The sequence below is a fragment of the Grampus griseus genome (genome assembly GCF_964374135.1).
Source record: "Grampus griseus genome assembly, chromosome: 4".
Lineage (NCBI taxonomy): Eukaryota > Metazoa > Chordata > Mammalia > Artiodactyla > Delphinidae > Grampus > Grampus griseus.
Window position 1 is genome coordinate 60,512,051 of NC_138997.1, and position 72,089 is coordinate 60,584,139.

Below are 72,089 nucleotides of genomic sequence, written 5' to 3' on the forward strand. Positions count from 1 at the left end.
GGACATTATTTGGAAATGGAGGTGGGACAATAAGGGAGAGATGTTAGATATGAGAGATGTTTTTTAGGGAGTAACCACAAAAATTGATCTTGATTTTACACAATTAAGCAATATTTCTCAGAAAGTATGTGAAAGGCAAATAAAGGTTTATCAAGAATGGATCTCTGGGATCTACAAATTTTCGAAATGTCATAATTTAAAATAAAAAGACTTTATTTTTTAAGAGGCTAATTATCCAAGTTCTTTGTTATATTTCGTAGAATGGTTCCTTCTATCATCTAATAATTGCCAGTGAGGAAAACATAGGTATACTAAGAATGTTATAAAACTAAAGTTTTACCAGTTTGATAATATGCCTGTGTCATTTCAGGTAAGGCCAGAAGTAATACATAGCTACAACGTCTACCTAGATTAAGCATTTGGGTATAACAATGAGCTCACTTGTGTAGGGTCTTGTTTTTATCTCTTGATTCACTCTGTGTACCATATATTTACAAGACATAAACTTTTGGCTAAAAGCTGGAAATATCTGGCATACCCATATACCATTTGACTTATGGAGGAATTCAAAATTTTTCTGATTTGACATTCAGTTCTTGCCTCTATAGCTGAAGTTAGAAGATATCAGTCCGTTTGAGTATAACAAAGTTAATGAAAGTGAAGAACAAAGTTTTTTTTAAGGAACCTCCATACCGTTCTCCTTAGTGTCTGCACCAATTTATATTCCCACCAACAGTGTAGGAGGGTCCCCTTTTCAGAGTTACCGTATGATCCAGCAATCCCACTCCTGGGCATATATCCAGAAAGGATGAAAACTCTAGTTCAAAAACATACATTCACCCCAATGTTCACAACAACACTATTTACAATAGCCAAGACATGGAAGCAACCTAAGCTTCCACTGACAGACGAATGAATAACGAAGATGTGGTATATACACACAATGGAATATTACTCAGCCACAAAAAATGAAATAATGCCATTTGTAGCAACATGGATGGACCTAAAGATCATCATACTAAGTGAAGTAAGTCAGACAAAGACAAATATTGTATGATATCACTTGTATAATCTTAAAAACTGATACAAATGAACTTATTTACAAAACAGAAACAGACTCACAGATATAGAAAACAAATTTATGATTACCAAAGGGGAAAGAGCAGGGGAGGGATAAATTAGGAATTTGGGGTTAATTGATACACACTACCATACACAAAATAGATAAACCACAAGTACTGACTGTATAGCACAGGCAACTATATTCAGTATCTTGTAACAACCTTTAATAGAAAAGAGTAAAAGAATATATATATATATACACATATATATGTATATATATACACACATATATATATACTTGAATCATTTTGCTCTACACCTGAAACTAACACATTGTGAATCAACTGTATTCAATTTTAGAAAAAGAACAAAGGTTTTTTTGGATGGATTGCTACACTTATCTTCTCCAAGATAATGGATGAAGTCCAGGAAGCTGAGAGAGGATTCTTTACAACATCTAGGTGGAGAGGAAGCTGGCTATTCAAAGTAGGGAGTACTAGCTGCATGAGGAAGATGATAGAGCAATTTCCGCATGCCCAAAGGTAGTACAGAATCTGGTTTATTGCAACATATAGCTATCAATTTTTTTAATATTAAACAGCACTGTTATTTATTCTCATTTTAGGCATTATTCTTCCCTCCTTATTTCTTCTTTCAAGCTCTTATTTGTTCCCTTGTTTTCTGCATGTAGTAACAACAAGTTTTATTCCCATATATGATGTATAGAAAGATGTCTATTTTCAAATTAATTTATTTTTTAAATGGGTTTGTTAATATGACCTTGTAATTATGCCCAAAGGAGGCTGTGATGTTTCTCCACTTCAAATTAAAATCATATTAATCTCTGGGAAAACTCAATCTTATTTCCTTTTTTAAAATGCTTTGACCTCATCCTAAAATTAATTTATTCTACCTTTACCCCAAACATAAAGAAGATAACTATTGCACCCTACAGAGTAAAGGTGCTATTAAAAATAAAATAAATTGAACAGCATTTTTACTTTTATCTTCGAACATTTGGAACAAAATTTTTTAAAGATTATTTAGTATTGTTCCATGGTAACTGCATGTTGGATCCTACTCAGAAATTCAGTGTTTTCTTGAATAGCTGTAGAATTTGTTTCACATTCAAATTAAAAACTTAAATTCACTTATTTTCAGTTATCTGAACAAAACTTCCACAATTTCTGGCAAATTTAGAAAAAAGTACAAACCTAAAAAGAAAGGAAGAAGGAAAAAGAAACAATGTGTCTGATAGTTAGCCCAAAACTGCATTAAGACTGAAGACTGTACTTGAGTTGGAGGTAAAATTTCATATCAGCAGTAGAAGTACATCTTAGGTTGTATTCAAATTTTTATTTCCAGATGTGAAAATACAAGCTACGGATATGAAGAAGAAAAAATACTTGTACAATATAGTTTTTATTAAGACCTTTTTTAATTTGTACTGAAATTTTTTAAATATTAAATTAGAAGAAAGAAATGTGAAGGTAAGAAAAAATCCACTTGATTTTTCTGGTTCTCAGTATTGCTCAGACAACTCTTTAGAAATTATGATTTGGCTCTCTTTGTAACTTGGAAAGAGTAATGGATAGTTTGAATAAATATATTAATAAGTATTGGTTTATATGTCCCTACATTTTATTTGTTCACCCACGTTTCTTAATAAAGGAAAGATAAAGATTAGGGGCAAATGGTGATAGAACTCTTGACATATTAACACTTTTACACATGTTCAGTGAAGCTGTGGCAGTGACAGACCCATGTTAGAGCAAAGAATGGAGATGGTTCAAAGACACCTCTTCCTTTTACTCTTGCTAGCTTTAGTGGGTCTTTTCTAGATGTCAGAAATGTAGTGGGGGGAAAGATTAAAAACAGACATGACATTTTCTCTTGTACTGTTGACATTTTTAAAAACATATCCAAATGTTTCCTTAGTCAGAAAGATCTATTCTAAAATTAAAGCACAAAATGCCACTTTCTAACTGACTATACAAAGATTATAGGGTCTGGTTTTCTTCCTATGTAAAATATCATTGAATATTGTTTATAAGTTTCTGCATTCTTAACATTCACACTTTTCACAAAACCATCTGCTCAGAAAAGGATGGCTGTCTACAGTGAGATACATGGATAAGTGTTTTAAATATTTTGAAATTATTGATATTAAGTATAATTTCTATTAATTCATGTTGAGTACCTTTTATCTACCAGGTATTGTACTACTTGTTGGGGACACTTAATGCATAATACACAATTTCTCTCCTCAGAAACCTCATTATTAATGTTGGAGAGAGACAAGAATAAAAAATAAATGTATTAAAATGAGATAAGCATTAATAGATTACTTGATTATTTCTTGAGGAAGATGAAAATTTGGAAAATTGTTGCACCTCTTTATTTACTTTGTTGAGCTATATTCATATTTTAGTGAATATAGAAGGCAGCATTCTATGATGGTCACCCAAAATTCCTACTAGGTACACACTTTCTCCCTGTTATTCAATCAAACATTAATCTAGGTGCAGCTTGAAGGAATTTTGTACATATAATTAATGTCCTAAAACAGTTGACCTTAAGATAGGGAAATTATGTGGGTTGGCCTGACTGACTTATACAAACCCCTTAAAGAAAGTTTTCTCTGGCCAGTCACAGCACAGAATGTCAAAAATTGGACTCTGGCTGGCATGGGAGAAAACAAACTTTCATGTTGTGAACTGCCTATGGGATGACATGGCAAGGAATTAAAGGTGGCTTCTAGATACTTAAAGTGATCCCTGGCTTACAGCTAGCTGGAAAATGGAAACTTCAGTCCTACAACCACAAGGAAATTAATTCTGCCAATAACCATTAAGGCTGGAAAAGGACCAAAAGCCCCAGATGATAACTATAGGCTTGGTCTTGATTTCAGCCTAATGACACTGTTTGAAGGAGGTTATCAAGAGGAATTGACTACCAGTTGACCCCAAAACTAAATGAGGGCAATCAAAGGCTTCTCACCCTTTCCCTTGTCCTTAAAATGTAATTCTGCACACCATCTCAAAGAAAGAGCTGTTTTCAAGGATGCAGCTTTGCGAGAAAAATGTGTTGTTGAGATCATCTGGACTGAATACATGACTGAACTCAGGTAAGGATCCTATATAAACTTTTCAGATTCTGGTGGCTGGGGGTAGAGATCTACTTATTTTGCAGCTGTCCAAGGCAAGCGTCAGATGTAAATTCCCTTGCTTATTATAAATGTTACCTACCAATCTGGACTTGTCTGCCCCTTTCTTAGGTCTCCTCTTGCCCTCCATATATGGTGACCAGTTTCAGATTTCACCCAAGTAAGTACCCAACGTTTTAAACCAACAGACACCTGAGCAGAGAACCCAGCCACACTGTACCTAGCTTAGTGTCCTACAGAAATCATGAGGTAAAGCTGCACTGCTTTAAGCTCATGATGTAGACTCAATTTCTTCTCTTCTTACAGCATATCTCTATCATGAATTTTCTAATTCTCTTAGAACAGAAAAATTATTTGACCTAATGGATCAAAAAAATCAGTGAGTCAGCATCTTAGGCATGTAAGTGGAAAAGTCATGAGTTTTGGTGTTAGGAAGATTAAAGTTGCAATAATTAAACTTATATGAGCTCCAGTTTTCATATATTGAAAAAAACCTACTAAAACTATTTGTTTTTATTCCTAAAATCCTACCTGTTATTAAACATGGGATTACTCAATAGATAAAATAAAAACATCTTAGGTAAACCATAACATGAATTAGCTTTACATTTTTAATTTAATTAAGAAATAACACTAAAAAACCACAGTCTTTTGGAGTCTTCTTTCTTTAATCTGAGATCCATTCATTCTTTTCCATTCTTACTTGGAACATTTATCAATTCATACCTGGATTGCTACAGCCTCATATCTCATCTCTACTTTAGTTCATGCCACACATACTCTATCCTATAAAAAGTTATTATTAACTTGGATTCTAAGTGTCCCTGAATGCCTGTAATGTAGCAAGAAATGTTGTATAAATGCATATAATTATTTTGAGGAGAAACGTTCCTGAGCTTTCAAGGAAATCTCAAAATTTCAAATGACTTCTTGACCTAAAAATTAACTGCAAGTTCTTCCTTCCTAAAATATTATTCATAATGCCATTTTTCTGATCTAAAACATGGGCAGTTCCTCATTGCTAACAGGTTAAAGATTTTGGTCTAGCCTTCTTTTTAGCTTTTCTATGACTTCTCATGACATATATGTTCTCAGGTCTCATTTCCCTTCAGCTTGGAGCCATGAATGATTTCAGACCTAGTGCCTGTCACAGTTTTCTATGGATACTATAGTATGACTAACTTGTTGAGCCTGCTTTCAAATTCTTATTGGAGATATTTCGTGCTTTAATTTGGTAAATGTTGATTGTACCAGCTATCTTGCAGTGGTTCATTCTTCACTTCTCTTCAGGTTCTCTCTCCATACCTACCCATACGTCCAAAGTCAAAGTCTGTCTTAGGACCTTGCTTCTCATAGCCATCTCATTCAAAATACCATCCCCCATCCTCTTTATTAATTTGAAGCTCACACATTATACATGGTTCAATTAATAGTTACTTTATTTCTGTTCTATTATCATGTTGTAACATTAACTTCCTCCAAATTTCTAGAACATTTATAGTTAATCCTGTCTTTTGAATATACTAGAATCCTACTTTGCACTGTTACTTTTTTACTTCATATGTATATGTCCTACTGCAATGACATACAAATTAACTTGAACTTGGGTCATGTGTATCTAGCACAATTTTATACACAAAGAAGGTGTTTAGTATGTTGAGATTTGCCTGAAAACAGTAAAATCAATATTCTTTCTGTTTAATTCTTGCATTTGTTTAGACATAGTTTCTTTCATCATAAAATGAAAGGAATCCTCAAGATCCACTGTTTATCTTTTCTTCTATTCCTTCAGCACATAGATATCATAAAGGACGACTTCCCTGGTCGTCCGGTGATTAAGAATATGCCTTCCAATGAAGGGGACGTGTGTTTGATCCCTGGTCAGGGAATTAGGATCCCACATGCTGCGGGGCAACTAAGCCCACACGTCACAACTAGAGAGCCCGCATGCTGCAACTACTGAGCCCACATGCCACCATTAGAGAGAAGCCTGCATGCTGCAATGAATAGTCCACATGCCTCAACAAAAGATCCCACACACCAGAACGAAGATCCCATGTGCCACAACCAAAGACCCAATGCAGCCAAAAAAAAAAAAAGTATCATGAAGATTAGTTTCTTCTTTCTCCAGACATTAAAAACAGTCAATAAGAAACCTATTTGGCTAAAATTAACTCATGAACTATAGAGACAGCATTGAGAGTGGCTAACTGCATGAACTTTTGTGCCAGACAACCTGGGTTTAAATTCTTTCTCCTGGGAGAGGAGTCAAGATGGTAGAATAGTAGGACTCAGAATACGTCTCTCCTCACAGTATGTCAACAATACATCTACAAAAGGGACAGTTCTCACAGAGCACCTGCTGAGCATTAGTGGAAGACTTTGGACACCTAAAAGAACAAGAAAAAATTCTCTCTCAACTGGGTAGGATGAAAGAAAGAAAAAAAGAAAAGAGGAATCAAAGAAGGGACCAGCAAACCTAGTGGGAAGCTGGAGGTGAGGAGAGGTCCCTGCACTCAGAAAAACCCCCTCAGGGTGGGCAAATCAGCTGGGAGAGAAAGAGACCTTCATGGGATCAAAGAAGAATGCAGTGGACAGTCTATGAAAGGCAGGACAAAGTAAGAATTGTGTGCATGGTCTGTGCCGCAGCCTGGCGCACCGCAGCCTGGCACACTGCAGCCTGAGTTGTGTGTCTCTTGGTGCAGAGGGGGACTTGGTGCTGGAAAGGTGGTCTGGAGTGCAGATCCAGAAAGGGGACAGCTGTTGGCTGTGAAAATACAGCCTGTAGGGACAGGAGTAAGGAGCTCCACAACCAGGAAAGTTTGCAGAAAAAGCCCGGCTACCATAGAAGCAAAGCATCATTGTTGAGTGGCACACAAGGGATGGGGCAAACATTGCAACCCTTTTCCCTACCTGCTGGCTTCTTCAGCCCATGCAGGCACTGAGAAGGGCACACACCTGAGCATGCACTCAAGCCAAGGCTTCCTTCACCTGCATAGCCTCTAGGGTCCTGCACACTGCTCATCACAAAACCTCCTTGGGAATCAGCTCTGGGTGCCCTTGCGTGAGATGGGAATCCACTAGTGATGACAGGGGCTAGGTGCAAAAGCATGAGGTTAAGAGAGCAGATCTGGGGAGAGGACCACTGCTGGCTGCGCACATACAACAGAAGGGATGGGAGTGAAAGGCTCCACAGCTGGGAATGCCCCTAGAGGAAGCATGATCTACCTAGGAAATGAGGCACCATTGTTGAGTGGCATGTAAGGGGGGTGGCCACCACTGCACCCACATGTCAGCCCCTGCCTCTGTGGGCACTGGGAGGGACTCCCACCAGAGCGAGCATGCCCCCGTCTGTTGCAACTGCCTGCTGGTCTATGCTGCCACAGGCAATTTGCACACACCCTGGTTGTAGCTGCTATACCCCTCCCCAGTCCAAGTGAGTAAGTGTGCCCCAGTCAGATGCTGCTTTCACTCCTTCTCACCTGGGTGTGGAACAGACAGCTGAGGGTGATGCACATGCAGGGGTGGGGCCAAAAACAAAGCTGAACACCAGGGACTGTGTAACTAAGGAAGAGGAACGGAAATCTTTCTGTGCAGTTGCACAAGCTGTGGATAAAATCCCTGCTATCAGCTTGGTAAATCCTGCGTCAGTGGAATACCTGAATACACAACAAGTATTCTCACAGTGAGACTGGTCTGCCTTTAGTAGCCATGGACTTTGGGGGCAAGTACACATGGGAGTTGGGTCAGGTCAGAGTCTGAGCTGGGTCTGGTCAGAGTCTGAGCTGTTCCCACAGTAACCACAGCAGATCCAGAGACCTACTTAGAGGTAATGGAGGGCCTCCAGGGGAGGCAGGGGTTGGCTGTGGCTCACTGTGGGAACAAGGACACTGACAGAGGAGGTCCCAGGAAAATATTCTTATTACTATTATTTTCTTCATTTGTTTTGTTTTGTTCAGTTGGTGGTGTTGTTTTTATTACTTTTATTTTTTAATATATCTTTTTAAAATTTTTCTATTTTTACTTTACTTTTTGTTGTTTTGTGGTATTTTCTTATTTCTGTTCTTTGTTTTTATTTATTTATTTATTTGTTTTATCTGTTTATGTTTTCTTTGCTTTATTTTTTTCATTTCTGTCTGGTTCTTTGTTTCTGTTAGTATGGTTTTGTTGTTATCGTCTTGGATTTGGTGTATCTATTTGTTTTCTTTCTTCTTTTTTTGTGTGTGTGTGTGTGTGTGTTGTGTTGTTGTTCTTTTTGTTTTTGCTATTTGTCTTGGGTTTTGTTTGTTTGGTTTATTTTCCTTTTTGTTTTCTTTCTTTCTTTCGTTTTTCTCTGAACACACTGTGCAGTTTGCGGGTTCTTGGTTCCCCAGCCAGGGGTTGGGCTTGGGCCTCCACTGTGGGAGCACAGAGCCCAGGACACTGGACCACCAGAGAATTCCCAGGCCCAGGGAATATTAACTGACATGCACTCTCCTGGAGGTATCCATCTAGACACAAAGACTTGGCTCCACCCAACTGCCTGCAGGCTCCAGTGCTGGACACCTCACACCAAAAAACAGGAAGAGAGGAACAGAGCCCCAGCCATCGGCAGACAGGTTGCCTAAAGTCATACTAACCTCACAGACACCTGACACGGCCCTACCCATCAGAAGGAAAAGACTCAGTTCAACCCACCAGAGCACAGGTTGGTGCCTACCAGTCTCTCCCACAAGGAAGCCTACACAAGGCCCTGGACCAATCTCACCCACCAGGGAGCAGACAACAGAAGAAAGAGGAACTATGACCCTGCAGCCTGCAGAAAGGAGACCATAAACACAGTAAGTTAGATGAAATGAGAAGACAGAGAAATACGTTGCAGACACAGGAGCAAGGTAAAAACCCACAAGACCAAATAAATGAAGAGGAAATAGGCAATCCTGAAAAAGAATGCAAAGTACTGATAGTAAAGATGATCAAAGATCTTGGAAATAGAATGGAGGCAAATATCAAGAGGATACCAGATACGTTTAACAATGAATGAGAAGAAGTAAAGAATAAATAATCAGTGATGAACAACACAATAACTGAAATAAAAAAATACACTAGAAGGAATCAATACCAGAATAACTGAGGCAGAAGAATGGATAAGTGGCCTGGTAGATAGAATGGCCGAAATAACTGCAAGGAGCAGAATAAAAAAAAAAAAAAGGATGAAAAGAAATGAAGACAGTCTCAGAGACTTCCAGGACAACATTAAACTCACCAACATTTGAATTATGGGGGTCCCAGAAGAAGAAGAGAAAGAAAAAGTGTTTCCGAAAATATTTGAAGAGATTAGAGTTGAAAAATTCCCTGACATGGGAAAGGAAATAATCAAGTTCAGGAAGCGCAGAGAGTCCCATACAGGATAAACCCAAGGATAAACACGATGAGACACATATTAATCAACAAAACAGAAATTAAATACAAAGAAAAAATATTAAAAGCAGTAAGAGAAGCAACAAAAAACATACAAGGGAATCCTTATGAGGTTATGAGCTGATTTTTCAGCAGAAACTGCAAGCCAGAAGGGAATGGCAGGACATATTTAAAGTGATGAAAGAGAAAAACCTGCAACCAAGATTCTACCTAGCAAGTATCTCATTCAGATTCAACAGAAAAATCAAAAGCTTTACAGACAAGCAAAAGCTAAGAGAATTCAGCACCATCAAACCAGCTTTACAACAAATGCTAAAGGAGCTTCTCTAGGTGGGAAACACAAGAGAAGAAAAAGACCTATGAAAACAAACCCAAAACAATTAAGAAAATGGTAATAGGAACACCCATATTGATAATTACCTTAAATGTAAATGAATTAAATGCTCCAACCAAAGGCACAGAGTGGCTGAATGGATACAAAAACAAGAACCATGTATATGATGTGTACAGGAGATGCACTTCAGACCTAGGGACACAAACAGACTAAAAGAGAGGGGATGGAAAAAGATATTCCATGCAAATGGAAATCATAAGAAAGTGGGAGTAGCAATACTCATATCAGAAAAATTGACATTAAAATAAAGATTTTTGCAAGAGATAAGAAAGGACACTACATAAAGATCAAGAGGTCTATCCAAGAAGAAGATATAACAATTGTAAATATTTATGAACCCTACATAGGAGCACCTGAATACATTCGGCAAATGCTAACAGCCATTAAAGGGAAAATCAACAGTAACACAATAATAGTGGGGGAGTTTAACACTCCACTTACACCAATGGAAAGATCATCCAGACAAAAAATTAATAAGGAAACACAAGCCTTAAATAATGCATTAGACCAGATAGACTTAATTGATATTTATAGGACATTCCATCTGAAAACAGCAAAATACATCTTCTTCTCAAGTGCACATGGAACATTCTCCAGGATAGATCACATCTTGGGTCACAAATCAAGCCTCAGTAAATTTAAGAAAACTGAAATAGTATCAAGCATCTTTTCTGACCACAAAGCTATGAGATTAGAAATCAATAACAGGGAAAAAAAACGCTGTAAAAAACACAAACACATGGAGGCTAAACAATATGCTACTAAATAACGAAGAAATCACTGAAGAAATCAAATAGGAATAAAAAATGCCTAGAAACAAATGACAATTAAAACACAGCAACCCAAAACCTATGCGATGAAGCAAAAAGGGTTCTATGAGGGAAGTTTATAGCAATACAATCGTACCTCAAGAAATAAAAATCTCAAATAAACAACCTAATCTTATACCTATAGCAACTAGAGAAAGAAGATCAAACAAATCTCAAAGTTAGTAGAAGGAAATAAATCATAAAGATCAGAGCAGAGATAAAGGAAACAGAAAAGAAGAAAACAATAGCAAAGATCAATGAAACTAAAAGCAAACCGATCAAAGTAATGAAATTGAAACTGTGATTAAAAATCTTATAACAAACAGAAGTCCAGGACCAGATGGCTTCACAGGCTAATTCTATCAAACATTTAGAGAAGAGCTAACACCTATCCTTCTCAAACTCTTCCAAAATATTGCAGAGGGAGGAACACTCTCAAACTCATTCTACAAGGCCACTATCACGCTGATACCAAAACAAGACAAAGATATCACAAAAAAAAAGAAAATTATAGGCCAATATCGCTGATGAACATAGACAAAAAATGCTCAACAAAATACTAGCAAAGTGAACCCAACAATACATTAAAAGGATCATACACAATGATCAAGTGGGGTTTATCACAGGGATGCAAGGATTTCTCTGTATCCAAAAAGAAATTGGTGTGATATACCATATTAACAAATTGAAGAATAAAATCCATATTATCATCTCAATAGATGTAGAAAAAACTTTTAACAAAATTTAATGCCTATTTATGATAAAACCCCTCCAGAAAGTGGGCATACAGGGAATCTACCTCAACATAATAAAGGCCAAATTTGACAAACCCACAGCAAAGATCATTCTCAATGGTGAAAAACTGAAAGCATTTCCTCTAAGAGCAGGAAGAAGACAAGGATGTCCACTCTCACCACTATTATTCAACATAGTTTTGGAAGTCCTAGCCACAGCAATCAGAGAAGAAAAAGAAATGAAAGGAATCCAAATTGGAAAAGAAGAAGTAAAACTGTCACTGTTTGCAGGTGACATGATACTATACATAGAAAATCCTAAAGATGCCACCAGAAAATTACTAGAACTAATCAATGAACTTAGTAAAGTTGCAGGGTAAAAAGTTAATATACAGAAATCTCTTGCATTCTTATACAGTAACAACAAAAGATCAGAAAGAGAAATTAAGGAAACAATCCCATTCACCACTGCAACAAAAAGAATAAAATACATAGAAATAAGCCTTCTTAAGAAGACAAAAGACCTGTACTCAGAAAACTATAAGATACTGATGAAAGAAATCAAATACAACATGAACAGATGGAGAGATATACCATGTTCTTGGATTTAAATAATCAATATTGTGAAAATAATTATACAACCCAAAGTAATCTACAGGTTCCATGAAATACCTATCAAATTATCAATGGCATTTTTCACAGAACTAAAACAAAAAATTTTACAATTTGTATGGAAACACAAAGACCTGGAAGAGCCAAAGCAATCTTGAGAAGGAGAAACGGAGCTAGCGGAATCAGGCTCCCTGACTTCAGATGACACCAGAAAGCTACAGTAATCAGGACAGTATGGTACCTGCATAAAAACAGAAATATAAATCAATGGAACAGGATAGAAAGCCCAGAGGAAAATCCCACACAACTATGGTCACCTAATCTATGACAAAGGAGGCAAAAATATACAATGGAGAAAAGACAGTCTCTTCAACAAGTGGTGCTGGGAAAACTGGACAACTACATGTAAAAGAATGAAATTCAAACACTCCCAAACACCATACACAAAAATAAACTCAAAATGGATTAAAGGCCTAAATGTAAGACCGGACACTATAAAACTCTTAGAGGAAACATAGGAAGAACACTCTTTGACATAAATCACAGCAAGATCTTTTTTGATCCACCTCCTAGAGTAATGGAAATAAAACCAAAAATAAACAAATGGGACCTAATGAAACTTCAAAGCTTTTGCACAGCAAAGGAAAACATAAACAAGACACAAAGACAACCCTCAGAATGGGAGAAAATATTTGCAAATGAATGAACTGACAAAGGACTAATCTCCAAAATATATAAACAGATCATGCAGCTCAATATCAAAACAACAAACAACCCAATCAAAAAATGGGTGGAAGACTTAAAGAGACCTTTCATGAAGGAAGACATACAGATGACCAAGAGGCACATGAAAAGATGCTCAATATCACTAATTATTAGAGAAATGCAAATCATAACTACAATGAGTGAGGTATCACCTCACACCGGTCAGAATGGCCATCATCAAAAAATCTACAAACAATAAATGCTGGACAGTTTGTGAAGAAAAGGGAACCCTCTTCCACTGCTGGTGGGAATGTACATTGATACAGCCACTATGAAGAACAGTATGGAGGTTTCTGAAAAGGACTAAAAATAGAATTACCATATGACCCAGCAATCCCACTCCTGGGCATTTACCCAGAGATAAGCCATAATTCCAAAAGATACATGCACCCCAATGTTCATTGCAGCACTGTTTACAATAGCCAGGACATAGAAACAACCTAAATGTCCACAAACAGAGGAATGGATAAAGAAGATACGGTACATATATACAATGGAATATTACTCAGCCATAAAAAAGAATGAAATTGGGTCATTTGTAGAGACGTGGATGGACCTAGAGAGTGTCGTACAGAGTGAAGTGAATCAGAAAGAGAAAAACAAATATAGTATATTAACGCATATATGTGGAATCTAGCAAAATGGTGTAGATGATCTTATTTGTAAAGCGGAAATAGAGACACAGACATAGAGCACAAATTTTCGGATACCAAGGGGGAAAGGAGGTGGGTGGGACATATTGGGAGATTGGGATTGACAGATATACACTCCTGATACTATGTATAAAATATATAACTAATGAGAACATACTGTATAGCACTGGGGACTCTACTCAGTGCTCAATGGTGACCTAAATGGGTTGGAAATCCAAAAAAGAGGGGATATATGTATATGTATAGCTGATTCACTTTGCTGTACAGCAGAAAGTAACATAACGTTGTAAAGCAGCTATTCTCCAAAATAAATAAATAAATAAATTCTTCCTCTTACTTTTTGGGTTTTTGAGCTTGAGCGAGTTTCTTAATAAACCCATGGCTTAATTTGTTCATCTATAGAATTTAAGAAAAATCCTCCTAGTTTTGCTGAGTGGTTTACAGTTGTGTCTATAATACACTCCTTAAGCATTAACTCTGCTCTATTATTTATCATTCTACATAAGGACCTAGAATGATTTGACTCAGTTCATTTTTTTGTTTGTTTGCTTTTTTGTGAAGCACCTCCTCTCAGACAGCACTTATATAAAAGAACATTTTTATCCAACAAGAATAGCTATCCTGCTTGTTTTCCAAATCCAGGAGGCTGAGAATTCTGAAAGATAACTTTCATTATTAGTACATGGAGTGTCCTTGTTTTAGTCATTACCACGTTTGAAAGGTATTGTTTGATACCCCATAATCCCTCTGAATTTTCCATTTCTGTTTATTAGTTTTGGAGTACATCCAAGATTGTAGCCAACTTGGTATAAGTTTGGAGGAGATCTTGCAAAACAAATAGATTATAGCTGTTTTACTTTAATAAAACTCCTCTGACAGATTACATTTCCACTAGCTCTACCAACACATTTTTCTAGGCTTTGTTTTCACACAAGTGTATAAAATCTGTACCTCTAAAGAAGTAAGTATATAAGTCATCTGTAGTGACTCTGCAATTTATTTTGTAAAATAAATACCCAGATCTGGGCTTCCCTGGTGGCGCAGTGGTTGAGAATCTGCCTGCCAATGCAGGGGACACGGTTCGAGCCCTGGTCTGGGAAGATCCCACATGCCGCGGAGCAACTAGGCCCGTGAGCCACAACTACTGAGCCTGCGCGTCTGGAGCCTGTGCTCTGCAACAAGAGAGGCTGCGATAGTGAGAGGCCCGCGCACTGTGATTAAGAGTGGCCCCCGCTTGCCACAACTAGAGAAAGCCCTCGCACAGAAACGAAGACCCAACACACCCAAAAATAAATAAATAAATTTATTAAAAAAAAAAAAAAAAACTCAGATCCACATCAATATCAGGAACACATTTATTATTAAATATTTGTTTGATAAACTATAAGAAGAAAATGAACACTTTACTTTTCATTTTGGAAAGTAAAATTCTGGGAATAAATTGCCATATAATTATTGCTTTTGGAGTAACATGGCTTCCAAATAAATCTAACACGATACTTTATTTGTTGTCATTCAGAAATATCTAAGAATTTTAAACTGTCAAAGTTACAAAGTTCGTTTGTGTTATTGTAATGAAAAGCACCTTAAACTGAACAAGCAGATTTTGAATAAAAAAGGATTAAAATTTCACTGTCAATGTTTTAGTCTTTTGAGTCCTATAACTTACGTTACCTTCTTTAATGTTCTAAGGGTGTTATGAAGAAGCTATTTTAGATGATTTCCAAAGTGAAGTGTAAACCATATATTCAAAGTGACATACACAGTAAGTACCAGAGTTCAGACATGAACTCAACATACGTCACTTGAGGTCTTTAATGAAAAGACCCTGTGCTGAACATCAGAGAGTTAGATTCCTCTCTGTTTGGAGAATAACTAACTTTCATTTTTATTTCATTACATTGAATAAATTATTGCCTAAAATGCACTGTGTAGGCACAACCTTAAATACATGTTGCATATACAACATACAAGCACAAAGCTATACTTACAGTTGGAGTTATAATTAATTAGCTGCACTAAAACAAGAAAATTTTTCTAATATTTCCCTAAAGACCAAAGTAGTCTAGTCTATTGGATTTCAATTTGTCCCTATCACCTTGTAAAACATGAACATATGTATACACAGATTTTTTAACATAATTCTTAAGGGCTTAGAATGAGATTTTATTGATCTTAAGGTGCGTGTTATTAGGATCCCCAAAATAGTACTTCTAGACGGGTTCTGTATAACCATGTGGTTTTCTTACTTCCATTCTGTGTTATCTCATTGCATATAACTTTCTGTTGGAATGAGTATTTGAAAGGGTAGTTCAAACAAAATGTTGAAATTGCATCAAATTTAGATACATTTTCCTTTTTCAGATTTTAACTACATGATCCTTTCTGTTGATACTCCATCTTTTCCAATGTTTGAAGTTGCCTTAACTGAAAGCTGTATGATCCCTGTGTATGCTTAACTTTTACTTCATGGTTAATTAATTTCATATGTGCATCTTCTACATCTCAAAAGAGAGTTTCCAGTACAGTAAATGTTGAGAAAATTAATTGTTAATCCCCCAAATTACAAGACTTTTGATCCTATAAAATATCACTTTGTTCAAAGCCTAAGAATCTTACGTATAAAAATCAGTGGTTTCTGACATGTTTTTGAAAGTTTACTGTTCCCTGAAAAGAACACTAAAAAGAAAGAAAAAAATATCTATCAAAGCTTGGGGAAAATTCAGCTACCTAAAAACACAGCTATTTTTCCAGTGAATGTCTCCTGTTTGAAACATATCCTTGAAATCACTGTTTTGAGATTTGATGTCAGTGAAAAGCATTTTGTGTACTGATTCACCAAAAGAAATAAAATATATACCACCATTGTTTTTGAATTGTTAAATTAAGAAAGAGAGAGAATAGGATCACTATTATTAATCATGGAGAGAGAGAGGTCAAGAATTAGAGACTTGGCATTAATTTCTGAAGATCTTACTCCTATTAAGTTCAAGTTGCTTAGGAATATTGCGTATTTTTCAAGAAGTGATATTTTTTAACATTTATCTTTCTTCTTAAGATTATTTTGATGTGGACCATTTTTAAAGTCTTTATTGAATTTGTTACAATATTGTTTATGTTTTGTTTATTTGGCCGCGAGGCATGTGGGATCTTAGCCCCCAACCAGGGATCGAACCCGCATGCCCTGCATTGGAAGGCAAAGTCCTAACCACTGGACCATCAGGGAAGTCCCTAAAGAAGTGATTTTGATGTTTTAATTTTTATTATGTCATTGAGTAGTGGGTGGGAAGACACAATGAAAAAGAAATCACTACTGTATAAAAAAGACCTAGATAAAAACAAATTATAATGGTCTTCTCTCAGTATTTCCTAGTGGCTTGAATTTTTTGTCTAGGTTAAAAGAGTAAAAAAAAATTTTTTTTAATTTCCAAAAGGAGGCAGGGGCCACTTAATGTTGCCTAGATAGAACTAGTACTAAATGCTAACAGATTAGACTGTTAACAGGGTAGAAGACATACATACAATACTAAAACCGGCTTTATTTCTCTCCATTTTTTTTTTTTTTGGCCATGCCACGCGGCTTGCAGGATCTTAGTTCCCTGACCATGGATTGAATCCGTGCCCCCTGCGTGGAAGCACAGAGTTCTAACCACTGGACCGTCAGGGAATTTCCAAAAACCAGCATTATTTCTTATCACAGACTTAGATATATAAGGAAAAAAATTGGGCTTTGTGCCAATACTGTATCCATCATAGCTTTTAAATATGCTTACATAGCTTCAAATAGCTTTCAACAAAAATGTAGGTTGGATTGTCATCTTAAAAATCTGGACTAGGAGGAAAAAATGCCCTTCCTCCATCTGACTTCTATGATAAGGGAAGGAGGTTGTAGATGCTGTTGACGAAGACCTTAAAGACAAGATTCTCAAACCTGAGGTGTAATGAGATTTAGTGTGCATCTTGGTAATGAGGAAGATGACTGAAGCTGGGAGTTCAAGTACTCCTTTATATTCATATTCCTCTTTTCCTTGCTTCCTTAGAGAGGGCTTTTGCAAAATGACATTTTTAATGTGAAGCAGCATTCACTAAAACTTGATAGAATTACAGACTCTTTATCTCACTGTCTTTTATCTGGAAGGAAGGGATACAATACTAACCTCTTAAAGCAATTGTGGAAATCTAACATCTGTGAAGAAAATTTTAAGGTGTAGTATCAGTCAGATTCCATCTAAGGACACAGAAACTTTCTCAAAATGTTTGATATAGAAGGAGTCTGTCACACTGATAATGGAAGAGCTGTGAAGTCAAACTGGGGATGGTGAAGTACCAGCAACAGCAGGAGACACTGCAATCTCCAAGTGTATTATAAAGTCAAGAGGTGGTGACACTGGCACCTAGAAAATGGGTGAACCACAAGCTGCTGGAACCATTTAGAGGTCATTTACTCAGAGTTGGAGCCAAGGGGGAATATGGGATCTGCCAGAGAAAGGAAGAGAAATACCCTGGCATCTCCCTTAGTTCCACCCTCTAATCCAGCACCACTGCTTCCTAATTGATTTAACTCAGTCACAAGTTTGCTACTACAGGAACTTGGACAATGTAGCCTATATAGTCAGCCCCCTGTTATACAAAGCCCAGCAACAGACAGGCAAGAAAATGGATTTAAGAAAAAAAAATTGTTTCATGTTTCACATATGTGCCTGGTAAATGGTGCATCTCTGATATCTGTCATTCTTTTTTTTTTTTTTTTTTTTTTTTTGCGGTACGCGGGCCTCTCACTGCTGTGGCCCCTCCCGTCGCGGAGCGCAGGCTCAGCGGCCATGGCTCACGGGCCCAGCCGCTCTGCGGCATGTGGGATCTTCCTGGACCGGGGCACGAACCCGTGTCCCCTGCATCGGCAGGTGGACTCTCAACCACTTCGCCACCAGGGAAGCCCTGTCATTCATTTTTAACATTAAGGAAAAATATATATTTTTGCTCAAACAGGTGAGCTTAACAAAGTTATATAAGATTGTCTAGTTCAAAATTTTCAGAACTTCATTCTGAATGTGACTCTTGTAAAAAGAAAATTTATTATTTACTCTCCCAAACTTAATTGACCTTGGAATCCTCCATCCTTGACTGAACATTTTGATGGGATGGAATCTTTAACTCCACACCTATAAACCCTATTATATTTATGTAATTTTTATCTTCTTGCTTAATTGACATTACTCTTGGGATAGACCAGTTAATAAGACAGAAAGGAAATGCCAGAATAAGGAAATAATTTAAAACCTTGTTCTGATTCCAAATTATTAAAATATTCACTGGTATTCAATGACAACTGTTTCAAAACAATTGATGAACACCTATAAATAATTGTCCAGGAATCATCATGGGCCTCAGATTGTCAGATCCTGGAATAGACTATTCTACAAAGGCAAATTTAAGTTGAAACTGATCCTGACATCTTATTTTCCCAGCCTCATCTTTTGCCATTTCCCAGACTCCTCCAGACCTGCCTCTTATCTTCATCCTCACCATTACCCAAGGATTTCCATTGACCCAGTATTTTGCCTGCTGTGCTCCCTCTGTTGAAAGCCTTTGACACCCCTTTACACAAGACAACTAGTGCTTCAAAATTCTCAATTCAAGTGTTACATGTTTTGTAAAATCTGTCCAGATGTCCCCCCATACAAAATGAATTGCTCTTTCCATTTAGCTATAATTGTACTTGCTATGTTTCTATTATGCCACTTATCATATTTTATCATAGGTACTTGTTTGTCTCCTCTAATAGGATATAAATCCCAAAATTAGAGATTACATTCCATGCTTGCCTATATCCTCAGCTCTTAACATAGTAACTGGATTTTTGTATCCACTCAATGAATATTTATTAAAATGACTTCAACTTTGGCCCATAAAAGTATACAAAAACAAAGAAAAACATAGTTTGGAAATTACTATTTGTTATACTGTCGTAGAAACTACTTAAATTCTTTATTTCACATTGTATGTTAAGGTATAACCTTAATTTATACATCCTATTAAAATGTTATTCCATAGACAAAGTCATTTAGCCCTCAATCTCCACCAAGCAGATTTGTTATGCACCCCAATACTTCTATTTTGGTATTCATCTAAGTACTTTCCCTCCTGTGTACAAATGGATAACTCTCTCTTTTACCCCCAAGGCATATTCAAGCTTGAAAAGGGCTGTAGTAATCCAAAAAGAGAAGTGTACGCTGTTCATTCCAGCAAACCATGACTATCAAAGAGAATGCCAAAGGGCATTATTCATTAAAAAAATGAATTAACAAGGCTTTCTGCAATTTTGCTGCAGATTTTTCTTTTACAAAAGACTAAAAGAATGCATGATGCAGTGGATCCAAAAGCAAAAAATACATTGTGTCAACTATTCAGATGCAAATTTGGCTATGCTGAGTGTTCAGGTGACAGCCTGGGTGTTTATATATTGTCTATCATTGTAACAGTGAAGCACTCAGACAATCTAATTAGGTTATTAAAAGTACCTGTTTGAGAGAGACTAGATTTCCCTGAAAAGCTTCTATATAAAGCTATTTTTGAATGGCAGAGAAAAGTGTACCAGGATATTTTATATAAAAGGAAAGCTCATGGAAAGACATCAAAAGAGAAAAAAAAGCAAATAAATAAAATTTTAAAAACCACAGTTTTTGTTTATTAGGTCAAGATATACAATTTTTATGTAATTATTTAATTATGAGTTGAGAGTGTTTCACTTTAGCCCATATACTGTGTTTCAAATTTGTGACTCTCCCTTACTGTGTCTTGTAACAGTTTTTATTTAAAGTCCATTTTGTCTGATATGAGAATTGCTACTCCAGCTTTCTTTTGGTTTCCATTTGCATGGAATATCTTTTTCCATCCCCACACTTTCAGTCTGTATGTGTCCCTAGGTCTGAAGTGGGTCTCTTAGACAGCTTATATATGGTCTTGTTTTTGTATCCATTGCCAAACTATGTGTTTTTGTTGGAGCATTTAATCCATTTACATTTAAGGTAATTATCGATATGTATGTTTCTATTACCATTTTCTTAATTGTTTTGGGTTTATTATTGTAGATCTTTTTCCTTCTCTTGTGTTTCCTGCCTAGAGAAGTTCCTTTAGCATTTCTTGCAAAACTGGTTTGGTGGTACTGAATTCTCTCCTCTTTTGTTTGTCTGTAAAGGTTTTCATTTCTCTGTCAAATCTGATGAGATCCTTGCTGGGTAGAGTAATCTTGGTTGTAGGTTTTTCTCCTTCATCATCACTTTAAATATGTCCTGCCACTCCCTTCTGGCTTGCAGGTTTTCTGCTGAAAGATCAGCTGTTAACCTTATGGGGATTCCCTTGTGTGTTATTTGCTGTTTTTCCCTTGCTGCTCTTAATATTTGTTCTTTGTATTTAATTTTTGATAGTTTGATTAATATGTGTCCTGGCATGTTTCTCCTTGGATTTATCCTGTATGGGACTCTCTGTGCTTCCTGGACTAGATTAACTATTTCCTTCACCATATTAGGGAAGTTTTCAACTATAATCTCTTCAAATACTTTCTCAGTCCCTTTCTTTTTCTCTTCGTTTTCTGGGAGCCCTATAATTCGAATGTTGGTGTGTTTAATGTTGTCCCAGAGGTCTCTGAGACTGTCCTCAATTCTTTTCATTCTTTTTTCTTATTCTGCTCTGCAGTAGTTATTTCCACTCTTTTATCTTCCAGGTCACTTATCCGTTTTTCTGCCTCAGTTATTCTGCTATTGATCCCTTCTAGAGAATTTTTAATTTCATTTATTGTGTTGTTCATCACTGTTTGTTTGTTCTTTAGTTCTTCTAGGTCCTTGTTAAATGTTTCTTGTATTTTCTCCATTCTAGTTCCAAGATTTTGATCATCTTTACTATCATTATTCTGAGTTCTTTTTCAGGTAGACTGCCTATTTCCTCTTCATTTGTTAGGTCTGGTGGGTTTCTGCCTTGCTCCTTCCTCTGCTGTGTGTTTCTCTGTCTTATTTTGCTTAGCTTACTGTGTTTGGGGTCCCCTTTTCACAGGCTGCAGGTTCGTAGTTCCCATTGTTTTTGGTGTCTGCCCCCAGTGGCTAAAGTTGGTTCAGTGAGTTGTGTAGGCTTCCTGGTGGAGGGGACTAGTGCCTGTGTTCTGGTGGATGAGGCTGGATCTTGTCTTTCTGGTGGGAAGGTCCACATCTGGTGGTGTGTTTTGGGGTGTCTGTGACCTTATTATGATTTTACGCAGCCTCTCTGCTAATCGATGGTGTTGTGTTCCTATCTGTCTTTCCTTCCTGTCTTTCTATTTGTTTGGCATAGGGTGTCCTACACTGTAGCTTGCTGGTCGTTGAGTGGAGCTGGGTCTTGGTGTTGAGACAGAGATCCCTGGGAGATTTTCGCAGTTTGATATTATGTGGAGCTGGGAGTTCTCTTGTGGACCAGTGTCCTGAAGTTGGCTCTCCCACCTCAGAGGCACAGCCCTGATGTCTGGCTGGAGCACCAAGAGCCTGTCATCCACACGGCTCAGAATAAAAGGGAGAAAAAAAAAGAAAGAAAGAAAGGAGAAAAAAAAAAAGGACAGACAGAACCATAGGACAAATGGTAAAAGCAAAGCTATACAGACAAAGTCACACACAGAATCTTATACATACACACTCACAAAAAGAGAAAAAGGGGGAAAATATATATATATATATATATATATATATATATATATATATAGTTACTCCCAAAGTCCACCTCCTGTATTTGGGATGATACATTGTCTATTCAGGTATTCCACAGATGCAGGGTACATCAGGGTGATTGTGGAGATGTAATCTGCTACCCCTGAGGCTGCTGGGAGAGATTTCCATTTCTCTTCTTTGTTCGCACAGCTCCTGGGGTTCAGCTTTGGATTTGGCCCTGCCTCTGCGTGTAGGTCGCCGGAGGGCATCTGTTCTTTGCTCAAACAGGACGGGGTTAAAGGCGCAGCTGATTCGGGGGCTCTGGCTCACTCAGGCCTAGCAAGGGTGGGGTACGGAGTGCAGGGCGAGTCTGTGGAGGCAGAGGCCGGGGTGACGTTGCACCAGCCGTGCGTTCTCCCAGGGAAGTTGTCCCTGGATGACGGGACCCTGGTAGTGGCGGGCTGCACAGGCTCCCGAGAGGGTCGGTGTGGATAGTGACCTGTGCCTGCACACAAGCTTCTTGGTGGCTGCAGAAGCAGTCTTAGCATCCCATGCTCATCTCTGGGGTCCGTGCTGATAGCCGCGGCTCGCGCCCTTCTCTGGAGCTCCTTTAAGCAGCGCTCTTAATCCCCTCCCCTCGCGCACCAGGAAACAAAGAGGCAAGAAAAAGTCTCTTGCCTCTTCGGCAGCTCCAGACTTTTTCCAGGTCTCCCTCCTGGCTAGCCGTGGTGCACTAGCCCTCTTCAGGCTGTGTTCACGCAGCCAACCCCAGTCCTCTCCCTGGGATCCGACCTCTGAAGCCCGAGCCTCAGCTCCCAGCCCCGCCCACCCCGGCGGGTGAGCAGACAAGCCTCTCGGTCTGGTGAGTGCGGGTTGGCACTGATCCTCTGTGCAGGAATCTCTCCGCTTTGCCGTCCGCACCCCCGTTGCTGCGCTCTCCTCCCCGGCCCCAAAGCTCCCTGCTCCGCCATCTGCAGTCTCCACCCGCGAAGGGGCTTCCTAGTGTGTGGAAACCTTTCCTCCTTCACAGCTCGTTCCCACTGGTGCAGGTCCCGTCCCTATCCTTTAATTTCTGTTTATTCTTTTTTCTTTTGCCCTACCCAGGTACTTGGGGAGTTTCTTGCCTTTTGGGAGGTCTGGGGTCTTCTGCCAGCATTCAGTGGGTGTTCTGTAGGAATTGTTCCACATGTAGATGTATTTCTGATGTATCTATGGGGAGGAAGATGATCTCCGTGTCTTACTCTTCCACCTTCCTGAAGCTCCTCCTCCTCAAATATTTGTTTTATCTTTCAAAATGGGTATGCAGGCAAATTGACAAGAGTGAGAAACAATTTTCCAAGGTCTGTGATCTATTGTTTCATTTACCTGGAAAAGATCCATGAAAAATATTGAGACAAATGCTTAAGTATGGGTCGATGTGTGAAAAAGAGTTGTTCATACTCATCACTGGCCAAATTAGGCTATTGGCAGCAACAACATGGATAACATATATTTCTACCTCTTTATAAATCAATCTCTAATTTATAATATGTTCTGTATTGAACAACTTACCCAACATTGATTTGTGCTGAAAAAAAGGAATGTTGTAAAACTGATGTATTAAATGATTTATTATGATGTGAAGAATAAGAATTTTAGCAACTAAATAAATCTGTGCCTTTGAGTAAATTAGAATTTCTTGTAGACTTAGTTTCCTAATACATAAAATGAAAGGATTGGAATAAAATCTCAGGGTACATGTGAGGTTTGAAATATCTCCATCCTATGAGTCATCTTGGTTTTAGCCTTTAAAGCAGAGTCCACACTAGCTTTAGCAATGGTCTAAAGATTCAGGCCTTTCTTTCAAGAACAAGAGGTCACTATCATTGACATCAACATAAACTGCCTATGTCCTTTAAGCCTACATTGCTCAAATATCGTATCTTCTGAATTATTCCAAGAACAGAAGGAACAGTTTAACATGAACAAGAGGGTAAATGCTAGCGCCATAATTCTCAGATCCCTGTCACAAAAATTGGAGACAGACCTTATTGCAATCAGGTATGATTTCTGTAAAGGAATAATAAAGAGAAAAGCTGTCACTGAAAGTGGTTTTGAATAAAGGAGAAATCCAGAAGAAAGAAAGTATTATTATTTTGAAATCTGACATCTTTTTATCTCCTGAAATTTCAGTTTGTATTGACTGACTTTGTAGTCTACTCTGTTACATGTAGGCAGAATAATGAATGCTATAATGTCAAGGACTAAAGAGAAGTACACATAAGACTGTCACATCACCATCATCATCAATTATATTGTTGAAAGTCTACAGGGCATATGACACTATGCTATGAATAACAAGTTCTCTTCTCCTCAGTTTAGCTTAGAATATATTTCCCTGTCTCAGAGGAAGGAAAATTTTCCATCTCACCTATCTCCACTCCCGAGACTGTATTCTCTCATATTATGGGAAGTATAGCCTAAAAGTGACTTACCATCCTGAAGAAGATAAGTACAGAAGTACATTTCTTTCCTCCTCTTGGGTATCTTTTTATTTTGTGATATATGGTTTTTCTCCTCCCTGTGTTTTGTAAATACAAAACTGGGATAAAAATTAAGACTGCATATACAAAGAACTTCTCTTTCATACATGTGAAGTCCTAAAACTAACTGGCAAGTTTAAAAAGTTATAGTTATAAAAATACAACAAAATCAATAGTCAAAGAGATAATAGATCAGTTTGTAGAATTGGTGAAAGGTATGATTTCTTATAGATAAGATTTTATATCAAACATCATGATAGAAACACCCATGATGACTTGGGTGCTGTTTTACAATGAGATGGTTTTCTGTAATGCGTTGTGTCGCTATTATTTTAGGTTTTTTCCCCAGTGTGGCTGTGCAATCAGATAGCCTGGTACATCCTCTTTTCCCTCTTTAAACACTAAATGTCCAAGTAGAAATGAGAGTTCTAGATTTTCCTCAAGGAAAATATTACTTAAGTTTAGTTTTATATCAGTCTTATTCTAAGGGACGACAATATTCTCCATGGTTTAATCACATCTCAGTGATATTCAGGAAAGAATGGAAATACATAGCAATTTGGGGCTAAAACCCCAGGAAATAATCATCAATGAATTTAATTCAGTGCTAGAAATATATATCAGGTGTCTAGAAGGTTTGTTGGCAGTTTCTTAGGTGTCTAAGACCCAGGAATAGTGCTCAAATATTTTTCTATCAAATATATAGCTAATAACTTTTATTAATTTAATTATAAAGTACTGTACAATATATTGAGTGCCACCAAAAAGTTAGAAATAAAATGATTGATGAAATTCAAGGAAGAAGAGAGTAAAATAGGTAACAAGAATTGAAAAGGAAAGTCGACTTAAGAAGAAATCTGAGCCACAGAGGGAAACAGCTCCACCCCCCAGAGGTCTAGCAGCAGCCCTGCATCCTCTGTACCACACAATCAGTCATGCAGGGGCTGAGCTCCATATTTAGCAGTTCCACAACAGCCACACAGCATCAAGCCATGCAGCCAACCCTGTGGGAAGCCTAACCTGCCCCACAGAGGGCCTGCAGCCACTGCATAAGGCAAGTCCTCACAACCAACCAGGCCACAGACCAGCCCTGACCAACAGAATAGAAGGGCACACACAGCTCACACAGAGGGCACCCCAAGAACATATGGCTCTGGGAACATATGGCATGTTGCTGGGCTATACAAGACATCTCCTAAAGAAGGTCACTTCTCCAAGACCAAGGAATGTAACTGACATACATAATATGTACAAAAAAACAGAAAATTAAGCAAAATGTGGAGACAGAGAAATGTGTTATAAATGAAGGAGAAAGAGAAAACCTCAGAGAAAGAACTAAACAAAGTGGAGATAAGCAATCTACTCAAATAAGAGTTCAAGCTAATGATAATAAAGGTGCCCAATGAACACAGGAGAAGAATGGATGAATGCTCAAAATTTCAACAGAGTTAGGAAATATAAAGAGATATATTATAGATATACGGTGCTGCAGAATAAAATATCTAAAATTGAAAAAAAAAAAACACTAGAAGGAATCAGCAGATTAGATGAAACAGAGAAACATATCAGTGATTTGGAAGACAGAGTAGTGGAAATCACCCAAGCTGAATAGAAAACAGAAAAATGAATTCCAAACAAAATGAAGATCATTTAAGAGACCTCTGGGACAACATCAAACATAAAAACATTTGCATTACAGAGGTTTCAGAGGAGAAGAGAGAAAGAAAGGGGCAGAGAACTTATTTGAAGTAATAATAGCTGAACACTTCCCTAACCTGGGGAAGAAAACATATATCCAGGTCCAGGAAGCACAGGGAGTAGCAAATAACATAAGGCAAAAAGTTCCATACCAATTATAATTAAAATGGCAAAAATAAACGATAAAAAGAAAATCTTAAAGCAGCAAGAGAAAAGCAACTAGTTACAAGGGAACTTACAAAGGAACTCCCATAAGACAATCAGATCAGGTGACTTTTCAGCAGAAACTATGAAGGACAGAAAGGAGTGGCATGATATAACCAAAGTGATGAAAGAAAGAAATCAACAACCAAGAATATTCTACCTGTCAAAGTTTTCATTCAGATTTGAAAGAAAGATGAATAGTTTTACAGAGAAGCAAAAGCTCAAATAGTTCAGCATGACTATGCCAGATTTACAAGAAAATTTAAAGGCATTTCTCTAAGTAGAAAATAAAAGACCACAACTAGAATTATGAAAATTATGATAGGAAAAATCTCATTGGCATAAGTAAATATACAGTGAAGGTGGTAGATCAACTACTTATAAAACTAGTAGGAAGGTTAAAAGACAAGAGGAGTAAAATTATCTATATCTATGATAAGTAGTTAAGGGATGCACAAAACAAAAATATGACATCAAAAACATCAAATGTGTGTAGGGGAGTGAAAATGCAGGGTTGTTAGAATATGGTCAAATTTAAAAGATCATCAGCTTAAAATAATCATATATAAATATAGGTTGTTATTTGTGAACCTCATGGTAACCACAAACCAAATCTTATAATAGATACACACACACACCAAAGAGAAAGAATACAAATATAACACTAAAGATAGTTATAAAATTACAAGGAAAGATGACAAAGAAGAAAGAAACAAAAAGAACTACAAAAATCAAACAGAAAACAATGAACAAAATGGCATTAAGTACATACCTATCAATAATGACTTTAAATGTAAATGGACTAAATGTTCCAATAAAAAGACATAGAGTGACTGAATGGATGTAAGAACCAAGACCCATAAATATGATCCCTACAAGAGTCTCACTTTAGATCTAAAGAATACACAGACTGAAAGAGAGTGGAGGGAAAAAAGTATTCCATGCAAATGTAAACAAAAAGAAAGTTGAGGTAGTAATACTTATATCAGACAAAATAGACTTTAAGACAAATACTGTAACAAGAGACAGAAGGATATTACATAATGATAAAGGGATCAATTGAACAAGAAGATATAACAATTGTAAATGTCTATGCACCCAACATAGAGGCATCTAAATTCAAAAAACACATATTATCAGTCGTAAAGGGAGAAAGTGACAGTAATGCAATAACAGTAGGGGACTTTAACAGCCCATTTACATCAATGGACAGATCATACAGATATCAGATCAGAAGGGAAACATTCATATTAAATAACACATTAGTTCAAATGGAATTAATAGATATATACAAAACATTTTATCCAAAAACAGCAGAATATATTCTTTTCAAGTGCACATGAAACATTCTCCAGGATAGCTCACATGCTAGGCCTCAAAACAAGAAGACAGAAAACTTAATTTAAGAAAATTAAAAGCACAACAAGCATCTTTTCTGGCCACAATGGTATGATATGTGGTAGATCTGAACTACAAGAAAAAAAAACTGCAAAAAACATGAAAAACATGGATGCTAACCAACATGCAACTAAACAACCAAGGGTCACTGAAGAAAAAGGAAAGAGGAGAAAATCAAAACATTTTTTACCTGGAGACAAATGAAAAGGGAAACACAATGATCCAATATCTATGTATGCAGCAAAAGCAGGTCTAAGAGGGAAGTTCATAGCAATACAAATCTACCTCAGGAAACAAGAAAATCTCAAATAAACAATCTAACATTACACCTAAAGAAATTAGAAAAGGAACAAACAAAAGCCAAAGTTAGTAGAAGGAAAGAAATAACAAAGAGTAGAAATAAAGTAAATAAATACTAAAAAAAAAAAATAGAAAAGATGATGAAATTAAGAGCTGGTTCTTTGAAAAGATAAACAAGATTGTTAAACAGCTAGACCCATCAGAAAAAAAAGAAGAAGGGTGCAAATAAATAAAATTAGAAATAAAAAAGAAAAGTCATACCACAGAAATACAAAAAATTATGAGATTACTGTGAACAATTATGCATCAGTAAACTGGACAACCTAGAATAAATGGATACATTCCTAGAAATGTACCATGCCCCAAGACTGAATCAGGAAGAAATAGAAAATATGAACACACCAATTACTATTAATGAAATCAAATTAATAATAATAGACTCCCAAGCAACAAAAGTCCAGGACCAGACAGCTTAATGGGTGAATCCTATCAAACATTTAAAGATATGTTAACACCCGTCCTTAGCAAACTATTCCAAAAGTCAAAGAGAATGGAAAACTTCAGAACTCATTCTACAAGCCCAGCATCACCCTGATACCAAACCTAGAGAAAGATGTCTCCCCCCACACACACACACATACACACACACACACTACAGGTCAATATCACTGCTGAATACAGATATAAATATCCTCAACAAAATATTAGCAAACTGAATTCCATAATATATTAAAAAGACCATACACAATGATCAAGTAGGACTTATCCCAGGGATGCAAGGATGGCTCAATATCTGCAAGTCAATCAATGAGACACACCACATTAACCAATGGAAGAATAAAAATATATGATCATCTCGATAGATGGAGGAAAAGCATTTAACAAAATTAATATACATTCAGGTCAGGTTTGTTGAGATAAAATTTCTCAACAAAGTGGGTATAAAGGGAACATACCTCAACATAATAAAGACCATATATGGCAAATCCATAGATAATATCATACTCAACAGTGAAAGCATTTCCTCTAAGATCAATAACAAGACAAGAATGCCCATTCTTGCCATTTTTATTAAACATAGTGTTGGAAGTTCTATCCATAGTAATCAGATAAGAAAAAGAAATAAAAGCGATCCAAACTGGAAAGAAAGTAATAAAACTGTTTGCAGATGACATATTGCTATATATAGTATCCTAAAGATGCCACCAAAAACTATTAGAACTAATAAACAAATTCAATAAAGTTTCAGAATACAAAATTAATATGAAGAAATCTTTTGCATTCTATTCACTAATAGTGAACTATCAGAAAGAGAAATTGAGAAGACAATCCCATTTACATTGTCATCAAAAAAGAATAGAATCCCTAAAAAAAACTAACTAAAGAAATAAAAACTGTGTACCCTGAAAAATGTAAGATGAAATAAATTGAATATAACACAAACAGAAAAATACACTGTGCTTATGGTTTTGAAGAATTATAATAAAAATGGCCATACTACCCAAGGCAATCTACATGATGTAATGCAATTCCTGTCAAATACCAATGTTATTTTTCACAGAACTAGAATAAATAACTCTAAAATTTAAATGGAGACATAAAAGACCTTGAATAGCTAAAGCTATTTTTTCTAATCTTGAGAATTAGGATATGTCCACAAAGGTGGACATATCACCCTTCCTGATTTCAAACTACACTACAAAGCTATAGTAATCAAAACACTATGGTACTGGCACAAAAACAGACACATAGATGAATGGAATAGAATAGAGAACTCCAAAATAATACTATGCTTATATGGACAATTAATCCATCACAAAGTAGGCAAGAATATACAATAATAATATACAAAACAGCCTCTTCAATAAATGGCATTGGGAAAACCAACCAGCTACATAAAAAATAATCAAACTGAAATACTTTCTCACAGTATATGCAAAAATAAGCTCAAAATGAATTAAAGACTTAAATGTAAGACCAGAAACCCTAAAACTCCTAGAAGAAAACATAACTTGTGTGCTTCTTAACATTGGTCTTAGCAACATTTTTTGGATTTGTCTCCTCAAGCAAGGGAAAGAAAAGCAAAAAATAAACCAATGGGGCTATATCAAACTAAAAAGGGTTTGCACAATAAAGAAAATTATCAACAAAATGAAAAAGCAGGCTACTGAATGGGAGAAGATATTTGCAGACAATATATCCAGTAAGGGGTTAATATCCAAAATATACAAAGAACTCATACAACTCAACATCTAATAAACAAACGACCTAATTAAAAAATGGACAGAGGACCTGGATAAACACTTTTCAAAGGAAGACATAGAGATGACCAACTGTCATATGAAAAGGTTCTCAAGATCACTAATCATCAGAGAAATGCAAATCAAAACCACAGTGAGACACCACCTCACATATGTCAGAATTGCTATCATCAAAAAGACAACAGGGCTTCCCTGGTGGCGCAGTGATTGAGAGTCTGCCTGCCAATGCAGGGGACACGGGTTCGTGCCCCAGTCCGGGAAGATCCCACGTGCCGCGGAGCGGCTGGGCCCGTGAGCCATGGCCGCTGAGCCTGCGCATCCAGAGCCTGTGCTCCGCAACGGGAGAGGCCACAACAGTGAGAGGTACGCGTACCGCAAAAAAAAAAAAAAAAAAAAGACAACAAAGAACAAGTGTTGGTGAGGATCTGGAGAAAAGGAAACCCTCAACCCTTGTGTACTGTCAGTGGGAATGTAATTTGGTAGAGCCACTATGGAAAGCAGTGTGGAGGCTCCTCAAACAATTAAAAATGGAACTGCCTCATGATCCAGCAATTCAACTTCTGGGTATCTACATGAAGAAAACAAAAATACTAATTTGAAAAAATATATACAGTCCAATGTTCACTGCAGCATAATTTATAGTAGCCAAGATATGGAAATAACCTAAGTGTCCATTGACAGATAAGTGGATAAAAAAGATGTGATATACATACACAGACACATTATGGAATATTACTGAGCCATGAAATAAACGAAATCTTGCCTTTTGTGACAACATATATGGATCTAGAAGGTATTATGTATGCTAAGGGAAATATGTCAAACAGAGAAAGGCAAATACTACGTGATCTTTCTCTTATATGTGGAATCTAAAAACAAAATAAATAAATTAATAAACAAAACAAAAGGAAAACAGACTCATAGATACAGAGAACAAACTGATGGTTGCCAAAAGGGAGATGGGTAGACAAAAATAGGTGAAGGGGATTAAGAGATACAAACCTCCAGTTATAAAATAAATAAGCCATGGGGATGTTATATACAGCATAAGATATATGGTAAATAATATTGTAATAACTTTATGTAGGGACAGATAGTTACTAAACTTATGATGATTGTTTCATAATGTATGCAAATTTCAAATCACTATATAGTACACATGAAACTAACATAATATTGTACATCAACTATATTTCAATTTTAAAAAACTTTCATAAATGAAAAAGAAATGAGCTGGCAAAACGTGGGGGAATGATCAATGCATAATACCAAGTACAAGGAGACAATCTGGAGGGACTACATACTGTATGATTCCAACTATATGTGGAAAAGCCAGTACTATGGAGACAATAAAAAGATCAGTGATTGCCACAGATTGGGGGTATGGAAGGGAGAAGGATGAATACATAGAGCACAAAGGATTTTTAGGGAAGTGAAACTGCTCTGTATAATACTATAATGATAGATACATTACATTATACATTTGTCCAAACCCATAGAACATACAACCCCAAGAGGGAACCTAATGTGAACTATGGATTTTTGATGATAAAAAAAAAGAAGAAAAATGTTTATCAGCACTGTGTTTACTGCATTATGCATCAACTCAAGATTCCTGCATGAGAGAAGCCATGTTCACACAAAGGATAACTCTGTTAAATATGCTGTTTATTTGTCATGCCCACAGACACAAACATTCTCACTTACCAAGCCCATGTGGACTGTTCTCAACTCTACATGCAAAGAAGAAAATACAAGGAATAAGAGAGATGCAAGGTCACTGTCTGTGCTAATGTTATAATTTTTATCAAGTGCTCCCAGATTTTGGTGCACACTAGGACTGAACTTTTTTTTTTTTTTGCGGTATGCGGACCTCTCACTGTTGCGGCCTCTCCCGTGGCAGAGCACAGGCTCCGGACGTGTAGGCTCAGTGGCCATGGCTCACGGGCCCAGCTGCTCCGCGGCATGTGGGATCTTTCCAGACTGGGGCACGAACCCGTGTCCCTTGCATCGGTAGGCGGACTCTCAACCACTGCGCCACCAGGGAAGCCCGTAGGACTGAAGTTTTATACTGAGAACATATGTTTATGACTACCGGGAATAATTAGCACATTTTTATTCTTGTGTTCATGAAGTTTTGGAAAGGGAAGGACTGGAATAATGGAAGAGAAAGGTTATGTCCCAGTTCCCAATGCAAAAAGTTCTTTTCTTTGCTTACAGGATATGACCATAATATCATTTATATATCCTCTGAAATAGAGCTTCTTCCAAATAGATTTGTATCTCTTATTAGTAATTGTATATCCTATAATACACAATAGAGTACTCACGAGCACTAGGCACTCATGAAATATTTTTGAATTAGGCATTGGTTAAAAGAAACAGAATGAATTAATGACACAAGAAATTACACATTATCTGTGGGAAACAAAGTAATTTTTGTCCATTTTCAAATAATATGGATAGCTTTGCTGTTCTTTTCATTCATTTGTAGTCTTTCCCTACTCTTTAATTGACTAATTCAATATTTTCTTCCCAGTCTGATTAAAATTTTGCTAGTAAAAATGGATAAAATAATATATTTAAATGTATTATTGCTCATAAAAGGAAATGTGTTAGTTTCTCTTAATAATTGCGTTCTTTCTCACAATTCTCATTCATTGAATATGGTCATAGAATTTTTTTTGGCTTAATCAGCTTGCCAAAAAACAAATGGTCACTGAAAATGTCAGTCAAATCAGCCTGTTTAAATTGATGAGTCAATTCTGCTAAAATGGATATTCTACTACACAATTATTCATAGGGCTACCTTTGTAGCCAAAAAAAACGTACTAACTTTAAGAATGAATGGCTCTTCCTGTATGAATGTGATGTTCTATTTACAATCAACTCTGATAAGATGTTAATTAGTTCCTTGAATTATTTCTGAGCCGGTTGATGCATAATAGAGTACAACTTAATTCAGTGCTCCAGTTTCTTACAAGATAATTCTTAAAGCATATTATTCTAAGAAATTTGATTTAAGTAATACATAACATAGAAATTTAAATTCAAAAAAAGTCTACCTAACTTATATAGTTACTCTGCCTTGGTTAAATCAGTACTGTAGGAATGGAAATCTGCACTTGTGTAAACTGATGGTTCTTCAGAAAAATGACCTAAGATGTCAAGAGAAATATTAGAGAATGGAAGTCTTCAAAGAAAATGTCCCCGTGATTGCTCTCACCCTGAGGTCCTTGCTCATCTTTCTTAGTTGAAGCAGCTTTTGAAGACTGCTGACAGGAAAAAAGTTACAGATTCTGGAATTCAGACCATCTAAAGAATTTGGTTTTGATACAACCATGTGGAAGGGAAAGTCCATGGTGTGAGTGGGTGAATAGACACTAGCAGTGAGTGTGTCACTTATCAGAACTTTCATAGTACTCCTCCAAGTGTTCTTATGAAGCAAATTATGATGGCTTTATCCCAGCGGAAGAAGGGAAAATAGTGGAATGAGGACTTGCTTTACCTGTAACCGGGCATCCACTTTTCACCTACAATTCAAAGTGACAGGATAGAATTTGTGTAATCTCCTGACCACTCTAGCTCCCTATGGGAGTGCAGAAAGAAACACTCCTTCCAACCTACTATACCCATTATAACCTGGGGCAAATTTTAAAACTCTTACCTCTAGAGCCTCAATTTCTTTGTGTGCTAGTTCTGTTTTGTTTTAATGTTTCTTATATATAACTTTCCATTATGCCAATTAGAAATGAGAAAAAAATGTATATCAGAAAAAATATTAAATATTTTAGATAGGACTCCCTAGCTTGGTTTTTAGCACATCTTCTTTAAGGCATATTCTTTCTTGGGATACTTTGTAAAATGTGTTTTACTTTTAGCATGTTAGATGCTGTATGTTTAAAAAACTTGAATATTTATGGAAAAATTTACTGTTGATTTCTATAAGCAATTTAGGTTAAAACTTTAATTTTATTTGCTTAGTCAACAAATATTTATTAAACATAAACTATGAACCAGCCATTATTCTAATTTAGAATAGTGTTCTGCTCCAAGGAGTTAAATTACCATACAAAAAATAAGTAAACAAATAATTATAATGCATTGTAATAAAAGACATTATCCTTATAGTAAAATACTATTCAGAGGAAAATAGAGCTAACTGTCTCAAAGAAATAAGAAAAATTAAATCATGGTTTGTTGAGTGAATGTACTCACATAGGTCATAAGAATTCAATTAAATCTTAAATAAATGACAATTCCCATTAAGAAGACTAAAAGTATCCCAGAGAAAAACAATTATAAGGAGAATGAATATATTAAATAGATAGATAAATAAATATGTAGCTAGATGATAGATAGATAGATAGACTGATAAATGTTGGTGAGGGGGCAAAAAGAGCTAGGTGTGCATCTGCAAGGTCATATAGTGAACAGTTCACTGGTTACTCACTAAGGGGTTTTGATTACTTTAAAGCCCATGAACTTCTCATTGAGACCTTGGATTCCAGCTTTTGAATGTGTTTTTGGTGGAGAAGAAAAAGGTATGATGCTCTATCTAAAAGTCCACATCAGGTAAATGATTTGCATTTATTTTCTAGAAAATAGGAGCTAATGGTCATTTTTATGCAATAAAATGACAATCTGTTTTTTAAGTTATTTCTATAAATATTTAGGATAGAGGAGAAGGGAGCAAAACCAGAAGTTAAAAGATAAGATGATGACAGATGTACAGAGGACTATGGTCCTTATAGAAAGCAGATAATGAACTTTACTGAAGCTTCAGAGGTGCAGTTGAAAGGACTTAGGTATCTATTGAATTTAGGGAGATCAAACAATGTAAAATATTTTTACACAACTCTTTGTTTTTGCCTGTACTGTTTTATCACTTGGGAAATTTGACATTCAAGTTGTATCTCTTCTCTAAAGATACTGATAACCACTTAGCCCCCAATAAGTAATGGGGTACTGCTTTAAAAAGAAACATTTCTCCATTACAGCACTTTTGCCACTGATCTTCTGACTCCTTAAAGGCAGATATTTTTATGATTTTCAACTCTTTATTCCTATAATTTAGTATGCTGTATAGAAAATAGAGTATACTCAATTTTTTGTCATGGATGAAACTTATTTGAGTAAATGAAAAATTTCAAGGATCAATGACTCTAAAAATTGAATGGGTGATGATGCTATTACCTAAAAGATAAGGAGGAGAAATACGTTGTGGGGGACAGAGGTATTTATTTTTGTCTTTCATGAATATTTTGGAACATTAAAATAAATATTTCAAATAAACAGTTGTGAGTACAACCTAGGATATTTGAAAATGTTTAGAGTGAAGATATAGATTTAGAAATCACCAACTCAAAGATAATAATGCCATGATGATTAAATGGGATAACTAAGGAAGAACATGTAAATCAACAAAAATAGGAGAGCTTCAGCAAAACCAATACGATGAAATGGACACAAGAGAAGATCCAGAGACTTAGAATAATGAATAGCAGTAACTAAAGACAAAAGAGGAGACTGGAGAGAATATTGTCACAGAAGACAGGAGGAAAAAGAGATTCAAAACAGAACATATGCTTTTTTATCTAAGTCTTAGGGAAAAAAAAAATATTTTTTTCAGTTATCAAAAATCAGTGGATGATACAAGAAAATAGGAATAAAGCACAATAGGATGTCATAAATTTTTAAATTGCTGATAGCCAAAAAATTAGAAGATAAATTGTTCCAGCTAGAGGGTCATAAAAGCCATGCCCAGAGATATATTATTAGGACTATTGTGTTAGATAACCAACAGTTGTCCAAGTAAAGCTGGAGGTTTAAGCTGTGAAAGCACCTGGAGGAAAGAACAGGTGTAAGAAAGTCAGAGTTTGGGAAACTACAAATGTTCAAAATAAATGGATCACGGACTCTAAGAGAAGAGGCTGAAAATGAAATGGAAACCATATTATGAAAACCCTCTATTCTATGTTAAGGAGTTTTGGCTTAGTCTTAAAAGTTGTAAGGAAACAGTGACAGATTTTAAGCAGAGAAGCTACATGGTCAGATTTTCATTTTATAAATGCCACTATGACATAAACATGACAACTGAAAATATGGGAGTCAGGAAGCATCTTTTGGAAGCTGACTCTTCTCTCAAGATAAGAAATCATGAAATTCAGAGCTAAGATTGTCAGCATATGGAAACAATGCCAGCCCATGGAATTGCAGAAGAGAAAGCAAATTGAAAGATTTTAGGGATCTGTATAGAGCCTCTGGCAAGTCTCAATATCTCAGAGATCTAGGGTTTTGAACAAAACTGTGAATCTTCTGCAAATCACTCTTCTACTTTTAAGAAACAGATTTTGACTTGCTGTTCATCCCTGGCTAGGAATCTAAAATTCTGCAAACTGGTCTTTTCTTTATGAACTGGGTATTATCTGATCCAGAAAATCATAAATATGGAATGTGCAACAACGTCAAGTGGAAGGAATATGTACAAAACAGTCCTCACTTTGTGCAGTTCCAATATGCCAAATTTTAGTTGCTATGGTTTAGTTAAGAACTGGTCTCCCAAAAACACAGCTCAAATTTCAAGTACTATTTTATATTAACTTTGAGTAATTGTATGAAATACAATCTTCACTGTCAGATCTGCAACCCACAAATCACTATGTAAATAATATGTGCATTATGACCAGTAACCAATCATGTCACTTTTTTAAAAGTTTGATGATCGGTTACTATGTGTCTGTTACTTAGTTCATAGACATGAAAGAAAGTAGTTATATTGTAATTAGTAACAAAGCTATGTGATCATAGACAAAAATTGGTAATTAAAAAGGTAACTGCCCAACAAAGATGAAAGTGCAACAAAGTAAAGAAAAGTGATATTGCTAGAAGTAAAATTTGAGTGGGACATAAATGGAGTTGTAGAAGAAATAGCTCATGTTGACACTGCCGCCATTGGAAAAGCTCTACACATGTGGAACTTGGAGAAAGTGAAATCACTGATATAAATGAAGAAAGTGATTAAAAGGATGATGAGGTCCCTGGGGAAGTTCCACATTAAAGGGATTTTCATAGATACTTCACAATATTGAAAGTGCATAGGCGCCTGAGGGACATCCGAGCTGATTACCAGCACTCCCACAGCAGAGGCGGCTCCCAAGGGCAGTGCCATCAACAGTGAACTTTGATATATGATATTCTATATAGAAAACCCTAAAGACTCCACACAAAAGTATTAGAAATGATAAATGAATTCAGCAAGGTAGCAGGATACAAGATTAATACACAGAAATGTTGCATTTCTTTATACTAACAATGAAATATCAGAAAGAGAAAGTAAAAAAAAAAATCCTGTTTCAAGTTGCATCAAAATAAATACATAGGAATAAACCTAACCAAGGAGGTGAAGACTTATACTCTGAGAACTATAAAACATTGATAAAGGAAATCAAAGATGATTGAGGAAATGGAAAGATGTCCTATGCTCTTGCATTTGAAGAATTAATATTGTTAAAATGGCCATACTATCCAAAGCAATCTACAGATTTAATGAAATCCCTATCAAATTACCCATAACATTTTTCACAAAACTAAAACAAATAATTCTAAATTTTATAAGGAACCATAAATGACCCAGAATTGCCAAAGGAATCCTGAGGAAAGAAAACACAGCTGGAGGCATAACTGTTCCAGACTTCAGACAATACTACAAAGCTACAGTAATCAAAAAAGGCATAGTATTGGCACAAAAACAGACATATAGATCAATGGACCAATATAGAGAGCCCAGAAATAAACCCACGCACTTATGCTGAATTAATCTTTGACAAAGGCAAAAATATACAATGGAGAAAAGACAGTCTCTTCAGTAAGTAGTGTTGGGAATGCTGGATAGCCACATGCAAATCAATAAGGTTAGAACACTTCCTCATACCATACACAAAAATAAACTCAAAACGGCTTAAAAATCTAAATATAAGACATGACATGATAGAACTCCTGAAAGACAACATAGGCAAAACATACTCTGACATAAATCGTAGCAATATTAGATTAGTCACCCAAGGCTAAAGAAATAAAAGCAAAAATAAACAAATGGGACCTAATAAAACTTACAAGCTTTTACACAGCAAAGGAAACCTTAAACAAAACGAAAAGATGACCTATGAACTGGGAGAAAATATCTGCAAACTATGCAACCAGCAAGGGCTTAATTTCCAAAATATACAAACTGCTTATGCAACTCAAAAAAAAGATTAAAAAAATAGACAGAAGACCTAAATAGACATTCCTCCGAAGAAGACATACAGATGGTCAATAGGCACATGAAAAGATGCTCAACATCACTAATTATTAGAGAAATGCAAATCAAAACTACAAGGAGGTATCAACTCACACTGGTCACAATGGACATCATCAAAGGATGGACATTTACAAATAATAAATGCTAGAGAAGGTGTGGATAAAAGGGAACTCCCTTACAGTGTTGGTGGGAATGTAAATTGATACAGCCACTATGGAAAAGAGTATGCAGGTTACTTAAAAACTAAAAATAGAGTTACCATATGATCCAGCAATCCTACTCCTGGGCATATGTCTGGAAAAGATGAAAACTTCAATTTGAAAAGATACACGCACCCCAGTGTTCACAGCAGCACTATTTATAATAGCTAAGACATGGAAGCAACCTAAGTGTCCATCAACAAATGAATGGATAAATAAGAGGTGGCATATATATATATATATATGAAATATTACTCATATATATAAATATAATGAAATATTACTCAACCATAAAAAAGAATGAAATAATGCCATTTGTAGCAACATGGATGGACCTAGAGATGATCACACTAAGTGACATAAGGCAGACAGAGAAAGACAAATATTGTATGATATCTGTTATATATGGAATTTAAAAAATAATACAAAGGAACTTATTTGGAAAACAGAAACAGACTCACAGACATAGAAAAGAAACTTATGATTACCAAAGGGGAAAGGAAGGGTGGGGTGTATTCAGAGTTTGGGATTAACAGATACACACTACCATATGTAAAATAGATAACAACAAGGACTGGATGTACTTTGCTGTACACCTGAAACTTACACAATATTGTAGATCAACTATACTTCAGTAAAAATTTTAAAAAGTGCCTAGGATAAAATTTGGGGATCTGATACAAATTCAAAAAGAAATACGACAATTCACCCATGTATTACAAAGATGCTCACTCTGTGTTGTAAATTACACAGCATTAAGTAGAATTTCAAACTATTCTTGGTGAGATTTTGCAAAGAAATAAAACACTCTAATTTTCAATGTTTCTAATGTTTTAAACTACATTGTACTAAGTACATATTAGTTTTACTACTTTTTCAGTTGCCTGTACTTTTCTAACCAACAGTAGAGAGTTTACAATGTTCTGACAAAAATTTAAAGGTCACAGGATAATTAAAACTTTTCAAGCTAATATATCTGCTTGCAAAGTTATGGTTATTCTGTGACCTTTATATTTTTTCATTTAAATTTTTATAATATATTTAAATTAATTTTTAAAACATTATATTTAAATTTTTAAAAATTCAGCTTGTAGTCATTTTTACAAGCCTGTACTTCCATGCAAAGGTAACTAAGGATACAGAGCCTTCAGCAGTAAAAGTTTTTGTCACCCCAACAGGTAAATAACCCCCAGCAGGTGAACTACTGACTGAAGGTAAAAGCATCATGAATAGAAAATAGAAGATCAAAGCAACAAATAGCAATTATGACTTCATGTTAGGTTCAGAAATGGGAACTGTAAGTAACATATGCACACATTGACCAATTATTCCTCCCACACCCTTCCCCAATTTTTTATTTTCATAGAGTAAATGTTGGTGTTGGTTATCTTTACACATTGGGGTTAAAAAGTATTCAGATGGAACTCAAAGAACTAACGTTAATCAGAGCTGAATATGGAGATTGATGAACTTCGTGTTTAGCCTCTTTGGAAGGAGACAGTTTCTTATACAAGTGATCCTTGCATTGTTTTAAATGGAAAAATGATGTCGTTACTGCATGCCATCTTGAATATGGAGAGAAAAAAGTGATGTGATTAAAAGAAGTAACATGAACAGATGCTGAGTAACTGCGGGTAGTTTTGTGGGTAATTTGCCTCTTTGCTATCAGCTCTCTGATCCTGGTCATTCTACAAAACTGTTTCCCTGGGATGAGGGTGCAGAGTAGTATTTTTCTCCATAATAATCTGAGTGACTATATCTTCCTTTCTTTTACCCCCCAACTTTCCCAAACAATTAAGATTCTGGTTTCCCAACTTCTCCGAACCCGGTGCTCAGGACATCAGGAGGCTGTGCGTGGCATAGGGGGGCGGTCTGAACGTCTGGCTAAGCCTGAAGCCACCCAAGAGGCGCCTTCCCAGGGTCGGAGCAGCCAGCTCCATATCTGACACCGCCCCCGCCCCCGCCCCCGCCGCAATGAGCAGGCCCAGCACTTACCCTCTGAGGAGCTGGGCGTCGAGGGCCCAGGCTCCACGGGAAGCCAGTACCTGCCAGCCCTAGAACTGTAAACCCTGCCCGTGCACCCGCTGGCCCACCTGCACGCTGGCCACCAGGCACTCCTGTACTCACCGCTTCTTCACAGTCCTCCCCACGGCCCCTGGTAGATTCCGCAGGCCGGCGAGGTGCTGGCCTGAGCGGGGCAGACAACCCCAAGCTCCCTACAAGGCAGACTGGGTGAGCGCTGCCCTGACCTTCACTGCGCTCGGAGCGATTTCTTCACCTGCCGACCTCAGAAATCCCATCCAGGGAGGACAGCACCTCCTCACCGCTCATCTGAAAACAGGGGCGAGGACCAGAACTTTCCAGCGGCCTGGGTCCTGGCTCAGGGAACCCAGAGGTGAGTGAGGCTGACCCAGCCCCAGCCCGCAGAATACAGACAAACTCCGGGGGCTGACAGGGCGGCCTGTCGTGTACCGGCTGGCAGCACTTCGGGCTGTGTATCATATTGTTCAGTTTTGCATCTGCGCTTTATAGGGACTACGATATAACAAAGAATGGAGTTGCTATTAGAAGTCACTACTCTTTCTTCTTCCTCTCTTCTGTCTTCTCTACTCCCAAAGGAGCAAAAACATTGACTGCCTTTCAACAATCCATCTGAAAACAGTCCCCTCCATATTATGTGAAGAATTTCCAATATTATTGGAGTAAATGTTTAGAAATTTGAAAGGCTTGACAAGACCAGAGCAGAGGAGACAGAAATATGGCTTTCCTTCCAGAAAAATGATTGCTGCACATAACAGTCAATCTTGAAATTTTCTACAGCTGCCTATCAGCTTTTGAACTCTTTTCCCATTTAATAATAATAATAATGAGATTTACCATGTCACAAGAGCATAATTTAATCAACATATAACCATTTATTTTAACAACAGGAAGAAGGTATTATTATTATCATTACTATTATTACTATTTGCATTCTACAGATGAAGAAATTAAAGCCAGAGAGATGAGGATACTTGCCCAGTACCAATACTGCATGCTGTAGGTGACAGAGCCAGAATTGTAATATTTGTAGTCTTGCTTCAGAGCTTCATTCCTAATAGCCGCTCTGTGGTTTCATGAGTAGCAGCATTAGGGAAGACCACATGGCATTCAATCTTAATTTTGATTTATGATTCTAACCAGAGAACTCCATTACCTAGTCTTGACCGTTAAATAAAGAGAGTATAGAATATTAAACATTGTTCTTTTGCACATTATTAGTAGACCAAAGGGCAGAATGTGTGAAATCTCTGGTCATCCTCAATTGTCTAAATGACTGCAGAATAAACCAAGCACATATTGACTCACTGGAAGAGATCAATAGCAACTGTACAGTGAAAATTACACCATTCAACAACCCATGTTACATCAGTATCTGAAAAAGAGTTAGACAATGCTGTACACTACCTCAGAAATGTTCTGCTGCAGCCCTAGAACTGTTCTTTAACCATATCAGCTGGGAACAGAGTCAGCAGAGATGGTAAACAGCTCATGCAGTCCCCGTCAGCAGATGATTTCATGTCATGTGCTAATGACACATGCAGCACAATTAGGAAAATAAATATCTGGCTAAAATACAAATCTCATGAAATTGGATTAGAAAATACAACCCAAATAAATTCCTTGTCTGGGTAAATTTGGAGAATTGAACACAAGAGTTTGTTTCTAACAGCTCTTAAAGACCCACGAAACAATATAATTAAGAAAAAATATTTAAACATGTAGGGTCAAGGAGAATACAAAAAGAAGTATATCAGTAATATCAATAACATCTTTTAGGAAGGAAGCAAAAGATTATCAGTACTTTACTAATCAAAGTAGAAAAGCTGAAATCTAAGAGTGTCGGTTTGGAAGTGGTGGGAATCTTATAAGAATTCAAGTCACAGAATCTTAGGAAGATCTAGCAATTGCAGTCAACAAGTATAATACTTCCTAAAGTGAGACTGAAGGGATAAACTTGACAAAAGTGAATTGGTTAAATATCATCACAATAAGAAGTTAGACACTACTGTCCTCTTTCCCTCCACACATCAAGAGTTAATTCCTCCATCTGTACTCTGGTAGAATATAGGGAGTTATTTCTAAAAAGCTTGAAACAGAGAAATTAGAAACCTGGTCAGAGACATAAGAAGTCAGAGGTAAAGCACTATAATGAATACAGAGATAAAATGGAAGTCTACATAGTGAACAGGGAGACCTCCTGGTTTCCTTGTCCACTAGACTTCAAGCATATTGTTAGCCAGGCTGATATCCTTTCAGGAAGAAGATTGAAGAATTCTTTTCTTAGGAAAATTGACTGGCCTAAGGAAAAAACTCTAGAAATAAAGACACCATGGGGACGGGTGGTTGCCGGTGAAATGGTAGGATCCCCAGCTCTTAGGTGTGACGGAGATTAAATAGTAGACACTTTTGGTACATACAAACATAAATATCTTAATCTATTTTGTGTATCTCCTTAAATATCAGCAAAAATTCAAGCATCCTGAGATTAAGGAAAGCCTCCAATGTAGAAGTCAGGGAACCAAAGCTTGTGTTAAAAAAAATTAGTGGAAAAAGAGACCACACAAGTAGAAGAATATAATTATATATATTATGTGAATATATATGAATATTTCTACACATATCTCATATGTATTTATTAATATTGATATATGATATATAGAGAGAATAACCTTAGAGTGATTAGACAAGTTAGTGCACCTGAGGAACTATGACAGGAAAATTTAGAGAACAAGTAATTAAAATATTGTGCAGTAAGGACAAGATAGACTTTTTTAAAAAAATTGCTAAGAGAGTGAAAGATAAATTGAAAGACTAGTATAGAAAATAGAGCCAAAAGTCAAAAGATGGAAAATAGAATTTATAAAATGTAGAGATCAAACCAAGTGTTCCAAAAAGCTGTCTCATAATAGTTCCAAAAGTAAAGATAATGAAGAAATATTGAAAAAAATTTTGCAGAATAAATATTTCACACAATTCCTCAAAACCAAGAGAGTTCTGTTTACAGTTTGTGATAGACTTTTTGATGTTCAGCTTGTCTAGGCTCCATTTAGTCCCAGTTATTCAAGGAGTAATCTAGAAATGTAAGTAAAGCCCTTAGTCAGATAACTTTAAGAGAGATTATCTTGGATAATTTAAGTGGCACTGACCTAAGCAGCAAAGGAGAGAAGAAATTTCTCCCATAGATGACAGTTTATGATCTTTCTTTTGTGACTAGCTTCCCAGTGGATTTTTGATTTAGGTTCCTCTGTTGAATAGATCTCTTTATATGCATATGTATGTATATACATATGTATATGTGTGTATATATGCACATATCCCTCTCCTACTTGTTCTACTTCTGTGATTGAACATTGACTGATACACAGATTGAATGGGCTAATTTAGAGACTTCGTTCACAGAATAATGAACACTTACATCAGCACATGCCACTGGAAAATTTCAGAACACCAGGAAAAAAAGAAAAATCAGAAAAGCGAAAGGAGAGGAAAAAACATTGTATATACACAAGTTCTCAGGAACTAAAATATCATTAAACTTTTCAACAATATTAAAATATAGGATATGATAAAAAGATGCCTTCAATTATCTGAAGTAAAATTATTTACAAACAAAAATTGCATGGCCTCGGGGCTCCCCTGGTGGCACAGTGGTTGAGAGTCCGCCTGCCGACGCAGGGGACACGGGTTTGTGCCCCGGTCCGGGAAGGTCCCACATGCTGCAGAGCGGCTGGGCCCGTGAGCCATGGCCGCTGAGCCTGCACATCCGGAGCCTGTGCTCCGCAACGGGAGAGGCCACAACAGTGAGAGGCCCGTGTACCGCAGAAAAAAAAAAAAAAAAAAGCATAGTCTGTGTTTTGGGTTGAATTGGGTCACCTCAAAATTCATATGTTGAGGTCCTCACTCCCAATACTTTATTTGTAAAAAAGTACTATTTAGCATGTAACTAGTTAAATTGAGATGAAGTCATAACTGGAGAAGGGTAGGCATCTAATCTAATATGACTGATGTCTTTATAAAAGAGGGAAATTTATACACAAACACAGGGAGAACACTGCATGAAGATAAAGGTAGAGATCAGGATGATGCTTCTACAAGGCAAGCCACACCAAACATTGCCAACAACCACCAGAAGTAGGGGAGAGACATGGAAAGAATTCTTTCTCATAGACCTCAGAGGGAAGCAACCCAGCCAATACCTGTTATTGGACTTTTGTCCTTCAAAACTATGAAACAATAAATTTTTCTTGTTTAAGCCACTCAACTTTGGTACTTTGTTAAGTCAGCCCTAACAAACTAATAAAGCCTGATAAATTAACAAATAAAAGTAAGGTAGGATATACATATTTTCAGACCTGGAAGATCTCAAAATATTTGTCTCTCACGTACTCTTAGATACAAAGATATAAATTAAACAGAAATAAGGATCAAATACAGGAGGGAAATTAAAGAATTTTCCAGAATGATGCTGAAGGAATGTCTGAGGACATCCGTTGTGAAGCTGGCAGATTTCTAGCAGGCCTATAAAGTAATCAGTATGTGTAAGAGCTGAAGAACAGAGGACTCCTAGAAGGATATCTCCAAGATAAAAAATAGAATAATAGATTCCCTGATGTGGTTAACCATATTAGAAGAGATTTATAATTTTGTTTGGGGAAACTTGAGTACTGAGAAATCTAAGCAAATGAAAACAAGGCAATTATTAGCTCCAAAAACAATTATTCAAGAATGGAAGAAATATCATAGTTTAGTACAGGGTTCATCTATGAGAAATAATAAAATAATCATAATGATGTAAAACCAATATTAAATTAAACAAAATGTGATGTATAATTATATTTGAGGATATGAATAGATAAAGTATGCATGAGCATGGGTGTGAAAAACATTAAACCTAAAACTTTATTGTTTATACATGAAAGTCATTAAACAATCCTAATATTAGGTATCAAGAAGTAGTATAAAAATACAGAATTTGGTGGTAGATACCTAAGGAAACAATTAACAGTGTTGGGAAATAAGATTGACATGGAGGAAGTTTTAATTAAAAACCTTGGAGTAGTATTTTATTTTTAAATTCCATACATTAATTAAACGAACACCAAATTTTTCCATAATGATTTTGCTTAGTATATTATTCAAACCAATCAATCAAAAATGAAAAAAAGTCCATATCTTGCTTAATAATCTAACATAAAAGCACATTCACTGATAAATAAAGCAGAATTATGTGTATAAATACAAGTACACTTATTATATAATCTGTCTATGAAGGCCTGTAATTTTAGTAGGAAAAAAGTTCTTATATACAACCATTAACTTAAGAGAAATAGCAGAAATAAATGAGGTAGTTTGTATAAATTTGACTTTATGGCTATTATACAAAATGTTTCCATTGTATAAATACTGTATTTTCTTTATCCATTTAATAGTTGATGGACATTTGAGCTGTTTCTACTTTTTAGCTATTATGAATAATGATTTCATGAACATTTGTGTGTACATTCTTATGTGAACACATTTTTTTAGTTCCGTGAGACAGAATTTCTGAGTCATATGATACTTCTGTGATTAACTTTAAGGAACTACCAAAATATTTTCTAATGTGGCTGCATTATTTTACAGCCCCACCAGCAATATATGAGGATTCCAGTCTCTCATTATTCTTGCCAGCACTTGTTATTGTCTGCCTTTTTATTATATCCAATATAGTGCTGTGAAGTAGTGTCTCTTAAGGTTATGATTTGTGTTTCCTTAATGATTAATGATGTTGCGTACATTTTCCTGTGCTTATTAGCCATCTGTATATTTTCTCTGGAGAAATGTCTATTCATTCCTTTGATCATTTTAAAAATTGGGTTATTTGTCCTTTTACTTTTGAATTTTTGTCCTTTATTCCTGTCCATCTGATGATTACAGTCTTCCTCTGTGGAGGCTGCTCTCTGGGGAGCATTCAAATGGGACAAAAACATCTTCTTAGTCTCTGGCTGTTTGAAGAGGTCTATCCACATATCTTTTCTCCAGATCTCCTTGTTACCAATTATCTAATTATATTTCTTCTAAGTTCCCTGACCTTTTAACCTATACATTAATCAGTATAAATTTGTATTTCTGGTCATTTTGCCATTTGATTTCAATATGTCTTAAGTCTTATTTTTTCCTTTCTTCCTCTTTCATTGCCTTCTTTTGTGTTAAATATTCTCTAATGTAGCATTTTAACCATTGTCATTTGTATATTCATATATACATACGTGTTTTATATATTTTAGTTACTTTCATTGTGATTGCTCTAAGGATTACAATTAATATCTTCATTTATAATAATCTAGAGTTTGGATTAATATCAAATTATTTCTATAGTGTACAGAAAAATCGCCTCTATGTAGCAATATTCCATTCTCTGTTCTTGGTGCTGTTGTAGTCATACAATTACATCTGTATATATTGTATGCCCAACAGCATAGACTAATATTTGCTGCTTTATCCAGATGTCTTTTAAATCTGGTAGGAGAAAAAATCCGCACCCAAAAATATATTTACCCTGTATTTTATGTTTACGTAGTTATCATAACTGGTGCTCTTTATATAAATTCATATGAGTTTATTGTTGGGTGTCCTTTCATTTTATCATTTTTTTTGGTTTGTAAACTTTTAGTTTTAAATATTTTTTAATTTTATTTTATTTATTTTTTTATACAACAGGTTCTTATTAGTTATCTATTTTATACATATTAGTGTATACATGTTAATCCCAATCTCCCAGTTCATCCCACCACCACCCACCCCACCACTACTTTCCCCCCTTGGTGTCCATACATTTGTCCTGAGAGATTCTCTTTACCATTTCTTGTAGGACAGGTTTGCTAGTGACAGTTCCCTCAGTTTTATTTCATTTTTTAAAATCTTGGAATGTCATCATTTCTCCTTTAATTTTGAAGGATGGTTCTGATGGATATTGAATCCTTTTTTGTCAGTCTTTTTCTTTCCAACACTTTGAATATATCAACCCACCATCATGACCTTCATGTTTTCTGTTGAGAAATCAGCTATTAATATTGTTGAGGCTCCTTTATATGTGAAGAGTTACTTCTTTCTTATTGCTTTGAAGATTCTGTCTTTGGCACTGGCTTTCAACAGTTTGATTATGGTGTGTCTAGGTGTGAATCTCTTTGTGTGTATCCTGCTTGGATTCTGTTGAACTCCTTGGATGGGCATATCAGTGTTTTTCAAAATGTCTATCAAATTTTTGGCCATCAAAGTATGGACATTTGAGCTGTTTCTACTTTTTAGCTATTATGAATAATGATTTCATGAACATTTGTGTGTACATTCTTGTGTGAACACATTTTTTTAGTTCTGTGAGACAGAATTTCTGAGTCATATGATACTTCTGTGATTAACTTTAAGGAACTACCAAAATTCAGAGGAATTTGAAATTCTTTGTCTAGTAAATTCAATATGTTGGCTTCCTCAGGACATTTTACCGATTTCCTTTCTTACTTTCCCATACATTCTTTTTTTTTTTGCGGTACGCGGGCCTCTCACCATTGTGGCCTCTCCCGCTGTGGAGCAGGGCTGCGGATGCTCAGGCTCAGTGGCCATGGCTCACGAGCCCAGCTGCTCTGCGGCATGTGGGATCTTCCCAGACCAGGGCACAAACCCGTGTCCCCTGCATCGGCAGGTGGACTCTCAACCACTGCGCCACCAGGGAAGCCCCTACTTTCCCATACATTCTTGTTTCTTTGCATGTCTTATAATATTTGTTTTGGAAACTGAACACAATGAATAATATAATGTATCAACTTTGAAAATCTGATTATTTCCCCTCTGCAGGGTTTCTTCTTATTGTATTTTTTTTGATACTTTTGTGAACCAATTCTACAAAGTCTATATTCTTTTTCATATGTAACCACTTAAATCTCTCTTCAGTTATTTAAACTATTAAACCAATATTTTAATGATTCACTAATGATTGAATAGAGATTTCCATAAACACCTGGAACCAATAAGTCTCTCAGTCTTCTGGGAGAGTTTCTGAGTTTGAGTTAAGGCATACCTTCAACTCTCAGCCAGGCAGTTGAAACTGGTGCCTTAGTATTTATTTCTTTCAATAAATAGAGCCTCAAGGTCAGCCAGAGGGGAGCTCAGTAAAGCTCATGACATGTGCATTGCCCTACCCATGTATATGGCTTTCTAGATTCCCAGGTATGTATCAGAGTTTATCTCATTCTCCAGTTTTTCCTTTTAAGCTTTTTGGTTTAAATATTGTTTGCCCAACTATTACTTGGCAGCTGTGAAGTTAAACAATTTCCTCTATTTGTTTTTGACAACTTGGGGCCAAAGACTATTAATATTGGATGAGCTCAGTGTCAGGTCAAATAAAGAGACTCTTGCAAGTGGAATCTTCCAAGGAAACAAGACAAACAAGTCAAATAATGACAATTCTCTAAGAATAGGGCTGTTGGGGAGCTCCTACTTCATTTTGCCTTCTCCAGTTACTGCAAAGCTGTTGATTTTTACCTTGATTTTGGTATGTTTGTTTTCAAGGCTATTGAGAAGCTGCTGGGGGATGGGAATAGAGCAAGTTAGAGTGCCATAAAATTCATGTTTTTTGCTGAGATTCAGCTGTTTATGTTGCATTAATGCTCTCCAGATTGCTGCAAGGCTTAGAATAATTTTCAGAGTTCTGAAAATGTTTACTCTGATGATTTTTGCAAGTGTTCTCTTTGCTTTTATGGAGGAGAGAATTTTTGGAGACTTTTACTATACCATTTTCACTGATATCCTCTACATACAGAAATGTATTGATAATATTGCACTTTTAATGTTAATGATTTTAAGATGCCTATGATATCAAATGCCCCAAGATGTATTTGACATATATTCTAGCATCCCAACCTAAAAACCATATGCTTTGCACTCTAAACCATTCCATATAAGAGCACAAATAGTTAGGATTTATAGTTGTTAAATCCCAATGATATTATTGTTTTTTAATAAAAAGAATTGGTGAACTATTGACTTGTTTATACGGCGAAACTCTTAAGGAATTGAAAACAGATGAATAACTGAAATAATGAAATATACTTTGGAGTTTAAAAGAAGCAAAATAAATTTGTCTGCTCTTGTGTTAAGAGTATGGAGAGTTTGTGAGACGTGGGTATTGAAGGAAAAAACTGTTATATAACTATTGACTTGTCAAGTAAGTTATTTTGTGGGCTGCGATTGATTATAAAATAAATCAACAATATAAGCCAAAGGGCAATAAGTTTATGTATATTAGCTATTAATGAGGAGAATAGCTTCTTGTTTAGAATGATTTCTGGGAGGAATGTAGATTGTGTAAACAGCTTGCATAGGTTTTTTGCATTGGTTTGAATAAATAATACAGAATGAAAATATTTCTTGAGAACAGTCTATGCATTAACATAATGGTGGAGTTGTAAAACTATGGCCCATGTGGTCCAGAAAAGAAGAGTACAAAAAAAAATTGCATATGTGCATGTTTCTGTATGTATTAACTCTTTCCTTTCTTTTTTTTTCTTTTTTTTTTATGCTTTGACATTTTGGGGTTTTGCTGAGCCTGGAGGGACTGACTCCTCTAGGGCTAACCAATTCCTAGAATAGTAAACAACTCACCTGGGAGGGTGCCTATATGTAAGCCAACCAATCCAGAGCTCACACCCCCAAACACCTCCTTTATTGGGTTTTTACACTCTGAATCACAATTCCCCTGCCCTAATCATAGGGTCAGGTAGGGACAGAAAATATACCCTGGAGCCCACTAAAAGTATTCAAAGTAGCCAATCTTTTTAGACCGTTTTCCCTGCTTCATCCAGTCCTCCCAACAGAAACCATAATAAGGGCCCTTGCCCATGTTTTCCTCTCACTCCCTCTGACTCCTGACCCACCCTGCTCCTTCTGTTTGTGGCCTTGAGTATCATGCAGTGCCTCCTATTTCTAGGAAGCTGTGAGTGAAAACTTTTTATTTCATGATAGTCATTTCTGTATCTGCATGTCTTACTATATCTGATTAAAATAAATCCTGGGTACACTTAAAACTATATATATATATATATATATATATATATATATATATATATATATATATATATATATATATATATATAGTGTGTGTGTGTGTGTGTGTCATGATGTATATATAACTCTATAGGCCAATAAGTAAGAGATCAAAATATCTGTTCGCTTTCTATATCTTGAGTGCTGTTGAAGTTTTCTTTATTGTTTGCATTTGATATGTTTTTTCTGTGAAAAATCATGCATTTTCTTTGTAGAAAGAGTTGTTAAATTTTATGTTTGTTGATACATATTTCCATATGAGAAAGTTTAATGTAAGACAGTGAGTAACACATGGCTTTTCCTGTATCATTCAGATTTTTACATTAAAAAAGAAACTGTGCTAAGTCACCTTGCTAGATGACCTAAGGGGAAAAAAAAGGTGACTATGATAGAATTATTACTCTTGAGGATCTCAATAGAAGGTGAGGCATAATTGTAAATTATCAAGTATGACATGGTAAGTTCAAAAAGTGAGATATAATATGCTGGGAGGGATCGGATTAGTTCTTACTGGGAATAATCAGGAGAGGTACCAAGTCAAAAGTAAGATTTGAATTTAAATTTGAATAAAGAGTTAAACTTTGACAGGCAAATCAACATAAACAAGACATTCTAACAAAGACAGTAATATGACCAAGAAGAAAAAGCAAGATAATGTGAACACACAGGTTAGCTATTATACTGGGTGACAAGAATATTAGTCAGTACCTAAAGAGAATTGGGAAAAAGAAGGATAAGAGAAAAATATATTTTCTGTGATACTATTTTAAGGATGATTGAATCTTACAGTGTTAGATTGTTAAACTAGAAAGTTTTGCTGAGTTGATGGTGTTCATAACTTCAATTTACCTTCTTTCCCTGGAGCTGTGCCTTTTCTCATGTAATTTTGAACTGTGCTACAAGTTAGATTCCCTGGGATATAGATTCTGAGGTGGAGATTAGTGGCGGTAAGTGCATTAGGGAATGACCCTGGGCTCAATACTGGTGGAATGGAATGGAAAGAAGCAGGACTGGACAGAAGGAGAAGTTGAATTGCAATGCAGTCCCTATGGAAGCCACAGCTGACCCTACAGGGAAATGGGAAAGTGGAATTACTATTTGGAACACTTTACAGCTGGGGTAAAAGGGCCAGGTTTTAACACTCTCGTGTCAACCAGTCACTGAATAGAGCTGCCCCAGGAAGGAAGCATGATCTTTGGTGAGGTGGTTTTCTTCAGTCAAGGCAATTCCCAAACTGAGCTAAAATTTGAGGAATGCCTTCTAGTAACACTCACATCAACTGAGATATCTTGTCCTTCATTCCAGGGGAATCTGAGTAGCACATAAAACCATTCACCACACAGGGCCCTCCCACTCAGATGGGTGGCCATGTGATATGATTTAGTCCAGCCATGTGGTTCAACCTTGTGGTTTGGCCAATGGATGTTAGTAAATCTGACAGAAGCATTCACTGGAAAGCCCTTGAGTGATTGAGCTTGTCCTTTTGTTCCTCCTGCTCTGCAATTAATGTGAGAACAGCCCAGGCTTGCATGCTAAAGCTAGAGAGAAAGGAATGACTGATCCAAGTGCCCAAAGCCATCCCTGCTGAGACCATCCTATATCAGCAGTCAGCCAGCTGACCGCCCACACTTGTGTGTGAGCCGGGATCCACAGAGCTACCCACAAGACCTTCAAAAGATGACTGCAGATTCGTAAGTGAGCCCAGCTAAACCAGATGCACTATACAGATGTGTGAGCCAAATCAACGTTCATCATCGTATACCATTGAGACTGTGGTTGTTTACTATTCAGCATTCTCATTGAATTAAATAAGTAACATATTAGGTAAGTACAAATTATTATGATAATAAAATTTATATTTATTACTCATTTTGATACTAAGATTGCTTTATGGGATAAGTTTATGGCATGTACTCCATTTCAGAGGGAGTCTTCTTAAGCAGAGCCAATAAGGGATCTGTGGATCTTTGACAATGATAGATAGGGACAGAAAGTATTATACTTGTTCAACCAGGAGGTCTGTAGTGCAACATCACACTGGTTCAATATTCCTTTCTTGATAAAATTTCAAGGAAATATAATTCAGAGGCAGTTAAATGTAAAGGATAGAATATAGGTTTTAAAAAGTATAGAATAGGTTAAAAAAATAAAATGGTATTTATTAAGGGTTCTACAGTTTAGCTTGATAAGGAAATACCGTGTTCAGTCAATTAATTCACAGGTCATCACTTTATATTTTACATAGGATATCCTTGGATCTTCTGAAACAGAGTTAACACTTCTAGATATTTAATTGACTCAATTAAGTAAAAAAATATATATTATTCCAGTTTTTCTTTTAATTAAAATGTCAGATTTGTTTATTCTAGATTGGGTAAAATGTGACAGAATGTTGAAAAGAGTCAGCTTGAAAAGAAATTCGTAAGTTATTTTCAAGGACCCTGTTTCATAATTCTGTATAGATCAATAAGGAACAAGCAGTCAATGCCTGAGTCTATCATCCTTTCATATTTGTATAGTAAATAACTATTGGTTATGCCTATAATTTTATTTTATTTTCCTTACTAAATTCCATTAGAAGAAGGATAATTTTAATTCTCTTGTCAGTTTCAAAGGGGGCTTGCTGGGGAGGGTGTTGGTAATCAGATGACCTGTTCATTTATGAGTCCTTTTGTAGAAACTAAAATCATAAAACAATATTCTGATTAAATCCTCAGTTTTAATAATTTTGACTATCTACATTTAAATTAGCCAATAGGCTTTTATTCAGGTGCATAAATAAAGTATTAGTTAACATTACAAAGTACTTTTTCTATCATAAAAAGCAGAAATTTATTTACTCAAATGGAATGGGGGGGTTTCTTTGCTAGAGTCCCTCTAGAACTTTATTTGTCCTACCTAACCCATTCAACCTCACATTAGTAGAAACAATTTCTTAGAATGGCCATGTTTATGTAAGCCTCAGGAACCAACAAGAGATGGAAAAAAAACAAATTCCTTTAACATAAAGTTTCCATTTAGCCTCAGTTCTTTTCAGTTTGATAGAGTCTAGTACATTAAATATTTTTTGGAATCTTTTGATAATAATGATGGTGATAATGATTAAGACATCATGATCTTTTAGCTGACTGCTTAATATAATTGACAATTATACCAAATGGGAAGTTCCTATTGCCCAATGTAAGAAAAAGAAATAGCCTGTTGTTAAAAAAAAAAAAAAAGAAGGTCACTTGGTCAGTCACATAATAGTGTCAGAGGCACTAGTTTTTTGTTTGGTTTGGTGTTTGTTGTTTTTAGGCATTGCTTTTTAAAAGCTGAACACTCTACTATATTCTAAGCAATAACAGTTAAAATATCTGAGTTTGTGCTCTAGCTTTGATATTTACGGGGCTCATTTAAATTTTTAAGTCATTTTTTTTCTTTTTCTGTAAGATAAAAAATAATACCTACTGCCAGAAATTATAGTCATAATTAATGGCTGTAAATTATTTTATGAACTGCAAAACACAATAGACACACACATAAATACACATATATAGTATATATGTATATATAACTATTGGTTATGCCTATGTATATATTTACTTTGGTTATTTGTATAACATATATTATATACTAATATAATATTAATATATAGTAATACATTTAAACATTAATTATATATAACCAAAGTGATATATGGAATATCATTATGCCATAAAAGAAGAAGTCCTGCAACAGCATGGATGAACATGGAGAACATTTTGCTAAGTGAAATAAACCAGGGACAGAAAAACAAGTACTGTATAATCTCACACACATGTGGAATCTAAAAAAAAGTAAAAGTTGAACTTAGAGAAACAGAGTCACATATGGTTGCTAGGGGATGAGGGATGGGAACATGGGGAGATGCCGGTCAAAGGGCACACACTTTCAGTTATAAGATGTAAAAGTTCTGGGGATCTAACATGAAACATAGTGATTACAGTTAAATATACTTTATTGTATGCTTGAAATATGCCAAGAGAGTGGATCTTAAGCTTCTCACCACAGGTGGAAAAAAGGTAATTATGTCAGATAATAGATGTGTTAAATAATCATTTTACAATGGGTACATATATCAAATCATCACGTGTACTCTTTATATACATACAATTTTATTTGTGAATTATACTTAAATAAGTCTGGGAAAGAACAAGATAACTACTAACTCATTTGACTCTGTGCCTGTACTCTCTGCCTTTTCTCCTTTTGGTATTGGTTATATTGATCATATTCTTTCTCTTCTGCCTCAACAGCTTTTCTTCTCTTATAGAAACAGAAACATAGAAATGGAATAAAAAACTCTCTATTTGTTATAATCATCCTTTAACTTCATACCATCTCCAGATATTGTCTCTACTCCCCTTCATAAGAAAAGTTAATGAAAGAGTTGTCCATGTCTATTGTCTTTACTTCATGTATCAGTCAGGGTTCAACCAGGGAATCAGAACCAGTGATGTGTGTGTGTGTGTGTGTGTGTGTGTGTGTGTGTGTGTGTGTGTGTGTGTGTGTGTGTGTGTGACCTGGAACTTGCTTACTCAATTCTGTAAGCTGATTAGGCTGTCTCTGTAAGGCTGCTGCTTCCTCCTTGTCTGTGCTGGAACTTGAAGTCCACAGGGCAGGCAGTGAAGAAGGGAAGGTCATGAGCAGGTTAGAACCCCCAAGCATGAGCTAGAACCCCACAAAGACATACTGAAATTCATGTAGTTTCTTGTTGCCTCTGTCCTTGGTGGAAAGGATAACTTGCAGAAACTGGAGCCTTTGTCACAAAACTAAACATACACAGCTAGTCAGAAAAGCTGAAGAAGAATTTCAAGAAAATAGAACAATTACAGGCCAGCTGATGCTTCACACCAAATGGGGTAATTAGCAGATCCACAATAAGTGTGTGAGCTACAGAGTAGGTGCTGCTTGCCTTCTGGCTTTCAAATCTCCCCAGACTCTCCCTTGTTGCTCACTCTAATAGAAATATACAATAAAGGAAATTCTGGGAAATGTAGTTCAGCCTAGCTTGGTTGACACATTGCAAAGCTATCCCAATTCTCAATGCACATTCTACACTCAACTACAGCATACAAATTGGTTTTCTCTACTAGCAATACTCTGAGATTGATTTCTGTTCTGATTTTCCGAGACCTCTCAGCAGCTTTTCATATGGTTGTTGATTTAAGTAATTGATTAGAATTGAAATTTTGGAGAGGGTCTGAGATTAAGTTTCTTTCTGATACTGGTAAACTCCTTCACCATGCATGGAAAGAGAAATGACTGCCCAAGAGAAATTTTCAGCTAGTGGTGCCAGAAATTATGCTTCTCATCCAAGATTAACTGAGAAGCAATGTGAACCTTTTATTATCTTCCCAGAAACATGCCAGAATGATGCATAAGCATATTCTACAAATGCAAGACAATTAATATATCATACTCCTTTGTGTAATTCAAATATTGAACAATCCTGAGAACTGTCTCTAATAGACAACAGGTTGTGACTGAAGATAGAATTATAACCTCCCTTAAAGTCAATATATAGACAAGTTCAGGCTGAAATTGCTATTCAAATATTGCCAGCACTTGGCATAAAGTAATTTACCAAAAATCTCTTACATAATATTTCAAAAATGAGCTAAGAAAAATAGTACATAGTGAAAAGAAGAGAGTACATTTAATTTGTCCAAGGAGGTCTGTACAAAGAAATAATTATTATTCCTAAGCATTGTCTTTTAAATGTAAAGCTAACAACTTCTGGATGAAACGATATTTTACTAAGAGTGTATAAAATATCTCACTCATGTTATTTCTCTTTTAAGGAAGTATCTCTTTACTCCATATTCTTGTATATTATTTGAATTTTGGAAGCATACTATTTTGCATTTAAAAAATACATACTTAATCCCATTTTTAAGAACTATGTATTTCAGAGAGAGAAAGAAGCCATAAAAATAATCTAAATTATATAATATATATATAATAACATATACAAACACGTGTGTTTATGTGCATAAGTATGTAAGTACTTGCAGTGAGTTACAATGCATTCAGGAATACAGCATATATTTACTTATACTAACCTAGAAAAATTCTATAATGTATTTGTAGCTGGCAAAAGTGTATAGCATTTTCCCATTTTTATATAAGAAGTACGTATTTGATTGTATGCATATGTATAATAAAGTTTTAGCCGAAGCGTTTAGAAATATCAGCAAGAATAAATGAGGAGAACTATAGGTTATAAAAGTGACAAATCTCACACCTTAATTCATATAATTCATAATATAAACTTAATTTCTAATTACAAATTAAAAATAAAATGAATAATCCAATAACCTGATCTGTAAAAAGTTCTTTGAGAAAGAAGTTGATCTGTTTTCCAGTTGGATCAGGTTTACACCAACATACCTATATGATTTACTGGAGAGCCTCAAACAAAATCAGGAAATGCATTCATTTGGGCCTCTGAGAGAAAATCACCCTCTATACAGGAATTTGGTGGGACTAAACTGCAGAGTTTGGTCTTTAAATTGGTTCTAGGTGCAATATGTAGCCAACTTGAACTTTCTTTTGTTTATTACCACTCTTCCCACCATCACCACATGTGAGCATCTATGTGGAGGAGGACAGAAAAGTATCATTATGCTGTGGAATTCAGTGATAAAAATTAGAAGATGTGTATAGTTATCCAGAGGCTACTAGCCTTTGGAGATCATCAGTAGAATTCGCACCACAGCAGCTTAAAAACAACATATATTTATTATCTCACAGCAGAAGACTTCAGTCAATCAAGATACTGGCCAGCCTCCATTCTTTTCTGGAGTACAGATTCTTCTTTCAAGTACATGTGGCTGTTGGCAGAATTCAGTTTCTTTCAGCTGCAAGATTTAGGTGACCTTTCTTGCTGACTGTCAGGTATAGCCACTCTCAGCTTCTAAAGGCCAGCTGTAGCTCCTACCATATGACCCCCTATAGGTCTTTTCATATCATGGCAGCTTACTTTTTCAAGGCCCACAGAAGAATCTCCCCCTCAAGTCTGCTAAGATGGAGTCTTATAAAAGTTGACATAATCATGACAGGAGTGACTATCACCTTTGTCTTCTGTTATCTAGAAGCAGGTCATAGGTTCTTCAGCACTCAGGCGATGGAGATTATATAGGACATAACTCACTGGAGTTCACCTTTCACAACAAGTTCATCTTGTCCACAACAAGGAGTGACATCAACAATGTTCAACATAGCATAAAGAGGACAGGATCTGCAAGCAGGTGTTTTAATTTTATGTTGGAGATGCATCACTAGCCCTATACAAACATACCTATACAACCACCACTTGGACTCACAGCTGGAAAATTACCTTCTCTGCTATAGTCTGGAGAGGTCTAGGTTATATCAGATGACACATAAAAATAATCCTGGTATTCCTGGAAATATTTGAGAGGGAGAATCTAAAGCAAGACTGGACTTTATATATATGATATATGAACAAATGAGATTTGGGGAAGTGGGCTCTCACTTTCACTTTTTGCTTTATATATTTAAGTATTACTTGAATATTTTCACTGAGCATGTTATTTTATAATAAAAATGACACATATTTCATGTATATTATATGTCAATGTTTGATAGATCATCTCTTACAGTCTGTAGCAGTTTCTTACTCTCTGCATCTAATGCTTTCTCCCTCTAAGTATGAGTATGGTATATTTACCTTGCTACTACTATTTTTACCCCATTCTCTTCTGAGATAAATCTCCAACTTTTAAAACTATGAAGAACTTTTATTATCTTGTTTTAGCCTCTATCCCTACATATCTTGAACCAACAAGGACCTACTGTATAGCACAGAGAACTCTGCCCAATATTTGTAATAACTTAAATGGGAAAAGAATCTGAAAAAGAATAGATACATGTATATGTATAACAGAATCACTTTGCTGTACACCTGAAACTAACACAACATTGTTAATCAATGATACGCCAATGTAAAATAAAAATTAACTGAAAAAAATGAACTACAATGGAGTTACTTAAAGATTTCTAAGAACCCTAAAGGAAGTAAGGTTTGCTTATTTCTTTTAATCCTATGAAAGAAGATGCTGGTAAAAGCAGATCATAAAAAGAGCATTAGAGTGATGATTTAATTGTATTTAAGCAAATGATAGTCCTTAAACGTATGATGTCACTCAGCTGCTTAACTGAGTCAGTTCCATGGGAAATTAATGTAAATTGTAAGAATTCATGCTAAATGATAAGAAAGTATTTATATATTACAATTGTGATATTTTACATCCTATATTAATAATAATAATTGTAGCCACCAATTATTAAATGACTTCTATAGAGCAAACACAATGCTAAGCAATTTATGTAATCTTACCCTCAAAAAAACCTAATACAGTATGCTTACAGGGTTAAGTAAAATGTTCTGCATTACTGGGCTAGAAAGTGTAGAGCTTACCTCCAAACACAGGCCTCTCTTACTTTTACCCATTTATGGAATTTTTCCATGACTCATATTAATGTACATGAGAAAATATGGAAACATTCCTATTTTTCAATAACTCACTCTCAAATATTGTTTGGTCCATGAGTCTCTTAGATAGACCCTCTGATATCACATGACACCAACCTCAGAAAACCATTATAATTAAAGGACAGGCTTCAGTGAGATTCAAACTTGCTAATATCTATTTCATTATTCATTACATAGCTTCATTGTGTATGTGATAAATCATCCAGTAAAGAAGCAGTTTCAACTCATAAAAGAACACATTGTCCACACTGTAATGTAATCATTTCCACTGAAGTAAAGGTGTTACTGACTTATCCTTTGGCATTTCCTTCCTGAGTATATCTTTGGGAATCCAAGTTATATTGAGGAGTAATTATTACTACTTTTGTGTTCCCTTAGTGTTTTGCATGTTTTGCCTCCAAATTTTTATTCATTTTCTCATAACATCATATTACACAAATAATTATAACCTATCTAAATAAACAGAATCCCAGAATTGGCATGAATCATAGACTTCATCTTATCTAAATTTTTCATTTTATAGAAGGAAGGGAGAATGAGAGTGACAAAATAATTTGGGAAATTAATAACCATAGGGAGAAAGGGATGGTTGGTATGCAATATTCCTTTGTGAAAGTGACTGACTTTGGAATTAGAAAAGCATGAGTTCAAGTCTCAGGTCCAACACTTGTTATGTGTGCAACCTAGAACAGACAACCACTTTTGTGGTTCCTCAGTTTCCTGTCTCACTGAGTTGCAAAGGATTTAGAATAATGCATTGCACATAGCAGTCACTCTTTAACTGGTACCTACAGGAATACATTATTTGAATTAGTTACAGCTGATAGAAGAGAAATTGTGCTAGATAATTTCCATTTGCCTCTCAAATACCCTCAGATATCATTATTTTCCTAGTCACCGTGACAGGATATCTTGTAGCAGCTCTAAATAACTTTTCTTTGTTTGATGACATCCTATTTATAGTCATTCATCTGCTCATTTTTAAAACACTTAATAGGAATTACTATGTGCCAGGCATTTTCCTAGATTCTGTGGATATAGATAAAGACAAAATATTGGAACTTCATGCCACTTAATTCTTCTCTGCCTCTTAGGAGGTGGAATTTTATAGAATAAAGCAAGAGGTTCTCTTGACTTCTGGTTTCTGGTTGGGTTGGCCAATGAGCAGTATCATCAGTTCATCATGGACAGTAGAGGAATGAAGTGAAGGTTTTTATTCTGTTAGCATCCTTCCTACTGAACACCAGGTTAACTGCATCCAGACAGCTGCTCTCTCCTGTTATTCCTACACACTTATGCATAGCAACAAGTTTCCACTGTGCTTAACCATCCCATACTGATTTTCATTAACAGTGCCCACACATTCCATGGTGCCTTACATTAGCCCCTATACAGTCCTATAGGCCATGAGACCACTCTTGCTCTAGGCACTCTGGGAACCAGGGCCTAGAGGGTCAGAGAAACTAAAACTGTAATTGATAAGCAGCACATGCAGCTCAATAACAAAAAAAGCAAACAACCCAATCCAAAAATGGGCAGAAGATCTAAATAGACATTTCTCCAAAAAAGATATACAGATTGCCAACAAACACATGAAAGAATGCTCAACATCATTAATCATTAGAGAAATGCAAATCAAAACTACAATGAGATATCATCTCACACCAGTCAGAATGGCCATCATCAAAAAATCTAGAAACAATAAATGCTGGAGAGGGTGTGGAGAAAAGGGAACACTCTTGCACTGCTGGTGGGAATGTGAATTGATACAGCCACTATGAAGAACAGTATGGAGGTTCCTTAAAACACTACAAATAGAACTACCATATGACCCAGCAATCCCACTACTGGGCATATAGCCTGAGAAAACCATAATTCAAAAAGAGTCATGTACCAAAATGTTCATTGCAGCTCTATTTACAATAGCCTGGAGATGGACACAACCTAAGTGTCCATCATCGGATGAATGGATAAAGAAGATGTGGCACATATATACAATGGAATATTACTCAGCCATAAAAAGAAACGAAATTGAGCTATTTGTAATGAGGTGGATGGACCTAGAGTCTGTCATACAGAGTGAAGTAAGTCAGAAAGAGAAAGACATTAACAGAGGGAGAAAATGGGTGTTGCCAAGTTCTATACATTCTATTTCTGAAATCTTTCAGACATGCACCCACACCATAAGCCATTTCTTTGCAATCTCCTTAATTCAAGTGAGTTCTTCAAGGACTTTAGCAATGGTTTCCCAAATAATCTTATGCAAAGTATTCAAAACACAGTTAAGGATTTATATTGCTGAAGTAGAGTTCCAGAAGTACCCCCCCCCAAAAAAATAAAAGAAACCTGCAAAGAACGTCTCTTGGCCAAGAACAGAGCTCCTATGATTGACGGTCATGGTTTCTGAAACCTGACTCTCTTCTAGCCTTATAATTCATCACCTTTTACTCTTCTTCATGCACTACAACATGTGAGAGCTTGGTGTTCTCCATATTCCCCATGCACCTTCCTATATCCATTCTTCTCTACCTCTTTACTCTGAATAGAATGTATATCCCGTCACAATGTGATCAAATCCTTCCTATCATCCAGGGCCCAATGCAAATTCTATTTTTTCTATCAAGATCTCCTTTTCTTTACAAATGGAAGAAATTTCCCTCTCCTCTAAACATCCACAACACTTCATTTATTCCTTTTCATACTGCTTAACTCTTTCTGCCTTATGTTATCATTTGATAAAATTATGGGATATTCTCTATTTTATGGTTTATTTTCATTGTTAGAATTCTGATTAAATTATCTTTGCCCCATAGCATTTACCCATATTAGTCTCTCAAAAAATATTAAATCACTAAATGAACAAAAGATTAGAATTCTATTTAATAAATTTAAATGTCTGTTAAATTGAAGGAAATTAACAGTGATGGGTCAAATTGATTCCTGTGATACATTGAATCAATCAGTGTTAGCCAATGTTACTCTATTCTTGGAAATTTAAACAAAATTGGATATATCCATCTACTAACTTCCTATGGGAAGTACAATGATCTTCTCAACATTTCCATGCATTTTTAAAGGGCTCTGGTTAATACAACTACTTTTGATTCTGAGTTCCTGCTCTTGCCAAGGACCCAATTCCTTTTTCCCCTCAGCCCTTTTTGTGGCTGTCTTTTTTCTTCTGTTTTAGAAGTTAAGGTATGGAACTCAATTCTATTTCCATGACTAAAATTAAACACTTCAACAAGCACAAGAATGGAACACTAAAACTAGGCAAATATGTGTGTGTAAAGCATTATTTGGTTAAGGGAGAATTTCTTTATCTAGGTTGCTAGTCTCCTTATCCAGCTCTGACTTCTTCCCAGTTCCCAGCACCCCTCACTCTTGAGTTTCTTCCTTCTTCCATTCTCCACCCAAAGAAAACAAAATTCAGATTCCCTCACTTTGTATGCACACCATTTCAGCTCTCTATTCCCAGCTTAGCCCCAGACCTCACTCATATTTTTACTCCAAACAATCAATTTTATTTCAAAGAAATTAAGAAATTAGGGGGAAAAGTTTTGTTACATTTCCTCATATATTTACCTGATTCAGTACTCACCACTCAAATAGATCCAAATTTTTTTGTGGTACCATTTCCCATTAGCATGATTAACTTACACAGTATTTCTTGTAGGGCAGTTTTACTGGTGACAAATTCCAGAATTTTTTTTTTTTAATCTGAAAATATTTTATTCCATTTTTATTTTTGAAAAATATTGTCATTGGGCATAAGATTCATTTCATTTTATTTTTAGCCCTTTAAAATGTCATTCATTGCCTTCTTGCTTACATTTCTCTGAAAAGAAGCTAGTAAACTTTCATTTTGTTACCACCCTATGTATAATCTTTTTCCTGTAGTTGCCTTCAAATTTTTTAAATCTTTGTTTTGGAAATTTTATTGTGATATGCTTATCTGTGGTTATCTTTATGCATTTCTAGCTTGGGAGTCATTGTTCTTCTGGAATCTGTGTTGATGTTTTCATCAAAATTGGGGAAAAGTTAGCCATTATTTCTTCAGATATTTTTTGTGCTCCCATTTCTCTTCTCTGCTTTGAGCCTCAGATTGCATTTGTTAGACTGTGGGTATTGTTCAACATGACAATGAGGCTCTATTCATGTTTTTTAAGGTATTTTTGAATATTCTGTGCTTCAGTTTGCATATTTCCTATTGAACTGTCTCCAGGATTATTGATATTTTCTTGCTGGTTCTGCGTATATTCTCTTCTTTTTGTCTCCTGGTTATGAGTCACATTTACCTGCCTCTTCATATCTAGGAATCTTTTATTGTTTGCTGGATATTGTAGTTGCTATGTTTTGAGAATATAAATTTTGTTGTTTTCTACTAGTAATTATAAAATTTATTTCTGGAAAGCAGTTAACATATGATGGCTCATATTGATCCTACAAAGCTTGGGTTTTAAGCTGTGACTGGATGGGTTTATAGTAACACATATTCTCAGGATAAATAGCCCTGTTCCCTAGGAGTGGGTTTCCTGATGTTTTAATGGAATTCTTAGAGTTTTCTTTCTGTTTTCTCCATCTGGTAGGCCAGAAATCTAACCTCTTCCAGTAATACATGACTTCCAGAATCTCCATTCAGCTCACAGTTCCCAAGTACTAGCTTTCTACAAGGATTAGCAGAATCTTGTATTGGGTATGTGAAAGAGTATTTAGCCAAAGACTCAAAGGATCCCCTGTAAAAATTTGTGGCTCATTTTCTATGCAGAACTCTCCTCTCTCTTAGCCACTCTTATAAGTTACATCAACTTCAGCTGCCATGAACTCCAGTCTGTTTCCTCCACCAGCAAGAACACTGCTCTCTGAGCTTCACTATGCCATACTGTGTTTTCAAATGTGCCCCCATGCAAAAAGCCTGGATAAATGTAGAGGTCACCTCATCTGTTTCCCTTTTGCCAGGGACCACAGTCCTATGCTGTCCAGTGTTGCCCAATGCCAAAAAAAATAGATTTTGTCCAGTTTTAGAGTTGTTTGCAGCAGTGGGTTACATTTAATGTCCAACATGATCAGAACCATAAATGTCAAATTAATGCTTTGGAAACATCTGGAAAAAAGTTATAAGTCCTCATTTATAGGTAAAAAGAGATAAAATTTTGAATATGAAAAGATTATCTTCATTGCAATAAGCATTTTCACATTCAAAATTTTGTTTCTTTTTATATAAATGAAGCCATCATCAGTTGTTAATTCAGTGAAATAAGGATAATTTTAAGAAACTTTCAAGCAATATCTCTAATGCAAATGCATTTTGTTACTATTTAGTTATATCCTTGTTACTTTAACTTGTAGTAATTTTGTGCTAATAGGCAATACACTATAAATGTCATATTGATCAACACTGTCACTGGTATTAATACACTTATAATTATGTTTCAACATTTTCTTATTGATACTTTGAGGGCCAGAGGGAAAATTTATATCAATTAAATATCTCTCACTATTTGGGTACAATCAAGGTTTTTTTGGTGTTAAATAATATTGACCTAAATTTTGTAGAGCGTATCTCCTTGCTTTGATTTTTCCCCTAATACTCATTTCAGGTAGATTCTGTTTAAAGATGAAGAACAAAGGAAAAGAAAAACTGTCATTTGATAAACATGATACTAAAGGTCTATTGTAAAGTTTCTTCTAATACAATTAAGCATTCATGTACCATTGTATACAAATAAAAAGCTGAAGTAAAAATCTGAGCACATTTGCAAAAAAAAAAAAATGTTTTTAATTTAATTCTACATTCATTTTCACTCCTTTTTTCAAATTGGAAAAAATTGCAGAATTTAAGAAACAAAGCAATTATAGGATTTTAATTGTTGGAAGAGGATTTATTGGCACATAGCTAGCATAGCATCACTGTTTTTATAAAGTTTAAGAATCAAATCTTTATACCAAGCCTTGAGCAAGGATTTAATTGAGAAGTGCTTATAAGGAGAATGGAATACTTTGTAGAGTGCCCATATACTTACACACTGAAAGTAAGCACCATGAAGCTAAGCAATTATTTCCTCTTGCTTTTACTCCATGCATGTCACCATTGGTTTTCCAACTAGATTATTTATAAATTCAGCTACTATTCATTGGACACTCATTTTATGGCAGACATGCTAGGCAACAATAATGCAGAGGTTCTAGGTGCTGTCCTTGCCCCCAAAGAATTCAGTACAGTAGGGAAGGCAGACATCAATACTCTATTATAGAGCACTATAGTTACAGAAATAGATGAATAAAGAGAGCACTGATGGAGCCCAGAAGAAGAAATCCATCCATATCTTGTATTTTAACTCAACAATTCTCATTGAATGCTCACTATATATCAGGCACTGCACTAGACATATTATAATAAAAAGAATATTGAATTTGGGTCTTACAACTAAGTTTTATATACAGCTCTACTACTTCCTAGATGAAAAATCATAAACAACTTCATCTTTGTGAGAATTCTTTTTTCATCTGTACTACAGGAGTAATAATATCTAATTATAAGTTCATTCTGAAGATTGATTTAGATCCTAAATGGGTTAGAATATATGAAAGCTGTAAAACCCTAGTGAAACATAAGATTACTATATTTTTTATTTTTTAATTTTTTATTTATTTATTTATTTTGTGGTACGCGGGCCTCTCACTGTTGTGGCGTCTCCCGTTGCAGAGCACTGGCTCCGGACGCACAGGCTCAGTGGCCATGGCTCACAGGCCTAGCCGCTCCGCGGCATGTGGGATCTTCCCGGACCGGGGCATGAACCGGTGTCCCCTGCATCGGCAGGCAGACTCTCAACCACTGCGCCACCAGGGAAGCCCTACTATAGTTTTTAATATAACCATTTACTCCATTTCACAGTCATACTACCTTTATTTTGGTTGTAAAATATACCATATTTAAAACTAGTACCTAAAACAAAACTGTACAGTTCAGTAATTTACCAAAACACAAACACCCATGTAGGCTTCACCCAGGTGAGGAAATTGTCAGAAATTCAGAAACCCCCCTTATGCCTCTTCCTCCAATCACTACCTCATCCCTGTGAAGGTAGCCACTATTCTGAACTTGATTTTAATTCTTTCCAAATTTTAAAAATATTTTTACCAGCAGAATATGCATTCCTAAACACTATTTTTGCCTGACTTTTAACATGACATAAGTAGAATCACATTGTATATATACTTTTGTGTCTGGCGTAATTTGTTCAAAGATATTTTGAAATTCAGTGATATTGTCGCATGTAGCTGAGAATTAGTTATTTTTATTGCAGTTTAGTATTCCATCCTATAACATAACTTATCCATTCAATAGTTGATGGACATTTAAATTCTTTCCAGATTTAAAAACCATGAGCTCACTCCAATTCTAATCCAGTTCCCAAGGTTTATTCTAGTTTTCTTCCCTTTCCATATTTTAACTCCCTTCTGACAGTGAAAAATCTTGCTCCAATTATCCTTAATAACCTAACTATTAAGCAATTATACTCCAATAAAAAAATAACAACTAGTAAGATTACACGTCTCTATTATAACCAAACTATTACCACCAATGGTACTCCTATTGGAGTACTATCCGCCTATCCAAATACCTTCATCACCCCACTCGGATTCCAACACTCCACACTAGTGCAGCCACAAATGGAAACCTTCTTACACTCTTCAGGCTTCAGCACCTCAAGGCAGAGCACTCTCCATCCCAGGTGCTCCCCCTCTCCCTGCGTGGGCTCTTACATCCCACTCTAGGCCACAGAGTTCTCTCATCTGCAGCAGATTCCTTGCCCTCACTTAAAGAATTTTAGAAAGAAAATTTCAAGAAGAAAAAGAAACAAGGAAAGGAAGAAAAGGAATATAGGCTATGCACTTCCAATATAGTCGAAAATGCAAAGCTTTTTAAACGTAGTTGTACCAATTTCCACTCCATCCAGTGAGTCAGGTAATTTATCCATGTAATTTATTGTCCCAAATAAGATACTTTTGAAAATTAAAAAAGTAGCCCCTTTAAAAAGCATGCTGAGGAAATTAGCTATAGCCAAGATTTTATTAGACATATATGAGACGTTCTTGTAACCCAGTGCATGGAAATTTCTAGTTCTGTACATCCTCAGAAGACTGAATATTGTGATTAATTTTAATGTTAACCCCTTAAGTTGTTGCAGTAGTGATACCTCATTGTAATTTTAGTTTGCATTCCTCTACATACTAAGCCACATACTAATGATTTTTAATAATTGAGTTATCTTCTTCAAGGAAAGCATAACCAAGTTTTATACATTTTTATAGTGGGTGGTCTTTTTATCATTGGTTATTTTTTCTTTCTTTTTTTTAAATCTTTACTGGAGTATAATTGCTTTACATTGGTGTGTTAGTGTCTGCTTAATAACAAAGTGAATCAGTTATACATATACATATGTTCCCATATCTCTTCCCTCTTGCGTTTCCTTCCCTCCAAACCTCCCTATCCCACCACTCTAAGTGGTCATAAAGCACCAAGCTGAACTCCCTGTGGTATGCAGCTGCTACCCACTAGCTATATATTTTATGTTTGGTAGTATATATATGTCCATGTCACTCTCTCACTTTGTCCCAGCTTACCCTTCCCCCACCCCATATCCTCAAGTCCATTCTCGAGTAGGTCTGCATCTTTATTCCCATCTTGCACCTAGGTTCATCATGACCTATTTTTTTTTTCTTTTTGGTTCCATATATATGTGTTAGCATATGGTATTTGTTTTTCACTTTCTGACTTACTTCACTCTGTACAACACTCTCCAGGTCCATCCACCTCACTACAAATAACCCACTTTCATTCCTTTTTATGGCTGAGTAATATTCCATTGTATATATGTGCCACATCTTCTTTATCCATTCATCTGTTGATGGACGCTTAGGTTGCTTCCATGTCCTGGCTATTGTATGGGACTCTCTGTGCTTCCTGGACTAGATTAACTATTTCCTCTCCCATATTAGGGAAGTTTTCAACTATAATCTCTTCAAATATTTTCTCAGTCCCCTTCTTTTCCTCTTCTTCTTCTGGGAGCCCTATAATTCGAATGTTGGTGTGTTTAGTGTTGTTCCAGAGGTGTCTGAGACTGTTCTCAATTCTTTTCATTCTTTTTTCTTTATTCTTCTCTGCAGTAGTTATTTCTTCTAGGTCCTTTTTAAACGTTTCTTGTATTTTCTCCATTCTAGTTCCAAGATTTTGATCATCATTACTATCATTATTCTGAATTCTTTTTCAGGTAGACTGCCTATTTCCTCTTCATTTTTTAGATCTGGTGGATTTTTGCCTTGCTCCTTCCTCTGCTGTGTGTTTCTCTGTCTTCTCCTTTTGCTTAACTTACTGTGTTTGGGGTCTCTTTTTCACAGGCTGCAGGTTCGTAGTTCCCATTGTTTTTGGTGTCTGTCCCCAGTGGCTAAAATTGGTTCAGTGGGTTGTGTAGGCTTCCTGGTGGAGGGGACTAGTGCCTGTGTTCTGGTGGTTGAGGCTGGATCTTGTCTTTCTGGGAGGCAGGTCCACACTAGTGGTGTGTTTTGGGGTGTCTGTGGCCTTATTATAATTTTAGGCAGCCTCTTTGCTAATGGATGGGGTTGTGTTCCTGTCTTTCTACTTGTTTGGCATAGGGTGTCTAGCACTGTAGCTTGTGGAGCTGGGTCTTGGCATTGAGATGGAGATCTCTGGGAGATTTTTGCCATTTGATATTACATGGAGCTCGGAGGTCTCTCATGGACCAGTGTCCTGAACTTGGCTCTCCCACCTCAGTGGTACAGCCCTGACGCCTGGCTGGAGCACCAAGAGCTTGTCCTCCACATGGCTCAAAATAAAAGGGAGAAAAGAAAGAAAGAAAGAAGAAGATTAAATTAAATTAAAAAGTAAAATGAAATAAAGTTATTAAAATAAAAAATAATTAAGAAAAAATTTTCTAAAGTAAAAAAAAAAAAAGGACAGAGAGAACCCTTGGACAAATGGTAAAAGCAAAGCTATACAGACAAAATCACACACAAAAGCATACACATACACACTCACAGAAAGAGAAAAAGGGAAAAAAAATTATATATATATATCGTTGTTCCCAAAGTCCACCGCCTCAATTTGGGATGATTCGTTGTCTATTCAGGTATTCCACAGATGCAGAATACATCAAGTTGATTGTGGAGATTTAACCCGCTGCTCCTGAGGCTGCTGGGAGAGATTTCCCTTTCTCTTCTTTGTTTGCACAGCTCCCGGGGTTCAGCTTTGGATTTGGCCCCACCTCTGAGTGTAGGTCGCCTGAGCGTATCTGTTCTTCGCTCAGACAGGACGGGGTTAAAGGAGCCGCTGCTTCGGGGGCTCTGGCTCACTCAGGCCGGGGAGAGGGAGGGGCACGGAGTGTGGGGCGAGCCTGCGGCGGCAGAGGCTAGCGTGATGTTGCACCAGCCTGAGGCGCGCCGTGTGTTCTCCCGGGTAAGTTGTCCCTGGATCTCGGGACCCTGGCAGTGGCGGGCTGCACAGGCTCCCGGGAGGGGCGGTGTGGATAGTGACCTGTGTTTGCACACAGGCTTCTTGGTGGCTGCAGCAGCAGCCTTGGCGTTTCATGCCCGTCTCTGGGGTCCACGCTGGCTGGCGCCTGGCTCTGGAGCTCCTTTAAGCGGAGCTCTGAATCCCCTCTCCTCGCGCACCAGGAAACAAAGAGGGAAGAAAAAGTCTCTTGCCTCTTCGGCAGCTCCAGACTTTTTCCCCGACTCCCTCCCGGCTAACTGTGGCGTACTAACCCCTTCAGGCTGTGTTGACGCCACCAGTCCTCTCCCTGAGATCCGACCGAAGCCCGAGCCTCAGCTCCCAGCCCCGCCCGCCCTGGCGGTTGAGCAGACAAGCCTCTCCGGCTGGTGAGTGCTGCTCGGCACCACTCCTCTGTGCGGGAACCTCTCCGCTTTGCCCTCCGCACCCTTGTTGCTGCGCTCTCCTCTGCGGCCCCAAAGCTTCCCCCCTCCACCACCCGCCTTCTCCGCCCGCGAAGGGGCTTCCTAGTGTGTGGAAACCTTTCCTCCTTCATGGCTCCCTCCCAGTGGTGCAGGTCCCACCCCTATTCTTTGTCTTTTTTTTCTTTTTTCTTTTACCCTACCCAGGTGCGTGGGGAGTTTCTTGCCTTTTGGGAGGTCTGAGGTCTTCTGGCAGCGTTCAGTAGGTGTTCTGTAGGAGTTGTTCCACATGTAGATGTATTTCTGATGTATTTGTGGGGAGGAAGGTGATCTCCACGTCTTCCTCTTCCGCCATCTTTCTTATCATTGGTTTTTAAGTGTTATTTCAAGATTCTGGATTATGGAGAAGAAAGAATCTCAAGGAGTGACACCCTGATAGAATCAGAAACGATTTTCTTACACTGTAATCCAAATATAGTGACCGGCCATGTCCTCTACATCTGCCTTTAAAAGGGGATTTCTTACTGAACTTTTACAAGATGAAAAAGTTCAGCTTGTTTAATTTAATAAGAACTTACTAAAAAAAAAACATATCTCCTCTGATCTCTGTTCCTTTTCTCAGATTTGTCCTTAAGGCGAGGTCAGTCTTATACAGGATTGTATTAATAGTTCAGCCACAAACTATTACTTCTATTAAAATGTTCAAATTTTTAATGCTGATTGCTAAATATCCATCTCCTGAGATCCTAGGCTTTCCACTCTTTGCTGCCTGAGTTACTTTGACATCCTCCCTGGGACTTCAAAATGCCGCATGATCCAGGAATAAAAGGGTTAGTGCCAGGACAGAAGGGTTTCTATGATTCATTTCTAGGATCCAGGTCTGGTTTAACAGCATGAGTATCCTCTGACTGGTCAGTGCCAGTGAAGTTGTGCAGACAGCTGGTTAAACATTTTAACTGCCAATACAGTTTTTATCTCAGCCTGTATTTCCTTAGCTAATTATTCTTTATCCTTCACCTTAGATATCCTCCGAGAATCCCTCTATGACCACTTCTCTAAAACAACAAAGTACACATTCCTGATTAGCTCTACAATATGCAAAATCAGCTAGTCCAAAAAGTTTGGTAACTACCAGATTTAACAAAAAGTTAAACATTTATTTTTCTTTAATGTAAGCCTACTCTGACTTTTTAATATGCTAATGAGAGTTGTAAATATTCAAGCATTGATTTCAACAGGCAGTGTCTCCCCAACCTAGTTAACTAGTGGTAGAACATGTATTAATGATTTACATGCTTAACATTAGAGGAACACTAGTATTTTGATGTAAAGAGCTTAGAGAATAAAGTATC